The 72,089-nt window shown below is 47.3% G+C and overlaps 2 protein-coding genes and 1 non-coding gene across 3 annotated transcripts; 2 read left to right on the plus strand and 1 right to left on the minus strand.

Moving 5' to 3' along the window:
* Window positions 1–1,869: 1,869 nt before the first annotated feature.
* LOC119442794 (chondroadherin-like protein) lies at window positions 1,870–46,939 on the minus strand. Its single transcript, XM_037707823.2, has 4 exons — window positions 46,484–46,939; window positions 22,289–22,579; window positions 4,773–4,924; window positions 1,870–2,300 (listed from the first exon to the last, which is right to left on the minus strand). The coding sequence occupies exons 1-4, from the start codon at window positions 46,870–46,872 to the stop codon at window positions 2,152–2,154; spliced, it is 981 nt and encodes a 326-aa protein (XP_037563751.2). The 5' UTR covers window positions 46,873–46,939; the 3' UTR covers window positions 1,870–2,151.
* A 13,121-nt stretch (window positions 46,940–60,060) lies between these two features.
* Window positions 60,061–61,160, plus strand: LOC125943212 (uncharacterized; the record flags this gene model as incomplete). The annotated part of the gene is made up of 1 exon (XM_049661870.1): window positions 60,061–61,160. A coding segment is annotated over one exon (822 nt), but the record flags the coding sequence as incomplete, so codon positions are not given.
* Window positions 61,161–67,132: 5,972 nt separating this feature from the next.
* Window positions 67,133–67,204, plus strand: Trnar-ccu (transfer RNA arginine (anticodon CCU)). Its single transcript has one exon. It is a non-coding gene; the product is annotated as a tRNA-Arg (tRNA).
* The last annotated feature ends 4,885 nt before the right edge of the window (window positions 67,205–72,089 follow it).

Genomic DNA, 72,089 nt, shown 5'->3' on the forward strand with positions numbered 1-72,089 from the left:
CGCATGGCCCAAGTACATATCACGATTTCTGCGATCATAGTTTTGTTCTTGCCTGGATTGTCTGTCTTTCTATGCGTAAAGTTAACTATCTGTGACTGCGCAACATGTTTATTTGTCTTGTTTGACACATTACATACAGGGACGTTTGCTTAAATACGTAGATTTATTGGAGACTTTTCCGTATATTTAAATATCTTGTTTCGAGGTTTTGTGTATACAAGCAGTGAACTTTGTTTCCAGCGACACTTTTTTGCCCTTTATCAAGCTGTATCTTCGCATTTTCTATCTTCGCATTTCTAATGTATAATTTTCAGAACTCCATATTTTTATATGTACTCACCGTTGCGACTACAATCTCGGTGTAATGGCAATGCACGACCGGTAACAGCTGCTCCTGCGCCACCTATTGCAGCGAAGGACAGCATCATTGAGGTTCTTCCTGGCTGTTTATTTTGTGCAAAAATGTAAACAAGATTCTTGAGTGGCAAAGATTCTTCAAAATATTTCCCCTCAACTTGTTCTTTTCATGGCCTTTACGTTTTTCATACAGCTGCATGCACTGCTTTGCTAGTTTTGAGCTGATATAGTTCTAAAGTTCGTGTGATATTCTCTTTACTTATGAAATATACAAAAGAAACCGGGAAGCATTGATATCAGTTATTTCTGCCACAAGTTCTGTGACATGCTAATATATTCTGTTATGAAGAATTTATATTGTTCGTGACAGTGTGTAGCGGTCAATAATTCGTTTGCATCATCTATTATACAATGGCATTGGCAATGCAGTTATTATTCATGTATTTGTTCTCTCGACAAATTCTATGAGGGGGCTGCGCTGCAACGTGAGCCCCCCCCCCCCTTCCTCCCGAACAAAATTTCTGGCTACGCCACTGCTCGGCGCACTTACTACACATCGCAGGGCACTTTGAAAATGAGGCCTGCGCGACCCCGCACTTTGTCCACATCGCAGATCGCTTTCAAGGTATGGGCGCCCACGCGCCCTATGCAGCAGCCGCCGGTAGGAGGAGTAAGTCCCAGTTTGACCTTGGCTGAGCTTAAATGTGGTGGTGGTGGATTGCAGCAGCGGGTGGGTTTAGCTTGAAGGTCAGATTTACGGAACCAGGCATTTTTGGGGTTTGTACCTGGAGCAGCAGAGCTATCGCTCTAAAAGGATAAGATTTCTGCCCAACAAAGCCCAAATGTCAATCCATTTAGAGGAAAATTGGAGCAAGTTGTTCGCCTATATTTCTGGCGATGTCGAGTTCATACCATAAAAAACGCAGCAGATTCAACGAGTTGGGTTCTATATACAGCGAAGCATTATGTGGGTGCATAAAGAGTCGAAACACGAGTACACACACACACACACACACACACACACACACACACACACACACACACACACACACACACACACACTTCGTCATTACCATGCGGCCGCAGATGCGCGAAGGCGATATTTCTGGTTCTTTTTTTTCTTGCCCCCCGCGTGGCCGGCGCTCCCACTGCCGCGGATGCGTGGAGGCGAACGCCATCTGGTGGTGGTGCAAGGAGCCCAGCGGTCCTCTCGGTGCGCGTAATTCTTTGTGAGTGGTTCAGCTATTCGGCAAGGGGACAGCCAGGCCGCCGCCGCGGTCACGAAACCCGGCGAGGTTTGCAAAGAACTGCTTCGATTTTAAAACTATTATTCTTTATTACAACGCAACAATTATTTCTGCACAACTTAAAAATTTACTAATTGGTTCGCTAAACTGAGCACAACTGAAAGGTCGCTCCAGCGTATTGAAATTATTACTGTGGACATTCCGTTGTTTCTCGCACTTAAATCAAAATTCGGAAATATCAAACTCCAGGTAGCGGAAATGACAGGTTGGAATTTGTGAGGGTAATGTTGTATTCTACTAGTTCTTATCAGTGAAGCATACACAAGCCGGTCAACGTCCGAGGATTGCCGAAGTATCTACGATTTGCATCCAAGTACATGACGGAAGCACCACAATGAGGCGAGCGTGAGATTTTATGCAATAAGAGAACTCGAGAGGAAAACCTGGTTGGATCAAGCAGACAGAGCAGATTTACTTTCAGAGACGTGCTGCTGAAAAAGGGCAACAATCAAGGCATCGAGTTCGACACGTGCGCGCGTTGCCCGCGTTAGAGCCTTGGGCAAGTCAGCTCTGCGTCCGTGAGGCTCTGCACGCTGCGTCCTCGCAGTTTGTCCGGAGAGTGGCAGCGGGCGCGCAGCCGCCGGTCCGAGTGGCGTCGAAGGTGGGCCAGCTTGCAGTCGCAGTGGAGGCGGTTGTCTGCGTTGTTCGGAAAGAGCAAGTTTATTACTGGTTTATTTGATTTTGGTTTTTAACACAAGACAAACACCCTCTTTGAAAATACAATATTAGCCTATGCGGTCCCGGTGTACGTACACATTTGTGTAGGCGACTTCAAGTCAAGTGGTCGCCCTAAAAAAGAAAAACACCAACAACAAAGCAAACAGCAGCAACACTACGCAGATTAAGAAGTTACAACAGCGCGAAAGACGGGGCTAAAATGTGAAGAGCACAAACGACGAGGCGCTGACATACAACTAAAGTTTATTTAGTACTGTGAGTAGACCATAAATGCAGAAAATGGAAAGGGGATCATGACGCCAGTGCAAGAGAGTTCGTATCATTTGTTACGTTCCAGCTACAGTGAGCTACAATAGAGGAAGTGTGCTCTGAGGCGCCGCGCAAGCGAAGCTGCCGATGTTACATGGAAACGAAGGCGCGTTGTGGCGCCATTTGACTGCAATGTAGGGAGCCTTCAGGAATGGCCGTGTTCTCGCAGGATCTTTACAGCTGTGAAACCACTCTTACGACGTCATTATCGCGTGGAAGACACAGTGTAGATTCGGAACGCTTTCTGCATGTTTAATGCGATTAGCATCCTTTGCCTGCTTCTCGAGTTTCCAGCGTATCTATCTATCTATCTATCTATCTATCTATCTTCTTACCCTGACCCCGTGGCCCAAGCAATCACCAGCCTGTCAATCCAGCTCCTTGATCTGGGTCTCGCCATGACGTTGTCGTCACGCCTTCTACGCCAGACCAAAAGCACTAGGTGTGTGCTTGTGGTCGTTATGCCATCGTTCTCACGGCTTCATCATCCGGCTATCACCATGCCGTCGTCTTTATACCATCGTCATCATACGGTCGTCATGCATTCGTTGCGGCACCGCCAAAGTGATGCCGTCGTGGTCGTTCAATCATCGTCATTTCAGCTTCGTGATCTGAGTCTCATCATGACGTCATCATCCCTCTCATCATACATTGCTCGAATGTTAATCGCATATTACCGCCGACAGTCATCGTGAGTTGAATTAGGTCAAATTTTTTTTCAATTTTTATATCGAATTCATTGTTTAAAATATTTGTTAAATACGCTTTTCGGAGATAGTGGGAAACTGGAACAGCATTTACTTTAACGAAAACAACGTTTATTTAGGTAAAAGTAAGACGGGGAGACTGGAATGCGGCGTCTCGCTCGGTGCGTAGCCGTCCCTGTTCTGCCCTTCCTCCCACGCACACCCACGCGCACGGGAGGGAGTTCACTCCGGGTACACCGGTTTCAAGTTACACTGCCGCGGAAACCGCCGGCCGGCGCCACTCGCACAGAGATGGCGTCATCTATGAGCGCCTCACACACCCAGAGCGCGCGCATATCCATCACGACATGTAGCTCATATTAACTTGCATGCCTTGCTATAGAAGGCTATAGGCCTTTCACATATATAGTAGGTGCCGGCCAGAACACCCAAAGAGAGGAGCAACTTCTGCCTTCTTGGCATGCTAGCAGCGGTCTATATGGTAAGCGTTGTTATGCCCGAGGACAGCCGCTTTGTGCATTTGCTTATCGCACAGCGGGACGCGTTCTAAGAAAGGCGTAAAAAAACCGAATGATCTTCAAGGGCTATTCGGGTGTCTATCATCACCAGTTCATTAACTCAATCGCAGGTGAGTGCTTTCAATGATACCAAGGGTGCACAGGGGCTCAATAGCACATGGCGCCGCCCTCATGTGTCTCTTCGATGCTCGTCCTAGGCGGGCACGTATCCTTCGACGCTTATGAAGTGGCAAAAGGGAAAAAAATAAGGCGTTCTCTAAGAAAGCAAAGTTTTTTTCTCGTGTTCTGAAAAGGTGTTGCGATCACCTGCTGTCGGAAGCAATCGTCCCATGTGATGTGGGTTTAAAAAAAAAACATCAGCACGAACGTTCCAAATAATCATTCGTAAGTGACATGGTTCTGCATCCAAAAAGCTTCACCTGGAGAAGGAGAAGACCAATAGTATAAGGCTTCGGATTAGTTTCGACCAGCCGTGATTCGGGGACATGCACACTGATCTATGCAGATGGCCATCATGCATCCCGCTGTTATCGATACGCGGTCGCTACCGCTAGCATGACGGCGCGGCATGCTTACCTAACTGAACCTAATTAGTCCAGTCCTTATTTTAATTTTCTTTATTTATTCCATTTTAATTACTGCATTTTCGCATTTTTCTTGCTCCTGCACGTTCGCATTGTTATCTTGTCGTGGCATGTTAAGCATTTTCGTGTGCGACCATTCAAGCATCAGCCTTCTTCCTGGTACATGCAAACTATGGCAGTGCACGTCATATGCTGATATCATTCCAACGGGTAGGGGTCGTTGTTTCACATCATGGAGCTGCCCGAAATTGCGCAATTTCTGGTCCCCGTCTCTTCACTTCACATAGGTGGCACCCCCTCGTCGATACTTACTTCCAAGCAGGACAACAGTCCCGGTGTCATTGAGCACACCGCCGAGTTCGTGCTCCTCGATGGTGGCGATCTTGTTTCCCTCCAGGTCGAGGAACGCCAGGGCCGGAAAGCCCTCGCCGAAACCATCCGGAATGGCATTCAACTCGTTGTAGCTTGGAGCGAAAGAGAAACGCGTCACTGTCATTTAGGTAACAAAACATCTAAAACTCGTACGTTGCACGTATAGTTCAAAAGAGAGAGAGAAAGGTGATAAGGGTAAGGCAGGAAAGTTAACTAGGGTGAGCGCGGTTGGCTATCCTGCACTATGGAAGGGGAAGAGGCGACTGACAGGTGAGAAGAAAAATTCACATTCACTGTATACACGCAATGAAGCGTGAATCGTTAATTTTGTTCAGCAGCCGCGCAACGTTGCTACAGGAAGGGGAATGAGGGCCAATTGATGCGATGTTAACACCCATCCAGGGAAACATGACGCCTTTTGTTCCCAAAAAATCCTCGCGAGGGAAGGTGAGATATCACTCTCGCTCGAAAACAGTGTATTGAACTGAGCCATTCGATAGGCATTCATGGCGCGCAACACAAATGGAACACGCGTTAAAATGAGGCAGGACAAGAGATAAAAATGGGCACAAGTTGGAAACGGCTGCTTTAAGCCCGGCCCACATAGGGCGAACTTTCACAGCGAACTTTGCGCAACCCGCACCAGCGCGGCGGAATGCCAGCGGGCCGCCGCCTTGCTGCACCCACATGCGGCGAACAACAGGCGGCCGCCGCCGCTACGATTTCAGTGTTGCTAGAAACAGTGTAGTTTGTTTTCGTGGTGGAGTACCGCTGTTCGTGTTCAGGCTGTTGCTGGTCTGTCGCTCCTGATGGCACCTTTGTTGATCCGGGCTCCGAGCCCTCAATCTTCCGTTCGTTGTCAGGCTACACGTTGCATACACGGCTCGCGACAACTCTTCTGTACGTACAGGTTTATTTACATATGTACATTTCGGCAACAGCTTGCGGAGTCATCGACTCCAGCTCTCTCATCGCTATCCCATCGCCCTCCCCTAAAACATGGCCGAATTCCCCGTTTTCAGCCATTCGGTTCACACAAGAATTTTCTTCTCCGCCCCTCGGCATTGTAGGCCGGACAACTCTAACAATCACAAGCAGTTTTACAAGCACACAACTGTCACGAATCAATGGTTATCTCAAATCAGCCCAACAGTTTTCTTTCAGTCACTCCTATTGGTTCATTTCGCTCTTTCCCGTTTTCCTCTGGCCAATACTTACATTGTAGCTTCACTTCAAAGCAAACACGAACAAATCAAAATAAAGAAACCAGTAACAACAAACAGCAACAACAAAGTACACCAACAAAAGCCAGGAAACGAATTTCCCTTCCATTTTGAATCCGCTTGTTACCCGGCCCATGCACTCGAGCAAGCTGCAAACTAGAGGATGCGCCGTGTAATTGCTTGAACACAGGCGGCGGCCTGCTCTACGCGACGAAGACAACCTGAGCGACGCGACTCCCATCTGCCCATTAGCCTCACAAGGAGCGCTGCCGGCGCGTGCCCTTTTATCTTTTGTCCTGCTCCCCCGACACCGGGGGCGCAACAGTGACGATCGGCAAGTGAAGCGTTTGTCGGCACCCGTTTGCCGCGGTTGACGCTTTGAAACATCCTGCACATGTGGTCCATGACCATCGGCTCAGCGACGCCCGCCACCCCGCTCTAAAAGGCCTATCTTGCTAGCCGATATCGCGCGGCACTCCCCGGGCCTATACACACATATGGAAACGTTTCTGTAATACCCCCTAGTTATTCTCCATGTATACAAATAAAATATCCAAGTAAAGGTCGTCGAACTTAACAAGTGTCATTCCATTCGCAGTAAGATGCAGTGAAAAAAATAGTTTTGTATCTGCAACTCAACCAGGGGTGCTATAACGTAAAATGATTCCAAACTGTTTTGATTCCAATTTCTGCAATCAGCCTCCACGATTGGTCAAAACATTTTCGGGCTACTCCAAACTTCGCCTGTCTGTCACGCGACGTCATGAAAACCGCGATAGCTCCCCATCTGATATAACGTGTACAGACTGATTATGCATGCTTAAACCGCACACAAAAAATAATCATTCCTGATTCGAAGCCTTTTCACTATTAGCCCTCTGCTATTGGTCCAATGTTTTCTGGCTACGCCCACTTCGCCTGTCTGTCCCGAAACCTCACCAAACCGCGAAAACTCACCACGTCAAGCTGACGTGCACGCGAAAAAAATGCAGTAACATGCCGAACAAAACGGAAAATATTTCTGTATAGCCGAAAGGGAATAGAAGCTGGCTGCCCGCCGATCGCTCAGGCCCTCGCTACTCGCATCTGTCGGTGAGCATGTATTTATTTTTGCATGATAAACCTTTTTGCGTGGCAGTAAAACGTTATCGAGCCCTTTCGGCATGCATACGACATCGCTCTGACAACTCTTCCTTGCTGAGGATCCGTTTTAGCGGCATTCTTATCCTTACGTTGCACGCCGCCGCGATTTTCGACCAGCCACCGCAAGCTAAGTAAGGCGAAGCGGACCAATCGGAGAAGCTGGCACAAGCCTCTTCATGTGGTTAGCTATTTTCACTGTGCTGGCTCGGCCCCATCAAAACCCTCTCCATTAGAGCGTGCTCCTCGTCTCTTGTCAGCCAATTGGATAAGAAAAGCCGCTGAGTGTAGACAATGTTATTGGTTTTGAAAGCGAACACAACTACACAGGTGACCTCCTATAAACAAGGAGAGTGTTTGATTGGGTTGTTCAGACAACGCTGCGGGTCACCGCCTGATGCTTGCGTCGGTGGTTACGTAAATTTGACGTCAGCAGTGTGGATTCAAAACACTTTGGAATCATTTTACGTTATAGCGCCCCTGTATTTTGCAACTAAGCCATATCGGTCGCGCCTGGACAGCTGTGATCAGTCTATCATTGTACGCAATGCGAACAGCTTTTGTCGCCATGTTCGCTCTATGCTCTTTGGCTGGCTAGCCGATTCAAATGCTGCGGCAGGAAAGCGGACACGACCGTGCCCTGACTGGTCCGCGCTGACAGCCTTCATTCGTCGCTTCCGGCGAGCGGTTGACCTCTTGCGAACATATCTAGCCCATCATAATCGACGGCGAACAGCCGCCGGCCGCCGGGCGGGCGCCGCGCGCGGCCATTCGCCAGTTTAATTCTTGCAAGAAAGGCGCTCAATGTGGGTCGGGCTTTACTGTCACTGTTGAGCTAGCCGCAATTAACACAAGAACGTAAGGATTGACATAATATGCCTGATTTTGTCCAAACAGGTCAGCACTGTGATAAGGCCGGGAAAGAAAAACGGTCCTGAAGCGAGGGGGGGGGGGGGGGGGGAGAAGAAAACCTCACGTGCGGTGGCAAGCTCTTCAACAAATTAAGCATATTTCATTGCTGATGCGCACTAGTTCAATATAGAAGCTGCGTGCCGCGAACCTTTCGCAGAAGGCCTGAGCCAGCTGGGGCTAGTAACAAAACAAACACTTTATTTCACTTGAACTGTGCTCGCTAGAGATATCGGGGGTTCGTGATATTCCCTTCGATCATCAGCCGCTCCCTCCTCCTTAATCCTTTACACTTGCTGTTTCGCGCTTCGCACACTGTGAATTTTACCTAAACGGAGTACGTAAACCAACAAAGAAAAGTGGAACCCGCATGAGCTCCTGCAACAAGTGCGCACCGAGTCCGGGCGTGCGGCACGCCGCCTGCCTCGCGTGTCACACGATCCCGCGCTTATGGTAGTATTCCCAGAATGCGGTTAGATTCTCCACCTTTCTTTCTTTTTTTGGAGAGAGGGGGGGGGGGGGTCGGGCTTCAAGGTTGTCGCATGATGTTCCCTCTTAGGTTTTCTTTACCCCGTGTTAGTGAACGCTGACGGCAAGCAGGCGATAAGAACAGGCTCAGCGCTACCAGGGCCGTTTGTTCGCCTGCTCCCGCAGTCACCGACAGAAGAGGGCTGAGACCTACGAGCGCTGAGAATTCTGGCCCACAGATCACGAAAGAAAACTGCTGTGCACCAGCACACTGCACGCCCTACTTCTGACCAGGGGTGCTATGCAGGATGTGCCGAGTTTCTCGTTCGCGCGACTTTCACCCGAGTTTGCTCGATGGCAGTCAGTGAACGGAGATAGCAAGGTATGTGCAATAACAGCGGGCAAAAATAAATGTCGAGATAAAGCGCGTATGACAACATGAGCGCGCCCTGCGCAGCACAGTGCTTCCGCGCTTCAAGCACAGAGGACTGCGCAACAAAACCCGCCAGCGTCACGTATTGTTATCAACGTATTATCGCAATTTAGCAATACCATCACAGTCCCGCCGTCTATCTGCACAGTTGCCGTGAGCCGCTTGCCACGCTTTTCTCGGGCGCGTCTAGGGCGTGCCTCCTCTTTCGGGCATTATCTTTCTATCCTCAATCGAATGCGATTAGGGCACATGGGGTGCATTCTTGCACCTACACTTTCCCTCAATCGAATACATGGATATACAACAAATACAATAACAAACATTTTATTTCTTAAAGTATTGATTTTTCGTTTTGAATGCCATAAATTTGTGATGACAAACGGCCATCGAGTGAATGATTAAATTTAGCACTTTTTTGCCGCGAGTGGCGACAATGGGCGAAAGCTTTCAAGCGGATACATTCTTGAGGGTCGCACGCACGAGGGAGTTCATACGGTGAGCAATCGCCAGGAGCGCTGCAGTGCTATTCTCGATAAAGTCGATGCGATAATGACGCATAAAGTCAGTCATGACAATGATCTATCCATTCCCTGTATATTAAGGGAATGGCAACGCAGCGCGGCGGCATGGCTGTTCACCGCAGGTGCTTTAACTGAGGCGACTATTAAGGCCGCCGTTTTACCAACTGAAACGATACTCTAGCCATAGAGACGGGGGCAACGGTTGTCGCTGCAAAATTGCTGTGCGGTATCGTAGGGTCCGTAGTGACGCAGCACAGTAAAAATGCACCAGGGCCGTGATAGTGTAGCAAGGCATTAGGACTTATTCTGCTCTAGTCTTATCATCCAACACTCACTGCCGGCTGATCCCGTTGATAATGCGAGCGGACCGTACCTCCGACCACTGACAAAGCACGATAAGCGTGAAAAGGCATTATTACATTAAAGGCATCGCTACAAAATACCGGCCCAGTTTATCTGCGCGCGCTAAGTCTCCGCTATGCAATGCGAAGAAGAGCGTGCTGCCCAGCGACACAATTCATCGCTTGTCACCGCTTGCCCAGTGAAGGTGTCTCCGTGCGCATGTACGCAGAATTTGAGTGTGTTGTTCACTCCAATGTGCTTTCCGATTGCATCTGCTGCTGAGCTAACCGCGATCGCAGATGGATATCGTAACGAGAGCACAGCAATCACATTTTTGCGGGTGAGGGCTCTTGTGTACAGTTAGGAAACTAGACTTTGAACGCAGGAAGGTGTTGCAATTGTTTAGTGTGCCGTGCTTGAGATGAAGAAATGCCATCGCACTGGGTATGTTTGCGCTGACCGGTGACTATGTTTGTGACAATGCGGCTCCGATACCTCACTGATGACAGAGCAGCCATCATAAATGAAAGCTGCGATACGTTGTCGTTGGAAAATACTACGCACTGCTCAGGATCGTCACCCACCGCTACGCAACCACGCCTTGCAAGCAGCTACAGTGACCTGCCGATAATTATTTGCTGCGTGCTACGTCGCCAGAATGCAGGCAATTGGGGCCGTCACTGCCCAAGAAGATATATGCATAAGCCTGTGAAAGTCGACGCTCTTGTTTTTTTATAGTGGTGCTCAGTACATCACCAATGACCGTGCGTTATGCGTGTTTTATTTCGCCGGTTAATGTCTTGTTAATGTCTCTCAGTTCCGCACCACGTCGCTGTTGCCGAAAAATAAGTTGGGCGTGACCAGTGGCGTAGCCAGGGGGGCGGGGGGGGGTTGGGGGGGTGGAAACCCCCCCCCCCCCGAAATGTTTTCCGCCCCCCCCCCCACTTACCCGCCCTTTGTTTTCGTCGCTTCGCGCTGACATAATTCATGAAACCGGTGCTACTATCACAATTTCATTCCTGGGCGCTTCCGTTTGGTTGGTAATTTACAGCGAATCATGTCTGCATATGGAAAAAACTGTCACGGTGTTTGTCAAGGCTTTGACACACTGTGAAGTTTTGGGCGAGAATGTGGCGGCCGCATTCTGAAGCAACAAATGTGCAACAAATGAAGCAACAAATGCGGCAGCCGCATTTTAGATGATGGCGAAAACGCTCGAGGCCCGTTTACTTAGATTTAGGTGCACGTTAAAGACCCCAGGTGGTCGAAATCTCCGGTATACATTTCCGCCACTTCCCTTCAGGTGCCGGTTAGGCCGCGCTCGCGCAGGATCTTAGGCTACGTTCACACTTGGTCTCGAAGCTGTAGGAAGCGGCAAAATCTTGCAAAAATCCGCCCGCCTTGGCGGCAAAACAGGCAGAAAAACAGGCTGCGAGCCAAATCAGTCTCGGGCCGATTTTTTCGCCATGGCGAAGCGGAAACGCGGCGGAAAGTCGTTCTGCTTCACTGCAAGCTACACTAGCATGTAAACAACCGGTCGTAAAATTGAACATGGCACCAGAAGTGTAGGCTGTAATGCTGATCGACGCGATCAAGAACGAGCCCTAGCTCTACGATAAGAGTGGCACTAAAACGTACTGTCAGCAATACTCGCGATAGTATTCAACGTCGCGCGACCGGAGGTGCGGCAACGAAGCCTTGGCGTGACCCAACTTCTCGCGATTTTGCAAAGCCAGACTAACCCACCACCGCCGTTTCCGAGGTGTCCGCGTCTTCCGTTTATTCATTGTCCATTTCTAGAAAACAAGTAGGTAGAAGTATAAAAGCCATTTCTTCTTCCACTTCCACGGCAGACAATAGTTAGGCAGAATATTCCTCGTTGGCGCTCCATAATTCTCCTCGCACGTGTACGGTATGTTGCAGAAGTCGCGGGGTGCTTTTCTCGTCGCGAAGATAGATTGGGAGCGTAGGTCTCACGTAGGACGCGCAGGCTTTGGCGAGCCCCAACACAAGGGCCAGCCCGGGTTTTAGCTGTGGTGTTCCCGTTGCCCCTTTGGTGTCCTGGAGGCGCCGACAATACGAAATGATGAAATGTTATTACAACTTGTAAATAAAAGCTATTAAAGAAATATTCTCACGCCTAGGCACCAACCTGTGACTCAGCGCTACCGCGCCCGTGTACGGAGAATTACGGAACGCCAACGAGGAATTTACCGAAGGTCGCAGATGACACGCGAAGTTGCGTAAAATGATCACTTTTGATGACGGTACGTGGGTCAAAGAATGAACATACCGGTATGCTCGACATAATGCAATAATGAGCGCCACCACGCCGACAAACGTACGCAGGCGAGATGGATCTGGACGAAAACGGCAGCGGCGGCCGCGGCGGTAGCAAAACAAATGTGAACAACTTGGACAGGCGCGGAAAACATTTTCCGGCCGCTTTGGCCTTTCCGCCCGCTTGCCGCTTCCCAAGTGTGAACGTAGGCTTAGTCTGCGCGAGAAACGTCTCTTGTTTGCGATTGCGCCCCTACGGAAGGCTGGTAATTACCGTTGTGTTGTTGAATCACAAACCAGCAATTACGGAAGGCTGGTAGTTGCTGTTTCAGTTGTGGAATCCCAAACCAGCAATGTACACACGTAGGGGTTGATGACAGCAGTGAAATTCCACCGACTCGCAATAGAATGCACGAAACAGACAGCCGACAAGCATGAATTACTGCTGTGCGCAGTACAGCGTAAGTAAACTCTTGTTGCAGGCGCTGACAGTTCTAGTCGGAGTTCACGCGTCCTGAGAAATTGATTATGTGCACTATGTACTGAACAATACCGGAGTTCATTCCTGCATCACTAGTACACCAATCAGTCGAGATTCTGTGAGGTACAAAGCCGCTTCCTGTTTGCACCGGCGAAAGTGAAGCAGAAATGAGTTGCACGCACTACTTAAAATGCGTACACATGCCATATCTATGCTGTGCGGTGAAATATTCTGTACAACTCTGAATCTGTTGACGTAAAGGCAAATGACGGCTGCACGCTCGCACACAGCGGAAGACACAGCGGCCCATGCACTTGCCGCAGGAAATGCAACCCTCTCGTATGAGGGAGCAGGGCGACGAAAGCTTCGAAAAAAAAAAGCCTTACGTGTTTTTGCGCGTATTTAAGTTTTCTAGCGCAAAGCCGCAGCGATCAAGCTATTGCTATGGGAGTAGGTATAGCCTGGTCACACGTGCATTTTCACGCGTATAGCCGTCCTTGACTTGTGAAACGCACTTCGCCCCGACGAGGACGACGCCATCTACGCTTAACGGAAATTAACAATTAATGATGTCTTCTCCGATCGCACGGGTCGTCTCAATGATGCGTTTTCGAAGACTGGTCCATTCAGTGGCACGATGAGAGACCGGTGCTCCAAACGCCCACTGTATCTGTCGTACTTAATGTATTTACTGGGCTTACTTTACTTTTTACTTAATTTCTTCACAAGCACACGCACACGCGAGGGGGGGGGGGTCCCATATCTTTGATATACATGTATAGAGTGTGCTTAAACTACCGACATTTATTATCGATCACGTGACCTAGAGGCAAGCAGAAACTTGCCCCCCCCCCCGGTCGGGCCGGTGAACCCCCCCCCCCCCCGAAAAAAATTTCTGGCTACGCCCCTGGGCGTGACCCAACCGTGGTGGGCGCGCACAAGAGTTACATGGCTCGTGTGGGGCGTGACCTACGGCTTTGATTGACAGGCGAACTCGTGCTAAACTCGTATATCGCGAAACCCCCCTCGAGTTGAACTCGGGAACATGGCGGCGGCAGCAGCATCTTGTGTCATCGCATCCAGCGGCAGTAAGCGTCGTTACGACCGTCTCGACCCGTTAACCTACATGACCGAACCAGCCCCAGGCCAGGTCCGGCGTCGTCATCGGGGTACTGGGGCACCTGCGAGCACCTGGGGTTCAACCCGGACCAACCAATCTGCGCAGGCGAAGTGGTCACATTATATTGGAAGGCTCAGATTAGACGCCGGGATGCCTGCCGGTGCAACAGCTGCCGAAAGCAGTTGTCGCAGTAACACGGTACCGCTGCACTGCACGTGCAGCGAAGGAAGTTACTTTGCCAACACGGACCGCCACGGTCGTTCGAACGATCACCTGTCCAGGCGGCAAATGATTTGGCTCATGTACTGCGTCAGCCAAAGCGTAGACATATGGCTATTGAAGGAGATGACCGGCGACTTGTCTCCTCTATCGGTGCACGCCATCGCCGACTGGAGGAACTACCCCGTAAGTTCGCGAGGAACGAGCTGCTGGCGCAACCTCGACTCGGTAGCCCCGGGTAGATAGCGCAAATTGACGAGTGCCTTCTTCGCGGCGAGCAAAAGTACAATCGAGGCCGCCTAATGTCGGGCGACAACTTTCCACCGAGCCGCAAAAATTAGGGCAGTGTTAAAGATGGTGGCCCATGGGTCATCGGCATGTTCTGCGCGACCAGAGGGGTGCTGCGACTTTCAAGGTCGACCGACGGAAGGCGGCGACGCTAGGCGCAATTATTGCAGCCAATGTTCAACCGGGGACCATTATTCATAGTGACGAATTGGCCGCATACAACTGTATCCCAAATTTATTGAATGCTAATATGCCTCGGTGCACCTCCCTGTTGACCCCCTTGTTCAACCAGTAGCACAACCTCACAGACGCATCCCCTTCTCCTAATGCCTTAATCTGCTAATGGCTCAATCTACATTGGGAGACAGTCCGCCACAGCGTGAACTTTGTGGACCCCTTCACGGGCGTTACAAGCAAAAAAAAAAACTGAGCCCTTCCACTGGGGTGGAGATGGAAGACCAGTGAAGCTGTACTATGGTGGGAATTATGTATTTCCAATGATGACTATTAAGATGTGATGGTGTAACTGTTTGTTTTCACTATTACAGAATGAGAAATATATATGATCCAGTGGTTTTCATTTATTTAGTGACCACAGGGACCAAGGCCTTATGGTCGCTACGGTACACTGCCATAGGGTGTACGGCAAAGGTTGGCACGTCCTTCATAAACACATCACCAACGCCGCGCGCGTTCGGTGCGAACGCGAGCAAAACGCCGCCGCCGTTGACAACTGTTGTGTGTGTTGTTTGTGTGACCACACACAACCGCTGTCAAAACGCTGCCTACGTGACGGAACGGCTAAACGCCGTTGTCGACACTGTTAGGGGAGAGATGGACGTGGTGGCAGTCAACGGCCATGTGCGCTGCGAAGACCCTTTCTTGCGTTTGTTAGAAGCCACGGATCGCTCGGGCTACCCAGTGTAAAGACTCTTTCCTGCGGTTGTTATAAGCCATCGCACGGCGCTAGCCGGTATGAAGGTGCATCACAAAATCAAGGAAAATAAAGCGTAGTTTTCTGACCCATTGATTTCCGTCATTACTGCGTGCTTACGCGCTAAGCGCGCCGCAAACCACTTCTGTACTAGGGCCGACGCTCACTTCGTCTCGCAGCCTTGCTTTAGCGCGAGCAACGAGCGATCCGTTGAAAGACCGGTGTGAAAACTAGGCGCACACCAATCTGTGCTCGGAAATGGCAGCGCAAGGACGTAGCGAGCCGCACCAATTCAATCCAGAGGAAAGGGAAGGCGCAACGAGCGACCTGTTCAAAGCCTAGTGCGAAAACCAAGCGCACACCAATCTTTGATCAGAAATGCTAGCGCAAGCACGTAGCGAGCCGCGCCAATCCAATCCATAGGAAAAAAAGGGAGGCCGAGTGTCCCCTCGTGGTATAACGCTAAACGTATTAAACTACAAATTAGTCTAATACGCATTCAGTCTACGTCTTGTAAACTTTAAAGTACTTATAACCCACGTTATTGTGACTAATATTATTGTAATAAATGCATTTATTTTATATCTTGCTTGTGCCTGTAATGCACTCAGTGCAACGACAAACAAGTGAAAGAAGGCACGACCATGCACCGACTGTATCATCACGTGAGCCCCAGTTTGTCGACCGCCCATATGGCGACACCCAAGAGATCGCCACCCAGAGTGAATCTAGATAAACCAATGAAACTGGAGGCGTGCCCACGGACAAACTTTGCCTTGTTACCATTAGTTCTTTCACCTTGGGGCATCGCCAGAGCTCGTGAAGCTCCCGAGTTTCGCCAAACTCGGCGCATCCTGCATAGCACCCCAGGCGAGCAGGATCAGTGCGCCCTGATACTGACCATCAGACATACAAGTCTTAAAGAATTGCTGACGGTAGAGCATAGTATCGGCAGGGGTAATTACACAGGCAATCTTCTCTCTGGAAGCGTTAAAGTCGCTGTACTTTTGATTAAAAATGAGTAGCCCCTCCCCTGTCTAGGAGTTAAGGGTAAGCGAAGCTCGAACCACAACCAGTCACACGCCCTGCAGCTGGCTCCGAAGTTTCGGTTGGGAAACTCGCCTTGAAACCTGGCCGTCGCACCGAGGAAGTTGGAGCTAGCGTTGCCGAGGCGTGCGCCGCCGTTGTATGGTTCCTGCAGAGGTAGACGACGCGGACGTCTGGCCTCAACAACGCGCTCCCTCAACTCGGGGTTCGCAGCTATTCGGTGATGTTTCGCCTGGGGGAAGCCCTCAAGCTAGAACCGGCACGTTGACGAGAAGCCCTTTCTCGAGAGCGTTCATTCTGGATGGATTTTCATGAAATTTCTTCAAAATTAAATCTGTCCGTTACGTAAGACAATGAATGGCTCATACCCCCTTAAGCAATCGCTCATACCCCCGTAAACGTGGCCTCCCCCATTAGGACGACAGAAGAGAAGTGGAATTCTACGCAGGAATAATTATAGCGGCAACGCTGCCAGCTGTGGAAGAAGACGACGATAAACGCGGGAGCAATGGCACGAGCACGTGCTGAGCACGAGGCACCTGTGCAGCTCTGAGATACAGTGTACCTTCTAGTACACTGTATCTGAGAGCAGCTGGTTTTTTTTAGCATTACATTGCCGGTTCAAGCTAGCGTATGCAAGCGTCGCTTGAGAAAAAAAACAAAAAAACACTGATGCAATATGCAAAGCGCGGACTTTACACATCAACGACAGGCCGTTCAGAAGGCCCGCGATGTCGCCGAGAGCCACCACCTCCCGGTTCCGTCATGGGCGGGGAGTGCCTTCGGCTCACGCCAATTTTTTTCCTCCGGACCTTTCAATAAAGTTCTTGTTAACTGTTAACTGATGCAATAAGAAGCGTAATGTTGCTGAGTAACTGTTCTGCTGGATTATTCATATATCGCGCAGCTTCTGACTGTAAAATTGTTCAAATAGCTGGAGTAGCAAGCCCGTAACATAGACAAGCATCAACATGGATAAAACTCCGTGGATAAAACATCGTGCTCGTACACTGCACAATTTTTTTCACATGAGGTTCTATGCAGGATGCGCCGAGTTTGGCGAAACTCGGGATATTCACGACCTCTGGCGACGCCCCAAGATGAAAGAACTAATGGTAACAAGACTCAAGTTTGTCCGTCGACACGCCTCCAGTTTCATTGGTTTATCTAGATTCACTCTGGGTGACTATCTCTTAGGCGTCGCCATATGGGTGGTCGACAAACTGGGGCTCACGTGATGATACAGTCGGTGCATGCCCGTGCCTTCTTTCACTTATTTGTCGTTCCACCGAGTGCAATACAGGCACAAGCAAGTTATGAAAGAAATTCATTCAGTACAATATTATTAGTCACATTAACGTGGGTTATAAGCATTTTAAAGATTACAAGGTGTACACTGAATGTGTATTAGACTAATTCGTAGTTTAGTACGTTTCGTGTTATACCACGAGGGGAAGCTCACCCTCTTTTATTTCCTCTGGATTGGATTGGCGCGGCTCGCTACGTGCTTACGCTAGCATTTCCGAGCCCAGATTGGTGTGCGCTTGGTTTTCGCACTGGGCTTTCAACAGATCGCTCGTTGCTCCTCCTCTTTCCTCTGGATTGAATTGGTGCGGCTCGGTACGTGTTTGCGTTCCCATTTCCGAGCACAGATTGGTGTGCCTGGTTTTCACACTAGGCTTTAAACAGATCGCTCGTTGCTCGCGCCAAAGTAAGGCTGCGAGACGAAGTGAGCGTCGGCTAGCGCAGAAGTGGTTTGCCACGCACTTACCGTGTAAGCACTCAGGAATGCCGGAAAGCACTCATACAAGGGTCAGAAAAATACGCTTTATTTTCTTTTACTTTATGATGCACCTTCATACTGGATAGCGCCGAGCGATGGCTTCTAAGAACCGCAGGAAAGAAAGAATCTTTCTACTGGGTAGCCCGAGCGATCAGTGGCTTCTAACAAACGCAAGAAAGGGTCTTTGCAGCGCACGGGGCTGTTGACGGCCACCACATCTATCCAAGGTGGCACTCCAGCATCGGCGCAGTTGCCGTGTACCCACCGCTGACGAGGTGGCGCTTGACTTTTTTTTTACAATAACTTTCTATTTTTGCGTGTGAACGCCAGTGATGGGGTCCACAAAGTGCACGCTGTGGTTGACGGTCTCCTAATGCAGATTGATGCATAGCCCCATTAGCATCCACTAAAATTGGAATACAGTTGTATGCGGCCAATTTGTCAATATAAATGGTCCCCGGTTGAACATAGCCCCATTAGCATCCACTAAATTTGGAATACAGTTGTATGCGGCCAATTTGTCAGTATTAATGGTCCCCGGTTGAACATTGGCTGCAATAATTGCGCCTAGTGTCGCCGCCTTTCTTCGGTCGACCTTGAAAGTCGCAGCACCCCTCTGGTCGCGCAGAACATGCCGAAGACCCATGGGCCACCATCTTTAACACCGCCGTAATTTTGGTGGCTCGGCAGAAAGTTGTCGCCCGTCATCAGGCGGCCTCGATTGTACTTTTGCTCGCCGTGAAGAAAGCACTCGTCAATTTGCGCTATCTTCCCGGGGCCACTGAGTGGAGGTCGCGCCAGCAGCTTGTCCCTGGCGACCTGACGGGTGTAGTTCCTCCAGTCGGCGATGGCGTGCTCCGATAGAGGAAACACGTCGCTGGTCATCTCCTTCAACAGCCATATGTCTATGGTTTTGCTGACGTAGTACGTGAGCCAAATCATTTCCCTCCTGGAGAGGTGGTCGTTCGGACGGCTGAGGTGGTCCGTGTTGGCGAAGTAACTTCCTTCCCCCTCTGCCCGTGCAGTGCAGCGATACCATGTAACTGCGAAAACTGCTTTCAGCACCTGTTTCACCGGAAGGCAGCCCGGCGTCCATTCTGAGTCTTCCTATATAATGTGACCACTTCGCCTTCGCAGGTTGGTTGGTCCGGGTTGAACGCTACGTGCTCGCAGGTGCCCCAGTACTCTGATGACGGCGCCGGACATGACCTGTGGCTGGGGCGCGGTGGACGAACAGCGCTTGAAGCCGGAGAGAGCCGAAGCGTTCGCACGAACTTTTCCTCCGCAGCCTAGTCACACCAGTCTGTGCTCGGAAATCATAGGCAAGAACGAGGGCCTTCGCCTAACTCGTCACACAGCCAGCGCACTGACGTTTTGGAAAGGCAAAAATGACGCTGAAACTCTACGTCGGTCATGTAGGTGAACGGGTCCAGACGGTGATATTGACACTTGCTGCCGCTGGATGTACGAGTTTCGCACGAGTTCGCCTGTCAATCAAAACCATAGGTGACACTCCACGCGAGGCATGTAACTTTGTAACTTGTGCGCGCGCCCACCACGTTTTGGCCACGCCCAACTTATTTTTCGGCAACAGCGACGTGGTGCGGAACTAAGAGACATTAACAATCTTGACCGGCAAAATAAAACACGCATAACGCTCTGTCATTGGTGATGTACTGAGCACCTATATCAAAAAACAAAAGCGTCGACTTTCACTGGCTTATGCATATATCTTCTTGGGCTGTGATGGCCCCACAACACAGTTCATTGCCTGCATTCTGGCGACGTAGCACACAGCAAATAATTATCGGCAGGTCACTGTAGCTGCTTGCAAGGCGTGGATGCGTCGCGGTGGGCGACGATCCTGAGCAGTACGTAGTGTTTTCCAACGACAACGTATCACAGCTGTCGTTTGATATGGTTGCTCTGTCATCGGTGATGTATCAGAGCCGCAGTGTCGCAAACACGATCAGCGTCGAGAAACGCTCGCTTTTCTAGAGCCAGTGCGATGTCATTTCTTTATCACAAGCACGGCACACTAAACAGTTGCAACACCTTCCCGCGTCTTAATTTCCTAACTGCACACAAGAGTCCTCACCTGCCGAAATGCAATTTCTGTGCTGTCGTTACGATATCCATCTGCGATTGCTGTTAGCTCCGCAGCAGAAGCAATCGGCAAGCACATTGGAGTGCACAACATACTCAAATTCTGCGTACATGTGCGTGGAGACACCTTCACTGGGCAAGCGATGACGAGCAATGAATTGTGTCGATGGGCAGCACGCTTTCTTCGCAATGCATCGCGGAGGCTTCACCACTTAGATAAACTGGTGCATTTTCACTGTGCTGCGTCACTACGGACCCTAGAATACCACACAGCCATTTTGCAGCGACAGCCCTTGCTCCCGTCTCTATGGCTAGAGTGTCGTTTTTAGTTCGTAAAGCGGCCTCCTTAATAGCCGCCTCAGTGAAGCACCTGCGGTGAACAGACATGCCGCCGCGCTGCGTGGCCATTCCCCTAACAGAAAGGGAATGGACACAACAATGCCATGACTGAATTTATCGAACATAGCCCCGCAGCGCCCCTCGCGACTGCTCACTGCATGAATTCCCTCGTGCGTGCGACACTCTAGAATGTGTCCGATTGTTAGCTTTCGCCTCACTGTCGCCACTTACGGCAAAAAAGTGCAAAATTTAATAATTCGCTCGATCTCCGTTTGTTATCACAAATTTATACCATTAAAAACGAAAAACCGATACATTAAGAAATAAAATGTTCGTTATTTTATTTGTTGTATATTAAAGTATTCGATTGAGGAAAAGTGTAGGCCCAAGAACGCACCGCATGTGCCCCGTTCGCATTCAACGTAGGATAGAGAGATAATGCCCGAAAGAGGAGGCACGCCCTTGACGTGCCCGAGAAAGGCGTGACAAGCGGCTCACGGCAACTGTGCAGATAGACAGCAGGACTGTGACGGTATTGCTAAATTTTTATAATACGTTGATAACAATACGCGGCGCTGGCTCGTTTTGTTGCGCAGTCGTCTGTGCTTGAAGCGCGGAAGCACTGGGCTGCTCAGGGTGCACTCATGTTATCATACGCGGCTTTATCTCGAGATTTCTTTTTACCTGCTGTTTTTGCACGCTTCTTGCTATCTCCGTTCACTGACTGCCATCGAGCAAACTCGGGTAAAGCTCGTGCGAACGAGAAACTCGGCGCATGCTGCATAGCACCCCTGATCACCGAATCACGCGTGATTATGTGAAACATGACCTGCGTCACTGCGATACATTATCATACACTGCAGAAAATGACAGGAAATGTCTTCGCAGCTCTATTTCCAGGCATTCAACCGTGAAAATGACAGCAGGCCACCATTTTATGAGACGTACACCATGATGTAGTGTAAAGGGCAGGCAATCAAATTGTGTAAATATCACGAGCAATTTTTTTCTTTTTCATTGTTTTTCGTGACTTTCTCCTTCTCTCCTTTTCATGGCGATATAAATGGCATTCTGAATGAAGCCGATGACTTGTTAAACAAGGTAAAATTATGACCATTAAAAGTGATGGCTGGTTGTTACAGTGTACGTTATCACAGGAAGATGAAGCAAAGTCGCCTAATAGCAGGACGCTGTTATTACCGCGTGTAACGTTTCACAGCCGTCATGTCTGATACACAAATTGAAAAAGTGAGCACATAACTGTTCCTAACAAATACCTCACCAGTTGTATATGTCTTCAGGACAGCGAGACAGGACTCGTAACTTAGCATCATCGAAGAAATCGTAAATCATGACAAAGGCATTTTAAACGTTACCATCACACGGAATAACGCACGACAGGTTGTATCGGGCCATTGTCCTAGCGAAGTGAACATCCACATAGCTTATGGATATCTCGCGCTTAAGAGCTTTGCATGAACTTATGTGCCGAATGTGTTGTTAATAGACTGTGTTGATTACTATTTGACTGTGTTGTTGATCAGGAGTCCAAGATCTCGTCATGCTTTCTCGCCTTTAGTCTCTGCCTCCCGCAGGGAAATTTTGTATTCTTCCTGCAAACAAACATGTTTGATTGATTGATTGATAAAAAAGAAATAGTGAAGCGAATGACGCTGTGCTACAATTTCAGAAACTTTTTGTTGTTGTTGTTGCTGTTGCTGTAGCCTAGAGCATAGACACCTCCTCGCGACGAAGTCAACCCTGAGTTGGTAAGCCAGCATGTCTCAATCTAACGCCGAGAAGTACTACGTAGACACACTCACTCGAGGTCGATGCTTCGCAGCTTGAGCCCAGGCACGGGGAGCATGCTCCGGGCGAAGAAGGCAAGTCTTGAGTCTCGGATGACCACGTACTCGAGGTCGGGCAGCTCGGCGAGCCAGCCCTCCTCGACGCTCTCAACGCTCGAGTGGAGGACGCTGACGCCCCTCACGGTGCGTGGCAGGAGGCCAAAGTCGCGGCCAAGCCTCAGGCCGCTCATCTTGACCAGCCCGAGGGTCTTGAGGCGTGGCAGCTTATGTAACGTCTCCCAGCTGGCCGGAAGCGTGCTGTCGTAGCTGCGTAGGCACCAAGACGCTCGTCATTTATATCACCGGCTGTTGCCTCTGGAGTGCACACCGTGAATTAATGCACAACAGTAGGGCTTTGTCACTAAACGTAAGTGAACCAATTGAATGCCCCGAGAAAAGTTTGAAAGAGTTCAAGAAGGGGCAAAGTTGTTCGAGATTGGGCTTGCTGTCTACCCCTTGGCGTCCATTCTGCTGCGCCGAGAGTGTCATCGTGCCTTCTTGGTCAGACCACTTCCTCATTATCAGCGTCACCCTCGATAAAGGACGAACAAAGCAAAAGTAAAGGGTAAGGAAGAGAGAGAGGAAAAAGAAGAAATGAAAGGCAGAGAGGTCAACCAGGTTGATTGTCCGGTTGACTACTCTGCATAGGGATGGATGGGGTAAAGGAAGGAAAGATTACTAGAAAAGAAGCCAAGATAAAAAAGAGCTCCCTCCGCGCACTATTGGTTTACAGTCAGTCCCGATGCTTTCAAAGTGTAAGAAAGAATGTTTATTATTAATACCGAGATACTTTGCATAACTTTAATAGACAGGCGATGTTCCTTGGCTTTTTTGGTTTCGATGGCACTTCATTTTTTTCCCGTGATAAAACAGAAAATTCGGCTTCTTTCTTTGTCCACTACTGCATTGCGGTAAAACTTGCGTGGCAGACGTACGATCCCCACCACATTCGTCTAGGACACAGGAGTGCTCTGTGGCAGCGCGCGTTCGCGCCCTTCAGTGGGTGTCGCTGATTGAAAACGATTTCACTTGGCAATTAGCCGTGCATTACTACCAAGGCATTGCGAGTGGCGCTACCCTTGACTCACGGCCATTACCAATGCCTTTGGATCAGGGGCCCTATACCCGAAAGACGCTCACGAGGGGTGACACATGACAAAAGGGATCTCCCCCTCCCCTTGTGAAGGTCACTTGCGGAAGGGGAGATATCCAAACCCCTTTACGGACCTAGAGGCAAGACCTCGTGGACAGCTTTCCGAAAACGCAGAACTTCTAAACACACTCATTTTTGTTAACAATTCTAGTTTCCTCAAGAACGATTTTATTGTTAGCCGTGACTCAATTTGACCAAAAACGCTCCAGTTTTAACGTTTGTAAGTTTAAAGAAGCAGCGTCATGTGCTTTGTTGCATTGATTACTGAACATTAGCATACAGATCGAGTGTTTTTTTGTTGTTTTTAACCATACGGAATTTTTAAATATGGCCTGTAGCAGAAAGCGTAATTGCAGTCCTTGGGCTATATTACTCCAAGCGGCGGAAATTGCTTGCACAAGAAATCGGAAGGCACGCCTTTATCTCGCAACATCACGATTTCTACATGAGGCTCGCCTTGTGTATATCGTTGGTAAAATCGGCATAAGCCAAAGAGCACAGAGAGAAACACTAGTACCGAAGAGAGAGAGAATTAACCCTATTTTGCCCAAAATGTGCTTAGAGGAGGAGGTAATGAATACAAGCCTCCCCCCTTTAGACGAGTAGCGGAGGCCAGCACAACTGTCAGCGCATGCCAGAGTCTTGAACCAGCAGCCTCCTAAATATGACGCACACGCACATGAGTGGTTCTTAGTACAGCGCTCCAGCGCTTTATAGTCGGTGACAGGTTAAGAATGGAGTGCCAGATATACCGCTGTCTAACTCAAACAAAATTTGCACAGAGGCGCCAGTGAATCTGGCGAATCTATTTCAATATTGCTGTCTCTTGGGAATTATTTAGGCAGAAAGCTGGGCCAAGTTGGTGTGAGTGTTTCAACATACAATTCTAAACAAATTTTAGAAATATTTTATTTCCGAATTAAAGTAGGTTACTGCAGAAGGCTGTCAGCGCCACAGAGTTCTTTGCGTCGATGCAGCGAACGCTCTTGACTGAGGCATGCAGGGTTGTCGCATACGTCACTGAAGGAAAAAGGGAAGTTTAGCCACGAGGAAGACCATGCATGTAGTATAAGCGTTAAAGAGTCATGAAATACCTATAAAGCCTATTTGGCGCGTCCGAGCGTTGATACACGAGCAAAGGCAGCACATTATGCAGGAGTATGGTACTTGAAGAAAAGCCAGTACAAGGAAATGATGGCAACTGCAGCACAAAAGATACTGATTTCTCCTAGACGGAACGGTGGCATCATCTGTCGCCCCGTGGCCCGTTTCTTCGTCTTTTGCGATAGCGGTGATAGACGGCGCCAGTGACATTGTGAGCTGCCTGTGCGCCGTGGCGGATCCAGAGGGGAGGCCCAGAGGGGAGGCCTGCTCTCCCCCCCCCCCCTGCCTATCCTTTCATGCGCAACTCCACCCATTCGTCTCCACCCATCCGTTTCATCCGTCGGCAATATAATATTCTGTGCATGACTTTGGGCTCAGAACAGGCGTATGTTGACTTCGCAACTTCGATGGTGCAACGCCCACGATCTTCCCATCTCTTGTTGTTTAGAAGACATCCTCAGTGCTCCACCCCCTGCACCCAAGCACTATAATGTCCACACCGCCCTCCCATTTTTCGGGGTTTTTCCCCCTTCCTACATTTCATCCCGCGGCGGCTGGTTCATTGATTGTTTTCCGCTCCCGCTGTTTTCGCTGCGAAACGCTGCCCCAGAAGTTTCTCTGCCCGTACAGTGCGCCACTGCCGCCTTGGCACTGAGCCGTGTTCCCTCACATGGAGGGGGGGGGGATTTTCTACTCCAGGCGGCCGCTGTATCTTGAAAACCATCTGCGACGGGGACAGAGTCCGTGCGTAGCTGTGTTTTGGCGGCTTAGTTCGCGTTAATGCGAGCGACTGCACGAATGTTTCGCTCGCTGCTGCTGCCTCGTTTCCTCATACCAGCGCTTTGACAGCGAGTTTCCGCGGTCATCGAGTGAGATGTGTCCATGCTAGCTTGTGAGCGCGTGACACCATGCTTGTCAATTTAGTTAGTATCCCTATGTTTACAAGTTTATACAGCCGATAAAACTATTAACCTCACTTCGTATCATCGTCATCATCATCAGCCTATATTTATGTCCACTGCGAACGAAGGCCTCTCCCTGCGATCTCCAATTACCGCTGTCTTCCGCTAGCTGATTCCAACTTGCGCTTGCAAATTTCCTAAAGTTCTTCATCACCCCACCTAGTTTTCTGCCATCCTCGACTGCGCTTCCCTACTCTTGGTATCCATTCTGTAGCTCTAATGGTCCACCGGTTATCCATCCTACGCATTACATGGCCGGCCCAGCTCCATTTTTTTCTCTTAATGTCAATTAGAATATCGTCTATCCACGTTTGATCTCTGATCCACACCGCTCTCTTTTTGTCTCTTAACGTTAGGCCTAACATTTTTAGTTCGATCGCTCTTTGTGCGGTCCTTAACTTGTTCTCGAGTAGAGTGTAGAGCACTGCACGGGCCCGGCCCGGGCCCGTTTTTACGTTGGGCTGCCCACCCGAGCCCGACCAAGAGTTTTATGGCGAGACCCGGGGCCGACCCGGGCGCGGAAATAATCTACGTTACCCGCCCGGCCCGCCACCCCTTTACCTTAGGCCCGAGCCCGGCCCGAGACCGAAAAAAAACATGTTTTTCAGAGTCGAGACGCGCGAGGACAACTTGACACTCGCTACGTGCACACCACCAGAAAGTCCGAGCCCGGCCCCGGCCCGTGAAAAAACTGCCCTACCCGGCCGGGCCGGGCCCGGGCTTTCGGGTAAGCCCGAGCCCGTGCAGTGCTCTAGAGTGTACTAGAATACGGTCGAGTGGGACGAGCAGCTGGGGCGGCGCATGCTTTGCAGTCAGTAGAGTGTACTAGAACACGGTCAAGTGGGACGAGCGGCTGGGGTGGCGCATGCTTTGCAGTGAGGCACCCGATGTGGAAAATTACTGTGGCGGCGCTGCGATCGAAATGGATTGGGCCGCATCAAGGTCGCGCTGTTAAAAACTGCTGCGATACTGCTCGGCAGGGTCATTCGTACTACTTCGCGCGCTGGTATTTGCGTTTAGACCACTCAAATGGTCTTCATAATTGCATATGACATGTATTTATGCCTTAAGAATAAATTCCTCTCTTTCGCTTCTTTATTTTATTTTTTAATGTCACTCGGTGATTGCGCGTGCATTGCGGCCGCAGTGTCGGCTTTCATTCTACTATGTTATTGTACTTACGGTTCCCTTTGGAGAAAAAATATTTGTCTAGTTCTTCAAGCAGCATGTATCTCTCGTGTGTATTGTTGCGCATATAGTTTTCCATCAGTAGGTCTTGCGACTCGCAGACGAAGAAACATATGTAACCTTCCTGCTTGTCGCTTCAACCAAGTAAAGCATTTCTGCCCCATCCGGCGCCTTGTACTCAGATTTACGGGAAGCATTGTCATAGATAAAAATAGAGTGAACTGCAGCGCAACATTCCATTAAAGTTTCCGCCTTCCTCGCGTAACCGAATGCGGAGTAATTGGTACGGAGTCACTTACTGCGGTCATACCTTGAGCGCCGAAAACAGTTTTAGTTAGTCATTCTATATGCTAATCTTTCGCCGTAAGCTGTACGTGGAAATTTTTTACCCAGTTGATACTTCAAAGAAAAAGGAAAGAAAGAAAGCTGGCGCGGCAGCCTAATTAGTGGCTATATAGTGGATACGGCGTTGGGCTGCTAAACTGGAGCTCGCGGCTTCAATTAAGGTTGCGGAATTCGACAGGAGCGAAATGGAAAAAAAACGATCGTATACTTCTATTTAGGTGCGCGTTAAAGAAGCCCAGGCGGTGAAAACTAAACCTCATAATCATATCGTGGTTTTGCCACGTAAAACCCAAGAATTTGTTGAAATGAAAAAAGAGAAAAGCAGGTGGCTGCGTTCTTCGGCTTTTTTTCTAGGGGGTGTAAACAAAATAGTTGTAAATTATTCTCGAATCTGATTTCCGAGAAAAACATGTTACGCTTATCCTATATTTCATACATAAACGTAAGGCCGTTCCCAAATCTATAACCGCTCAACTCAGCAGCTTGTATACTATAAAAGTCTGTTTTCAGTTCTCCGGCGCACCATCATAACGACCATAATGAAACAATTAAAGGAATGACATGTCTCACATACACGTACATATATATGCAGATATGTTGCGCTCGTTGACGAAGATAAGTGTGGTACCACATGGGGCACCCAGTCATAATGGATTGCAAACACCAACGTTGGCATACACGGTGAGACTGTCAAAAAAGTTTTCCTAGCCTGAATCAAGTTAGCAGATTTACAGGCTGCCCCCAAACGGGGCGTTTATATTGAATGACAGCTAGGAACTTGTTAAGCAGGACTTATTAACACCCGTGCCTGAATTCTCTCAGGAACTACGCCTCTGCGCAACAGCCATGACTCTCCGGCAGCACAATCATTCGGAATAACAGCCCTTACTTGTATCGTTCACTCACCTTTGAGACTTCACTGGTGCTGTTATGCGTTACATTCGAACGGAAACGACTATTCGGCGTCGTACAGTATATCAATATAACACTCGCATATAATAAGATGGTTTTGCCTGCTATGACTATAATTTCTGTGAATGAGAGCTTTATGTGCAGTATTCACTAATAAGAGTTTTTGTTATACTGCAAACACGTGCCCTTATTCCTGTGGGGAGATCTCGCTTTTTCGATTAGTGCCTTTAGAATATATCTTATTTTTTCTCTTACATACATATCGTGAATATATATCTCATTGTACCCTTTGATTTAATTACCTAGAAATACATTGGTCATTCTTCGCGCCATGCAGTTAATAAACCGGGTTTAGTTCACTCTAATATTGTTTTGCTGGATAATTGTCCCTGATCAATATCCACCAACAAGAAGCGCGCGTAAAATGACACGATATCAATAATAAAATTTTCTTACGTAGCCTTCATGTTGCAGAGATACCAGTTACTTTTATAAGACAGTGGCAAAACAGCAGTTCACCTTGCTAAAACTACATTTGGTACCGGCTGTCAGGAGTCATGGGCGCACTAAAGCAACTAAAACATAAAAAAGTCTACTGCACAGACGTTCTGCGAGAAAAACTGGGCGTCCGCCAGCGTCCGCGTACCGAACGCGCGCTCGCTAGAAGACGACGCGCTTGACAACGACAACAAAATTGAAGACGTCGCGTTTAATAATCCATGCCACAAATATATTTGTTGGCAAAATGGTGTAAACATAAGTTTGCACTTGAAATAAAGCGCTATTTTAAGAGCGTACTATGCGCAATCGGCCTCGGCGCCCGCAACGAAAGTACGTTGGTTATGCGGCAGAGCGTGTCTCTGCCCCAATCCAGTTCGCTCGCAGCGCCCTCGCACAATTTTTCCACACGCGGCGTCTCAGCGGGAGAGCGCCGTTCGGCCCACTCCACCATTCTCTAGTACACTCTATTCTCGAGCGTCTTTGTTAACCTCCAAGTTTCTGCCCCATATGTTAGCACCGGTAGAATGCAACGATTGTACACTTTTCTTTTCAACGACAGTGGTACTCCCAGTCAGGATTTGGTAATTCCTGCCGTATGTACTCCAACCCAATTTTACTCTGCTGTAAACTTCCTTCTCATGATCAGGGTCGCCTGTGAATAATTAACCTAGATACATGTACTCTCTTACAGACTCTAAAGGCTGACTGGCGATGGTGAATTCTTGTTTCCATGCCAGGCTATTGAACATTATCTTTGTATTCTGCATATAATCTTCATCCCCACTCTTACACTTTCTCGGTTAAGGTCCTAAATCATTTGCTGTAATTCGTCTTCAGTGTTGCTGAACAGAACAATGTCGTCTGCAAACCGAAGGTTGCTGAGATATTTGCCGTGGATCCTCACTCCTAAGCCATACATAGCATATATACACTTAATCTTACTGAATGTCTATCGCAAGATTGTGCTTTCAGCTCTTACTAGAACTTAACGCCAGAAATCACGGCGGACGTGCTGAGATTTGTCTTGCAAACCTATTAACCCACATAGTCACTGCCTCTGATCACCAGTCACACGTACACACTGCGTACTTCTGTTCTTATTTTGTTTAGGACAAAAATAGCTTCGCGCTTTTTCAGGACCATTATCTAGTGCTGAAAGCTTTCATTTTTGCTTCAACGCCTATACAACTATAGTATGCAAGGTGGACGCAGGTTTAGAGCGCCAGCACTTAAAAAAATAGAGTATTTGTGTGGATTTCTTCAGGCGCAACTTTCGCTCCGCCCTCCGCACCTTCCCGTTCTCTGCTGTGCAACTGTAGTGAACGCCCCCCCCCCCCCCCCTTGAATGCTACCCTGGATCCACCCCTGCCTGTGCGTGACCATAGGCTAGGCGAGGTAAAACTTTGGGCTAGTTGGTGAGTCTTGACCTATGTTGGTGGGTGTAGCCTAGTTGGTGAATCTCGATAACGAGAGATGCAAGGCCTCTATCCGTCAATATCGAGAACCAGCCTCAAGAAAATCGCCGAGATAACGGCCGTATTTTCCTGCCGTGATGAGATTAGGCGTTGCTAAAGTCTGCAACGCCATTAATTTCCCGTGAAGGGGGCAAACGGGTTAGAAAGGGCTACCCATTTGGCCTGAAGCTGGCAGGCCTAGGCAGGCCAGGTGTCGCCATCTCAGGCAGCGACGTAATTGCAAGTATATGGCAGTGAAATAAGGGTGATTCTACGCCAACTGTCTAAACCGTGGTGGCGCTCGACTAATATCCATTTCTCTCACAAAAAAAGAGAAAATGCACGTATATAAGCATTACTTACATTGCTTGCAATACTGTGCATATTACATATGCACAGAATTTTCCCGAAATACCTTGATCGGAAAACATTTGGGCCCGTGAGGCTCATTTGAATTTCATGAAGCGGTGGAAAACCAGGCGCGAAACAAAAATTCGCCAAGAATCAACCGTTTCGTGCATTGTTTCAAACTTTGAGTTTTTGCGTTGTAAGAACACTGTGTTTTCATTATAAAACAGTTTCACAAAATCGTTTTATGTTTTTCAATCCTTAGCGCTGAGGTAAACGTGCCTAAATTATAGCGTTTTGGGGAATCATTTTACAAAAGACTGTCATGGAACGAAACCCGGATTTACTTTAAACTTTAATTGAGCTCTCCCTAGGACGTACTATCTTTTAAAATTTTTGTTTTCGCCGATGTGCTGCGTACACGCTCTAAAATAAAAGCATGATATTGGCAAAAATGCTATTTTGGCCTATGTGCAGACGTTTCGGTGACACTTAACGAAGGTGGTGCGTGGAAAAATACGCACAAAAGCGATTATAATTCTGAAGCATAACAAATTTCGTCACGGAAACTTTATTCGAAGTAATTTGCGTTTTGACCAAGGAAAAAAAATGAATTTTGAATTTCAGTCCCACCACTGCAATATATCGGTTCGCGCTTTGACTTCATCTCATAACATGTTGGCGGGACACACAAACCAACTGAATTTGCCGGGTAAGAAAATAGGTGGTGTATCAGCAGCATACGGTTTTCGATTCTTTTTTTTCCGTACTGTATTCTTTGAATGAATAATCAAATAAACTCCGCCGAATACCTTGCCCGTTCCCTTTGTTGTGGCTAGCCGGATAGGCTCCCCCCTGCCCTTTTCTAAATATTTTTTCCTTTCTTTCTTTTGGCTTTTTTTTCATTGTCCCGTTATACTTAGTGGCACAGGAGGGGCATTTATTTTTCTAAGGCTTTCTACCTTCTCTCTCTCTCTTCTTTTTTCCTCTTTACCCCACTTTAACGTATGTATTCTTTGAATATTAAACGGGTAATCATTTGCAAGCTTTACGCCATTTTTGAAAATCGCCAGTGGCAGATTTCATAAATCTTATTCTTGAGCTGAATTATTTAACTAGCACGAGAGATCGACACGCACTGAACTAGTTATCAAAAAACGACTAATTAACTTCTTAATTAGTTACTTCACCGCACATATCGCAGTTTACAAATCGTAACCAGTGAGCCTGCAAGACCTATCCACTTGAAATGAATTTCCAGGATAACACCAGTTTCGAAATATTATTTCCCAAAATGTCGGATGAAATACGTTAGCGTGCCAGTTACTTTCGTGCTTGAATGCATGAAAGAGCGTTTTGTTAAAAAAGTACGTTTAATAATCTATAATTATTGCTGCGAGCTTTATGGCTCATATCTCGAAAATAGTGTCATTTTAAAAATTCATTCCAAGTGAATATTGTAAACTGACCGGCCAGAATTCGTAAATTGCAATGTGCTGTAAAGTGACTCATTAGGCCGCTAATTCGGGAAATTTTGGTAATTAGTTGAATATTTATTTTGCTTTATCGTGCAAGTAATGTCGGGCTCTCTGACTAATCCCGCTCAAGGACTAGCATTATGTTATCTGCAAGAGCCTATTTTTCAAAATTCCGTAAAACTTAAAAATGATCAACCCGTGTATAAACGCGATCAACCCGTATATAACAATATCATTGACTTAAGTACCACATTGCCCCAATTATAAACAGCTGTCCTTATTGGTTTCTTCAGGCTTGACATTACACAGGCTCTGTGCTGCGTGTGCCGACCAAACATTTGTCGACTACTGTCTATTTGGCCCCAAGTAGCTGGAATAATAGTAGAGACATATCACGGAACTACAGTGAAATATGCTCCATAAAGCTGCCTATCAACAATATTCGCCCAATGTATTCGTCTTTCTTCGCTGGTGACTTAACGTGTGTCGTGTAAGTGGTGGTTCCCAGTTCACGCTCATGAAAGTGATTTGGTTCCCGCACTACCACTTCACGCGTAGGCGGCCGCCCACGTATACTTCCAGTAGCACGCAAGGGCGCAATGTCGACCTACCTTAAGTAGGCTTGAAATTCTTCAGCATTGAAATTCTGACGAATTTCTGGTGATCACTGCTTTTATTCCTCTCTGCACGCACCACCATGTGCAGCACGCTGGTTTGTATTTCCCGCCAATGTGCCATGAGGGTAAAGTCGAAGCGCGAACCAAAATATTGCAATGGTGAGACTCAAATTCACATTTTGTTTTCTCGGGGAAAGCACAAATTACTTCGATTAACATATCCGTGGGGAAAGTAGTTATGCTCCTCAATTATATTAGCTTTTCCGCGTATTTTTTCATGGACTACCTTAGTGTGTTGCCAACGTCTAAACATAGGTGAAAATAGCATTTGTGCTGAGTTCAAGCTTTTATTTTAGATCCTGTGCTTTGCACAGAGGCGAAAATAAAAGTTTACGAGATAGTGCGTTTTAAGAACAGTTCTACGAAAATTATTCCATGTTTTGTTCAGTAACCATTTTTTGGGAAAAAATTACCATAAATGCTATAACTTGGGCATTTTTGCGTCGGTGTCAAGAGTTAAAGACCAATAAAGTATCCTGTCAAACAGTTTTTTTAATAAAAGAGGAATGTTCAGAAAATACAAAAACACCAAACTTAAAATAATTCGCGAGACGGTTGATTTTTGGCAGACCTTGTTTCGCATCTGGTTTTCCAACGTTTCGTGAAATTCAAACGGCCCTTGCGCACCCAAGGTTTTTTTTTATTTTGCGCTCAAAATACATTGCTAAAATACCGCGCAACTAATACTTGGCATTTTTTTGTAATTTCTTGAGAGAAATGGATATTGGTCGAGCGCCACGGTTGGGACAGTTGGCGTGGAATGACCACATGCAATTACCATTGGAAGAGTACATTTTGTTCGAATTTCGACAAGAGACGCGCAACGGAATTTGGTGATAAACGTGTCTTGGAACCGTCAGTGGTCGCTGCGGAGCTGGTTGCGCGCTGAACGGTCTTAACGATGACTACTTCCGACGACGACTATGCAATGGATTTCCATCATCAGCGCGCCCTCACGACCGCCAGAGCTATCTTCAGCAGTGTGGCCGAGTATAATGAAGATAAAGACATTGGGCACTTGGGCTCGGGTGCTAGGACACCGGGCGCTTAGGGGCGACCGAGGGGAAGACGAGGACGAGAAGTAGAATAGAACAGCCGGCCCAGGAACGGGCGCTGTCTCTGTGAACCACAGAATGTGAACCTTCTGAAGGGCGCAAACCTCCCGCGTGATAGCACGTGCGTCTCAGCGGCGAACGCGCACTGCAACTCCGTTGAGCGAGAGCTATAGTGCACTTAGCGGACAGTATGAAAAGTGGCGAAAGAAATACTGTTCGTTCAAAAACAAGATGAATAATCAAGTCAATAAATTGTCAATAACCAAGTCAATAAATTGTCAAAAATTACCTAGTGACTGGAAAATGGCCAATGTAACTCCTATATTTAAAAGTGGTTGTCGGGCTTTGGCAAGCAATTACAGACCAGTGTCTTTGACATCTGGTTGTTGTAAAACACTAGAACATGTTATTTACTCTGGTCTTATTAAGCATCTTCATAACCATGATTTCTTCATCCCGACCCAGCATGGATTTCGCATGGGATTATCCTGTACCACTCAACTTACTGAATTCATACATGACGTTGCACTCGGCTTTAACAATAGTACGCAGATAGATGCTGTTTTTATTGATTTCCGAAAGGCGTTTGACGTAGTCCCGCATGACTTACTTTTGTACAAACTGTCATTTCTTGGCCTCCCCGATTCACTTTACGGTTGGCTTAAAGATTATTTGCATAAACGGCAACAAAAAGTGGTTCTGAACGGTGCAACGTCGAGAACGGTTAATGTTTTATCAGGTGTGCCTCAAGGGTCGGTCCTTGGGCCGTTGCTGTTCCTTATTTTTATCAATGATTTAAGTGAAGGCGTTGTTTCGAATATCAGACTGTATGCGGATGATTGCGTTGTATACCATCCTGTTTCATGTGCCGAACATACGAGTGTGTTGCAGTTTGATCTCGAAAAAATATGTTCCTGGTGTGCTAAATGGAAGATGGATTTGAACGTAGCAAAGTGTTATCATGTTCAATTTACGAACAAAAGGAAAAAAGTGCCTAGTTCATACTCTCTAAATAATGTTTTAGTGCAGTGACGCCTAGGTATTTGATGAAGTCAAATACCTAGGCGTCACTTTAACGGCGGTATTGGACTGGACATCCCACATTGACATAACAAGCACGTACTGAAATGGCGGCGTAGGAGCAGTCACTGCGCCACTGTGGTAGAGCGACTATCGACGGTTGTTCCCGAGTTCGGAGTGATGCCGAGCCGAGCGCTTTCCCCTCTCTTTCCCCACACCGAACACATCACCACGCCGCCCGAATTAAGCCGGAGGCTTGAAATTCCCACGCAATTCAATGCATACTATAGCAACCCAGTCGTTGATCGTCGTGCCACTCCCAGTAAACTACAGACATGGTACAGCATGGGCGCCGGTTTGGAGCATATATTTGACATAGCGATAGAGTTCATGTCTATTCCCGCAAATTTGTACCGTCCGAGCCTCTATTCTGGCATGCTGGTTCTGTGTGGCCATTCAAAGAAGGTGTCGGTTTCATCCGAACATCAAAGCCAATTGACATTCCTTCGCTCTGTAGAAAAGAGTATGTAGTTTAAAATCCTAAACCAGGGGTGCTATGCAGGATGCCCCGAGTTTGGCGAAACTCGGGATCTTCACGAGCTCTGGCGACGCCCCAAGATGAAAGAACTAATGGTAACAAGACAAAGTTTGTCCGTCGGCACACCTCCAGTTTCATTGGTTTATCTAGATTCACTCTGGGTGGCCATCATCCCTTGGGCGTTGCCATATGGGCGGTCGACAAACTGGGGCTCACGTGATCATACGGTCGGTGCATGGTCGTGCATTGTTTCACTTGTTTGTCGTTCCACCGAGTGCATTAGAGGCACAAGCAAGTTATCAAATAAATGCATTTAGTACAATGATATTAGTCACATTACCGTAGGGTATAGGTCTTTTAAAGTTTACAAATAGTACACTGAATGCGTATTAGACTAATTTGTAGTTTAATCGTTTCGCGTTATACCACGAAGGCACGCTCGCCCTCCTCTTTCTTCCTCTGGATTGGATTGGCGCGGCTCGCTATGTGCTTGCGCTAGCATTTCCGAGCACAGATTGGTGTGCGCCTGATTTTTACACTGGGCTTTGAACAGATCGCTCGTTGCTCGCGCTAAAGTAAGGCTTCGAGACGAAGGGAGCGTCGGCTAGCGCAGAAGTGGTTTGCCGCGCGCTTACCGTGTAAGCACTCAGGAATGTCGGAAAGCTCTCATGCAAGGATAAAAAAACTACGCTTTATTTTCTTTTACATTGTGACGCACCTTCATACTGGCTAGCGCCGAGCTTTGGCTTCTAACAGCCGCAGGAAAGAGACTTGATACTGGGTAGCCCCAGCGATCCGTGGCTTCTAACAAACGCAAGAAAGGGTCTTTGCAGCGCACGTGGCCGTTGAGTGCCACCACATTCATCCCAGGCGGGACTCCAGCATCAGTGCAGTTACTCTGTACCCACTGCTGACGAGGTGGCGCTTCACTTTTTGACAATAACTTTCTATTTTTCGCGTGTGAACGCCCGTGTTGGTTTCCACAAAGTGCACGCTGTGGTTAACTGTCTCCCAATGCAGATTAAGGCATAGCCCCGTTAGCATCTACTGAATTTGGGACACAGTTGTATGGGCCAATTCGTCACTATGAATAATGGTCCCCAGTTGAACATTGGCTGCAATAATGGCGCCTAGCGTCGCCGCCTTTCGTCGGTCGACCTTGAAAAGTAGCAGCACCCCTCAGGTCGCGCAGACCATGCCGAAGACGCATGGGCCACCATCTTTAACACCACCGTAGTTTTGGCGGCTCGGCGGAACGTTGTCGCCCGTCATTAGGCGGCCTCGATTGCACTTTTGGTCGCCGCGAAGAAGGCACTCGTCAATTTGCGCTGTCTTCCCGGGGCCACCGAGTGGAGCTCGCGCCAGCAGCTCGTCCCTCCCGACCTTACGGGGGTAGCTCCACCAGTCGGCGATGGCGTGCTCCGATAGAGGAAACAAGTCTACGGTCTCTTTCAACATCCATATGTCTACGCTTTTGCTCACGCAGTACGTGAGTCAAATCATTTGCCGCCTCGAGAGGTGGTCGTTCGGACGGCCGAGGCGGTCCGTGTTGGCGCAGTAACTTCCTTCGCCTCTCTGCCCGTGCCGTGCAGCGGTACCGTGTACCTGCCAAAACTGATTTCGGCACCAAAACTGATTTCGGCACCAGAAGGCAGCCCGGCGTCCATTCTGAGTCTTCCAATATAATGTGACTACTTCGCCTGCGCAGGTTGGTTGGTCCGGGTTGAACCCCAGGTGCTCGCAGGTGCTCCAGTACTCCGATGACGACGCCGGACCTGGCCTGGGGCTGGGGCGCGGTGGACGAGCATGCTTGAAACAGGAGAGAGCCGAAGCGATCGCACGAACTATTCCTCCGCAGCCTAGTCACACCAGTCTACGCTGGGAAAGCATAATTTGCCCGCCACCCTATCTCCGCAAACGACGGCCTTCGCCTAATTCGTCACACAGCCAGCGCACTCACGTTTTGGAAAGGCAAAAGTGAGGCTGAAACTCTACGTCGGTCACGTCGGTGAACGAGTCCAGACGGTCATATTGATGCTTACTGCCGCTGGATGCGATCACACAGGCTGCTGCTGCCGCCACCATGTTCCCGAGTTCAACTCGTGGGGGGTTACGCGATGTACGAGTTTGGCCCGAGTTCGCGTGTCAATCAAAACCATAGGTCACGCCCCGCGCGAGGCATGTAACTCTTGTGCGCGCGCCCGCCACGGTTGGGCCACGCCCAACTTATTTTCCGGCAACAGCGACGTGGTGCGGAACTGAGAGGCATCAACAATCTTGACCGCCGACAGAAACTACGCACAGCACGCTGCCATCGGTGATGCACTGTAGCTGAGAACCACTATCAAAAACAAAGCGGCGACTTTCGCTGGTTCATGCATCTATCTTCTTAGGCTGTGATGGCCCCACAACATGGTTCATTGTCTGCATTGTAGTGACGTAGCGCACAGCAAATAATTATCGGAACGACACTGTAGCTGCTTGCAAGGTGTCGATGCGCCGTGGTGGATGACGATGCTGAGCAGTGCGTAGTGTTTTCCAACGTAAAGGTATCGCAGCTGTTGTTTGAGATGGCTGCTTTGTCATCGGTGGTGTATCGGATCTGCAGTGTCGCAAACACGGTCAGCGCCGAGAAACGCTCGCTTTTTTAAACACAGTGCGATGGCATTTCTTCATCACAAGCACGGCACACTAAATAGTTGCAACCCCTTCCTGCGTTCGAAGTTTAATTTCCTAACTGCACACAGGAGCCATCACCCGCCAAAACGCGATTGCTGCGCTGTCGTTACTATATCTATCTGCGATCGCTGTTAGCTCAGCAGCAGAGACAATCGGCAAGCACATTAGAGAGAACAACTCTGCGTATACATGCGAACGGAGGCACCTTCACTGGGCAAGCGATGACAAGCGATGAATTGTGTCATTGGGCAGCGCGCTCTTCCTTGCAATGCATCGCGGAGGCTTCGCGCACGCAGATAAACTGGTGCACTTTCACTGTGCTGCGTCACTACGGACCCTAGAATACCGCACAGCCATTTTGCAGTGACAACCGTTGCTCCCGTCGTTTCAGTTGGTAAAGCGGCGGCCTTAATAGCAGCCTAAGTGAAGCACCTGCGCTGAACAACCATGCCGCAGCGCTGCGTGGCCATTCCCCTAATAGTCAGGAAATGGAAAGATCACTGTCATGACTGACTTTATCAATGATTAGAGTGCCTCGATGCGCGCGGGCATCAAGGCACCCTATCAAGGATTAAAGCCCCTATATTTATAAAAGTAGCGCCATCCACTTCCCTCCTCCTCCATTCCACTATTGCGCTCGGCGCGACCAACGCGATCGAGGCGCGATATCGACAGTGGCGCCGCCTGCGTCGGGCCTGCCGTGGCAGACGACAGCTAACGCGCTACCAGAGGAAATCCGAGGAAAACTTCGATCGCGCCCTGCGGAGACGTTCTCGAGGCGCGATTTTGCTTCGTCAGTCAGTAACTGGTCTTAATAATGCCGTTTTGGAAGTAGCAACGCGACGATGCGAGACGGCGCAAATATCAAGTGTGCAGCAAGCGTTTGCGCACGCCGGATGGTAAACAAGAAAAGCCTTTTGCCCTCGCCTTGTCGGTTGCGGCAACTTAAATCGCAGCAGCATGCCATCACAACGAAGTTCTTGTCCCTAACACGTTTGATCCGTTTGTGCGTACAGCACTTTCGTCGCACAGGCCCGAGAATGGCAGTCGGAGCGCGCTGGAAAGAAAAAAATATACAAAAGCGCGACGCGAACTTCCACGTGACACGGATTGGCCAATGGGGGAGCGGAGGAGGCTGGGGCGACAGGAGGCGGCTAAGAGAGGGCGAGGAGGAAGCGCCGGGATGAGCGCGGTGGCGGCAAGATCTAAGAATGGCGCTACTTTTATAAATATAGGGGCTTTATCAAGGATAGCACTGCAGTGCCCCTGGCGACTGCTCACCGTATGAACTCCCTCGTGCGTGCGACGATCTAAAATGTATCCGCGTGTAAGCTTTCGCCTCACTGTCGCCACTCGCGGCAAAAAAGTGCAAAATTTAATAATTCGCTCGATCTCTGTTTGTCATGAAACATTTATGGCATTACAAACGAAAAACAGATACTTCAATAAATAAAGTGTTCCTTATTTTATTTGTTGTATTTGAACGTAATCGATTGAGGGAAAGTGTAGGCGCAACAATGCACCGCATGTGCCCTGGTCGCATTCGACGGAGGATAGAAAGATAATGCTCGAAAGAGGAGGCACGCCCTTTACGCGCCCTAGAAAGGCGTGGCAAGTGGCTCAGGGCAAGTGTGCAGATAGACAGCGGTACAGTCACGGTATTGCTAAATGGTGATAATACGGTGATAACAATACGCGGCGCTGGCGCGTTTTGCTGCGCAGTCTTCTGTGCTTGAAGCACGAAGCACGGAATCACTGTGCCGCGCAGGGTGCGCTCATGTTGTCATGCGCGGCTTTATCTCGACATTTCTTTTTGCCTGCTGTTCTTGCACGTTCCTTGCTATCGCCGTTCACTGACTGCCATCGAGCAAACTCGGGTGAAACTCGTACGAACGAGAAACTCGGCGCATCCTGCATAGCACCCCAGTAATTTTCTTTTCCCCTGTGCATAATGCAATTTCTTGCATAATTCAGTTGGATTTCACCTTTCGCTTTTGCTTTTTTTTCTTGTTTCTTGTTTAACTGTACTGTACTGGGATTCACTAGTGCCATGTGTCTTTTTTAATTCTCCACTAAGTTCACCATCATCACCATCAAGTCGTCTAAACTGCGAGCGCGTACGGGAAATTTTGACAACGACTCCACAGCCATGGGTTATCACTGGGGATTTCAATGCCCACCATTACCTCTGGGGGAGCTCCAAGATTAACTCCAGGGGCAGAACATTGGTGTCGATTGCTTCTGAACGAGAACTTTGCTTGTTAAATGGCGGAAGCCCCACCTATCTGCGAGGAACGGCGTATAGTAGCTGTCTTGACCTCATCTTTGTTTCGCGCTCCTTTAACAGAAGAGTTAAATGGTTCGCGGACTTGGAAACGCGGGGAAGTGATCACATCCCAACTTATCTCACGACTGAGGAGCTGAATAGCTCCAAGTGCTCCGGTGCCGTCCAATCAATCGACTGGCGGAAATTTAAATCAATCCTGGAAGACCGCTGTCGAGACGAGATGCCATCCAGCCTAGGGGACGCAATAAAAGGTGCCTTACAGGTTGTCACTCATTCGACTCTGAAAAGCTCCAAACGCATCGAATTCTACTTCGAGCTAGAGAAACTTCGTGCACTTCGACGCCGTGCGGAACGATGATATAGGCGCACAGTCCATTCATGATTTGAGATTGGCCAGACGCACACAGAAGAAAATACAGCGTCGAATGAATAAGCTGGCTTCACAACGATGGGCGTCTTTCTGCGAGTCTCTGGATCCCCGAAAGCCTTTGTCTCTTATATGGAGAACTGTTCGGGGCCTCCGTGCAACCCCTGGACAGCGCCACCCATTTAATTCCCTCGCCGTTTACCTACAATGCAGCGAAATTGAAGTCGCAGAATCCTTCTGTAGGAGGATTGCCGGTGTAGCAAGTTCCACTGGAACGCAGACTCCTGACCACTCACCATCCTCACGTAATCCCTGTATGCAGTGCCCTTTTTCTCTAGACGAACTTGAAGCTGCGCTTGCTTTATGCAGGCGTTCCTCAGCCCCAGGACCAGATGGCATTACATACCGCGCTTTGTGTAACCTTGGTGAACGAGCTCGAATGGCACTCTTGCTCCTGTACAACGACTCGTGGCAGACAGGCACCGTTCCCCAGGAATGGAAATCAAGTCGCCTGATTCCGCTCCTCAAAGCTGGCAAGTCGCCTTTGGACATTTCGTCATACCGTCCGATCGCGCTTGTAAGTTGTGCAGGCAAACTAATGGAACGGATGGTTCTAACGCGACTGGAGTGGTACCTAGAGCACTATGAAATTTACCCAGACACGATAACAGATTTCAGGCGCGGCCGTTCATCTGTAGACAACGTTGTCGATTTGGTAACGTATGTCGAATTCCAGAAGTGTAAACGCTTGTCTGCTGCCTTGTTTCTAGACGTTAAAGGAGCTTACGACAACGTCACCCATGAAGCCATCCTTAAAGCGCTAGAAGTAATAGGACTTGGTGGCAAGACATACCACTGGGTTCGCAGCTACCTACAGATGCGATCATTCTACGTGCTCACCGGGGATGGCCCGACACCCCAGTATTACAGTAGCCGCGGGGTCCCTCAAGGCGGAGTACTAAGCCCGACGCTTTTTAATCTGACCCTTATTGGACTAATCGAGAACCTGCCAAGCACCGTTCGACTCTCTACCTACGCCGACGACATCTGTATCTGGACGTCGGGGGTGACACGGCTTCAGCTTCGCGCTCGGCTTCAGAAGGCGGCCTCATCGACATCATGCTACCTTCGTAAACAAGGACTGGAGGTGACGTGGGAAAAGTGCGCAGTGGTAGCATTTACGCGGAAGCCAATGTCTGCATACGGTATATCAATCAACCGACAAGTGATATCGTTCAGCAAGTGTCACAGGTTCTTGGGAGTTGTGATTGACAGAGATCTGTCCTGGACTCCTCACGTCAACAACGTGAAAAAGCGCCTGATGGCTATTTGTCATCTGTTCAAGTTCCTTGCAGGAAAGAACTGGGGGGTATCCACACAACCCATGTTACAGCTATACAGGGTGTTGTTTGTTGGGTTCCTCCGGTACAGACTACCTGTTATATCCAACACCTGCAAAACTAATTTGCGTACAATTCAAAGCATTCAGGCGCAAGCTCTTAGGATATGCCTTGGAGTACCACGCAGTGCGTCAACGGCTGAAACTATCGCCATTGCTCAAGATTATTCAATCACAACGCACATCACCATCGAGGCAATGCGTGCACATGTCAGGCACATTGCCCGGACTCCTTGCCACCACCTCGCCGCACTCACCGTGGAAAGACCCCGCACGTCATATAGCACAACTGTCAGTGCATATCGTGCCTCGATTACATCGGGGTACGCACCTCCGGGCCGGCTGGTGTCTCCTCCATGGTGTTTGTGCCGCCCTGAAGTCCGACTTAGAATTCCAGGACTTCAGAAAAAGTCAGATTTATCACCGTCTGCACTAAAACAATTGAGCTTACTTCTGTTGTACGAGAGATACAGCAGTCACGTGCACGTCTATACGGACGGATCGACTACATCGACCAGTTCTGGCGGTGCTGTGTTTATACCGACGAGAGGACTAACAATCCGATTCAAGACCTCACATGTCACGACGTCCACGGCTGCAGAGCTCACGGCTCTGCGCAGTGCACTTCAATTTATAGATGCAGAGAGTCCTGGTACATGGGCAGTGTTTTCCGACTCGAGACCGGCTTTACAAAGTATGCAGGCAGTTCTCCGACGTGGAGCTCACGAACAACTAACGTATGAAATTGTCAAACTTCACCACGACGACAAACAGAAAGGCCACGAAATTATTTTCCATTGGCTACCTGGCCATTGCGGCATCAGCGGAAACGATCTCGCTGACAAAGCTGCCCGAGAGTCACATCAAGAACAACACAGCGTTCCCATTCCTGTTTCCAGGACAGACGCTGGAAGGCAGCTTCGTCACCTGGCACGCAAGCTCTCTTTAACAGAGTGGAACACCCCAAATATAAGGCGCACGAGGCTACACGAACTGAACCCTTCGCTCCAACTCCGACCTCCACCCGGCATTCACCGACGTGAGGCATCGCTTCTATACCGGCTGTGGTTGCGAGTGGCTTTCACGAAGGCGTACTGTGCTTTGATTGGAATGACCGAAAGTGCCACGTGCGACGTCTGGGGCAGCGAAGAGAACATAGAACATTTATTGGGTCACTGCGATCGATTTCAGTCGGAAAGACAAACTTTATCGAACGCATTGCGACGACTTGACGATCGACCGTTGTCCGTGCAGGTGCTCCTTGAAGACCGTCCCCATCGCTCGTCAGCCCACAAAGCTGTGAAGGCACTGTTGTCTTACTTGAGGACGACTGGCCTATGTGAACGCCTTTTGAATTGCTCAGGCCCTCCGCGAGCGTGCGCGAGCTCACCGTGTCCTTCCCCTCCTCTCTCTACCTCATCTTTTTATTCCCTCTTTCCCGTCCCCCCGAGTAGGGTAGCCAACCAGACGCATTTCTGGTTAACATCCCTGCCTTCTCTTTCTCTCCTCCTCCTCCTGCACTAAGTTTGATTTTATAACATCTACTGTTTATCTTTTCAAAAGCCACTAGTGCCAACTATATAAAGTCTATAGCAAGTTAAAGATTACCCTTTTTCAAATGTTTATACACTTGTGTTTAAAACTTGATTCCACCCCTCAAACATTAAACTATAGGGTGCAAAAGAAGTAGATTACTATTTCAACCTTTTAAAAAGTGCCCGGCAACGTTTTCGATTAATCATTAATTGATGAAAAAACGGGCATCGAAACTATTATTTGATTAAACGCTAAAAGGATGAATGATGAATCGTTAATCGAATAAAAAAAATTAATCGACCACCCCTAGGGACGCGGTGGATGCTCAACATAAAACTTATTTTCTCACCTAAAACAAAATTTACTCCTATTAAACTTCACGAAATAAATGTGTTTTGTCCAACCTTCCAAATGAATTCAAACATGTATTTTTTACTTGGACTGCATCACCAATCTACATGTGCCTGAAAATAAGAAATTTTGCACATTTTTCAATGTTTGCGCATCTTCCACTTCTAAACTACTTGCCCATCGACTTCAATACTTTTTTATGCATTAACTGCTGACTATCCAGACATGTGATGCAGTTGGGCTGTGTCTGTAAAATTTGTAGTATTTTGTAAAAATAATCAGAATTGGAGCGCAATCGCAGTATTGCTTAACCACAAAGAACACTGTGAGACTAAGTCGCGGCAGCCCCTGGAAAGGAATAAGAAAGCACGATTCTTTTTCTAGCATCCAGCAGATATTTATGGGGCACCGTGTAGTATTACGCTATAGAGTAGTACCTTACGTTATAGCGCCCCTGGTTTCGCTCACCAGGGGCGCTATAACGTAAAATGATTCCAAACTGTTTTGATTCCAATTTCTGCAATCAGCCTCCACGATTGGTAAAATCATTTTCGTGCCACTCCCAACTTCGCATGTCTGTCACGCGACGTCACGAAAACCGCAGTAGCTCCCCATCTGATATAAGGTGCACACACTGATTATGCATGATTAAACCCCACAAAAGAAAAATAATTATTCCTGATTCGACGCCTTTTCACCATTAGCCCTCTACTATTGGTCCAATGTTTTCTGGCTACGCCCACTTCGCCTGTCTGTCACGCGACCTCACAAAACCGCGAGAACTCACCACGTCAAAGTAACGTGTACGCGAAAAAAAATGCATTAATATGCCGAACAAAAGTGAAAAATTTTCTGAATAGCCACAGACTGCCCCGTTCCGAAAGGAATAGAAGATGGCTGCCCGCCGATCGCTCAGGCCCTCGCTACTCGCACCTGCCGGTGAGCATGTATTTATTCGCGCATGATAAACCTTTTTGCGTGGCAGTAAAACGTTATCGAGCCCTTTCGGCATGCATATGACTCCAACTCTTCCAACTCTTCCTTGCTGAGGATCCGTTTTAGCGGCAGTGTTATACTTTCGTTGCATGCCGCAGCGATTTTCGACCAGCCACCGCAAGCTAAGTAAGGCGAAGCGGACCATTCGGAGAAGCCGGCACCACCCTCTTCATGCGGTTATCTATTTTCACTGTTCTGGCTCGGCCCCATCAAAGCCCTCTCCACTAGAGCGTGCTCCTCGCCTCTTGTCAGCCAATTAGATAAGAAAAGCCGCTGAGTGTAGAAAATGTTATTGGTTTTGAAAGCGAACAAAGGTGACCTCCTATAAACGAGGAGAGTGTTTGATTGGGTTGTTCAGACAACGCTGCGGGTCACCGCCCGAGGCTTGGGTCGGTGGTTACGTAAATTTGACGTCAGGAGTTTGGAATCAAAACAGTTTGGAATCATTTTACGTTATAGCGCCCCAGGGCAACATTCAAGTCGCTGCCACAGACAGAAAACATTTCTTCTTGCAAAATAGTTTACGAGGACAAATAGTGTAGCAAAATGATTGACCGCAATTTTTTGGAATGGAATCGGAAAGGGTAGAGCGTGGCGTGGAATGACCTCTTTGTTTTCTCTATATAAACCTTAAACCCAACTCTTATAATTTCTCGGATAAGGTCGTCAATCATTTGTTGCTGTATGGATTCATTTCCGTGTTTACAAACATAGGCCCTGAACGACTTGGGTTTTTCTGACGTAGCCCACTAAATCTAGCGAGCAAGAAAAGGACTGTCGGCGATATCGAGTAGCAGGAGTGCGTTAAAATGTAAGACCGCAGATGTTCAACACTTTTCCTCTGTACATAACGACGATTTTACAAGTCATGGTTGCCGTAAGATATACGAAAAAAATTTTCTATTAGTCTTTGAGGCGTAATGCGAACGTCCACTGTATCAAAACTTAAAAATAGACTTTCCGCACAGTGAAACAACTTAAAAATACGCTTTGTGTTCCGGCGCGGTAGACTGATAAGGCCCGTGACCGGAAGTTTCTTGGGGCCGCGACCTCTCTGCTGTTATCGAGCGAGAGAAACTGTGTATAGAGGGTGTCCCAACTATCATGCACAAATATGTAAAAATATGCAAATGCCACGTAGCTGGACAGAACCAAGATAGATAATGTTGTTTGCCGTCGCTAGGAGATGCACAGATTTCTTTTGCATTTAGCCTATATACATAATCAGCCTTAATTAATTAATAAACTTCTCAAATATTATCATTAGATGAAAAGTGTCAATGAGAAAATTGTAGAGAAACATGAAAAACTCCAGATACAGCTTTCTGTTGCTCAATACGTGCTACATAAACGTGTTTCTCCGGGGCGTGACTGAATCCCGCGAATACATGGAAAGCGCCTCGAGCGGCCGGTCGCGCGGCAATGTTGCGTGTATTCGCGGGCTTCTTTCACGCTCGGAATAACACCTTTATGTAGCACGTATTCAGCAACAGAAAGCTGTATCGGGAGTTCTTCATGTTTCTCTACAATTTCCTCATGGACACTTTTCACCTAATGATAATATTTTAGAAGTTCCCTACTTAATTATGACATTATTTAATTAGGCGGAATGCAAAAAAAATTTAATTCGAGTACCTCCGAGCGACGGCAAACAACTTTACCTTGGTTCTGTGCAGGTATACATGACATTTGCATACTTTAAATCATGGGGCATGCCAGTTGGGACCCCCTGTATATAGTAGACACATGCACGTATAGAGTATAACATGCGTGCATGTATATAGTGCACACATCGCTAAACGCACGCTCGACCACACGTACCTGAAGACCAGGCGCTCCACGGAGGACGCTGGCGCGTCTCCGGCAAGCCTGGACAGCACCGCGTCGTACGATTCCGGCGACGCGAGCGTGACGTTTTGAAACTCGAGCAGGGTGGCGTTGACGCCTTCTAGCCAGCCGACGGGGAAGTCGCGCGGACGCGAGTCGCGCAAAATGAAACTGAGTCCCCGCGACGAGCGAGGGATGCGGCCGCGGTCCAGGTGGCGACCGAAGTCTCGCGCGTCCACGAAGCCCTCGCACGTGTACGACGTCTCGTAGGTGCCGCTCGTGTCCTTGCAGCCGGCCTCGTCGGCCAGGCACAGCGAAGGCGCCAGGGCAGCGACGGCGAACAACAAGAGCGCGTCGCGAGCGGTGTGGCCACCGCGGTGCATGGTGTCGCGTGAGGGAGTGCGGCCCTGGTGCTCCGAAGCCGCGGTTCTCGACGGTTTCGCTGCGCGTTTGCGCTTGCTGCCTTTCGTTTGCGGTTTACGACGTCGCCTGTGCACCCCAGTTAATTACGAGGTGGGACTCGGGGTGGTTAGCTCCGCCTTCTTCCGGTTCCCGATGGCGGCGGGCGAATCTGAGCGGGGAAGGATGCGAGAGGGGACGCTTATATGAAATTATATCAACTATGAGGAGGGAAGGGGAGCACGAATGCTTTTCTTTCGGTACTTTTATAGCGACGTAGATGAGGCAAAACAGAGAGTGTACGCTTCCACTGCTCTCGCTAACATATGTACGAAACTTATGCGGTTGTGTTTATCAGTAATTGTTTATTTCACGGCGCTCTTTTTTTTTTGCTTCCTTATCAAGCAGCGTTTGAGCATATGTATTTTCCCCTCTTCTGCCCTCTCAATTCACTTAGTTGGCAGGGTCCTCCTCCATATTTGACGGTTGCGTAATCAGCCAGGCGAACTATATAGAGCTGCCTTCACCTTCGGCGTCCAATACGTGGGCGACCGACCTTGCTCTTAATGCCGTTCAAAAAATTAGAGCGGGCACAAACAAATTTTTAAGACATGGGAAGCGGGAAATGGAGGGCTCGTTTTTCATACCGTGAAAGTGTTTAAAAAATTATACTAAACGATAACTCAATTTTGCCTTAATATCTCCGTACAACAAAGAAATCACAAAACTTGAAAAAAAAAACATGTTGTAGAGATCATTAGTTAATGGTTATAGTATAATTTGATTCTCAAAGCTTACCGCTCATCTAATGTGACGTCGAAGCGGTCGAAGACTGTGATTATTCAATGCGCATAGATTCCGTAAAGCTCTGTGCTGCGTGATTGGGCGAAAATATCAGCCGCTGTAGGATGCAGTTGCTTTCCCACGTCTAAGCCGACTTTCGAATAGATAGCGTGGCTACAGCTTGAAATTGTGGTCATTGTCTCATTCCGAAATATTGTCTGTTCTGATTGGCCCACAAGGATGCTACAGCGCCTGTGATTGATTCAAAACGCCAACATAAACGACTTGGGAAACATGGCGAAATGTGCACAATTAGCACTTCCGATTTACTTTGCAGCCCATTGCTTTGGCGTCCGAGGCCGCTTTATTTTCGTATTTATTTATTTTTGCAATACTGCAGGCAAAAAGTGTGAGTCTATGTAGGAGCAGCATCTGAGAGTTCTAAAAGTATGAGAGGCATCAACAACCTATTGTGTAAAACATAAAAACGGTAACACATCACAAACCATAAAATATGTTATAAAATACATAGTGACGCAACAATAAGTACCTGATTAATCGTGACAGTAAACGCTCCAAACAATTTAATACAGCTCTTGCTAAAAGGAAGAATTACTTATTTGTCCCAGTTGGTCTTGCATTGAGAAAATTAAATTCTGGAGTTTTACGTGCCAAAACCACGATCTGATTTTGAGGCGGGATAAATTTAGACCACCTGGGTTTCTTTAATGTGCCCTGAATGCATGGGGACACGGGCGTTTTTGCATTTCGCCCCAACCGAAATGCGGCCACCGCGGCCGGGATTTGATCCCGCGACCTCGTGCTCAGCAGCGCAACAGCACAGCCGCTAAGCCACCGCGGCGGGTCGGTCCTGCATTGCCTGATGCGGAAAATTAGCCTAAGAAGAAGACAACGCGCATAGGAAGGGGAGGCAAAGACAAGCGCTACTCACAACAGTTTAATAGCGGGATAGGTTTCACCTATACAGGGTGTTTCAGCGAACACTTTCAAAATTTACTTAAGGTTGCCTGTGGCAGATAGCCCAATTCTAGCTAATGAGCTGGTCTACTCGAAGCGGCGGACATTACTTGCGCAAAAAATTGAAATACATAATCGACTAATTATTAAAAATTCAATAATTAAGTTTTTAACTAATTACCTGATGGCCCATATTGTAATCTACGAATTGTAGCCGTGGAGTTCGCAAGGCGGATCCATTGGAACGAATTCCCGGGATGACACCGCTTTCGAGATATTAATTCGCAAACTTTGCGAAGAAATTCATTGGCGTTCCAGTTAGTTTCTTAACAAAACGTCGCTTTATGCATTGACGCACAAAATTAACTGGAACGACAATGCATTTATCCGCAAAGTTCGGGAATTACTATCAGAAACTGGTGCCATCCCGAGAATTCGTTCCAAGTGGATCCGTCTTGCGAACTCCACGACTACAATTTGTAGATTACAATATGGGCCATCAGGTAATTAGTTAAAATTTAATTAGTGGATTTTTATTATTTATTCAATTATGCATTTCAATTTTTTGCACAAGTAATGTCCGCCGCTTCGAGCAGGCCGGCTCATTAACTAGAATTGGGCTATCTGCCACAGGTAAACTTTAAGAATTTTTGAAAGTGTTCGCTGAAACACCCTGTATATCACCTTGTCACGCAGGCGTACAATAATAATACAGGAACACCGCAGGGGGGACACGTGTACGTCAAAGACGGTTGCGCAGAAGTGAAACGCGAAAGTTAAGAAGTGCGATTGACTGCAAACTTATACAAAAATCTCAGTTCTTTCGGATAAAAAAAGAAGGCTTCCAGTGCAAGTGTAGAAGAAGCTTTACCGCTCCTTCCCAGCTTGCTTGTCTGCGAGAAACGAGCCTCACAACCACACGCCACCATATGTGTGCCCTTGTGATATTTCGTGCTTTCACCTATACAGGGTGTTTCAGCGAACACTTTCAAAATTTATTTAAGGTTGCCTGTGGCAGATAGCCCAATTCTAGCTAATGAGCTGGTCTACTCGAAGCGGCGGACATTACTTGCGCAAAAAATTGAAATACATAATCGACTAATTATTAAAAAAGTTGTCGCAGTTTCACCCGAAAGGCGAAGCATCAATTGCGATAGCAACTTAGTAGAGAGCTATACGGAGTAAGGATAGTAGTTTTATCCGCTGTACAAACTTGGACATGCAGCAGCACCGGCAACACACAGCACTGTTGTCGACGCCGTCGGCGTTTTGCCCGCGTTTGCACAAAATGCGTGCGGCGTTGCTGAATGTTGCCGGAGTCTCTGATATGAATAGGCACTTGGTGCCGCAGCTAAACGTCGCCTCCCTTCCCTGCCCCCCCCCCCCCCCCCCCGCGGCCTTTCGTGCGTCAGAAGAAGGCGCGTTTGCTCTACATATATGGTGATTGTAAAGGAGGAAAGAGACGCCTACTTCTGCAGCCCTTAAGGGAGCACGGCACAGAACGCGCGTTTGTTCTCCGCCGTGCGTTCACTCCCCGTGAAAGCGCGCGTCCCTCGCGCCCTTTCACTCGCACATACAGCGTTCGGCGGCGCGCGGCGACGATTTCATCTCCATTGACGTCATACGGAACCTCACGGCGACGGCGACGGCGACGGCAACGGCGACGGCGACGGCAACGGCGACGGCGACGCCGACGGCAGAAATCTGCTTTGGAGTGTCCATATAATTGCTATCGCAATAAAATTCAATAATTAAGTTTTTAACTAATTACCTGATGGCCCATAATGTAATCTACGAATTGTAGCCGTGGAGTTCGCAAGGCCGAATTCTGTGATTAGAGCGAGCGTCACGAAGAGCGAAGAGCGAGCGTCACGATGGCGTCGTAGCGTCGTATAGTGTTACAGTAGAACCCCGCTGTTACGTTCCCGGGGGGCTGCGTTTTCCCGGTTGTGACGTCGTTTTCGGGCGGTCCCGGCACAGCTCACGTAGAGATATAGCGCATCCACCGCTTTCGAGATATTAATTCGCAAACTTTGCGAAGAAATTCATTGGCGTTCCAGTTAGTTTCTTAACAAAACGTCGCTTTATGCATTGACGCACAAAATTAACTGGAACGCCAATGCATTTCTCCGCAAAGTTCGGGAATTAATATCAGAAACTGGTGCTATCCCGAGAATTCGTTCCAAGTGGATCCGTCTTCCGAACTCCACGACTACAATTTGTAGATTACAATATGGGCCATCAGGTAATTAGTTAAAAATTTAATTAGTGGATTTTTATTATTTATTCAATTATGCATTTCAATTTTTTGCACAAGTAATGTCCGCCGCTTTGAGCAGGCCGGCTCATTAACTAGAATTGGGCTATCTGCCACAGGTAAACTTTAAGAATTTTTGAAAGTGTTCGCTGAAACACCCTGTATATCACCTTGTCACGCAGGCGCACAATAATAATACAGGAACACCGCAGGGGGGACACGTGTACGTCAAAGACGGTTGCGCAAGAAGTGAAACGCGAGAGTTAAGAAGTGCGATTGACTGCAAACTTATGCAAAAATCTCAGTTCTTTCGGATAAAAAAAAAGAAGGCTTCCAGTGCAAGTGTAGAAGAAGCCTTACCGCTCCTTCCCAGCTTGCTTGTCTGCGAGAAACGAGCCTCACAACCACACGCCACCATATGTGTGCCCTTGTGATATTTCCTGCTTACCTTTTGTGCATGATCCCTTAGGCTGTCGTCCACGCAACGTTTGGTATGGACGATGTGCCCTTTACCGCAAGACACGGGGATGGCATGAACCACATCTCAGGAGAACTTAACGAAGGGCTTCTCGTGCCTTGTGCGGTAGCCTCGTCTGCTTTCACAGCAAATTCGAGGACAAAACTTAGAAAGCTTGTTTGGGGGCAGAAAACCCAAGCGGCACACCATGACGGATGGCAAGCTTTTTCAAGTTGTGTGAACCTTCGTGCACATACGGTGCACCCTCTGGCCTCAACATCGGACGTTGGGCCTCTGCCCTTACCATTCGTGCTCTGCGCTTTACTTTTTCGCAGTAGTCTCTCGGCTACTGCATTCACGACCGACAGAGGGAAGCCAGCTGCCAAAAGGCGACCTATTATGGGCTAGTAAAACTAGGCCGCTTTTGCTGTCGGCAAGATTTGCGGAGAGCCGATTCTAAGCAAAGCCTATAGCTATTGCTCGTTTCACCATCGTGGTTCTTAGATTTAAATATTTATTTTGGAGAATGTCATGTCTGCTAAGCTTATAAGGTGCATGCTTTAAAGCAACTATTGCTCTATATGCTTCCACGCATTCCAAGGTCCATATTCACAAGGCCAATGTGAGCTCTGGGATTATTTGGATTATTCAATCGTAATATAAACGGTATTTCTGTGTCACCACCATACTGAAGCTTGCAAACGGAGCGTACAAGCATATGTGTGGGAAAATTGGCTTGCTGGCGATTTATGACTGTAGGTAAGGTTTGAGGAAGGCAAGACTGACAGCTTGTAGACACACACAGTGCAGACTTTCAACAAATTTTATTAAGGAATAACCGGCGCAGAGCATGCATATACACATGATCACACCGGCATATCACAATTGAGGTGCTGCACCACGCAAATATTCATCAGACAGCATGTGCACACCCAAGCATGCCGTTAAAAGCAGGCGGTGGACAGTGGGGCAAGTTTCGAAATTGGCAATAAAGCGGCGCCATGACACTGGTAGCCAAAGGAAAATTCAGTAAATTTTGAGTGTGTGGCTCTATCTTTTCAGCCGACATAGCAATAAAGTATAAAGTGATGCAATTATGTGTAGAAATAAAATGCGTTTTCAGCTATTTTCTTTTTTGGCATGCAATATCTTTACTTAGTCGCTTCACTTGTTGCGCAAACGGGCGGCGCTTTAGCTCTTATCGCTTCGGCTGTCGCTTTGTTCGTCTCTCCCTGCATCTCTGCGCACGTGCACGCCTTTGACTTCTACTGTGCGCTGCAACATTTTGTTGCTGTATCGGCCAGTGCTCCAGCGATGTATGAAACACCGAAGAAAGGCCACAAGATGTTCCGCGCGGCTCTGTGATTGGCCAGCACGGGAAGGGACAACAGGGCCACTTTTTTCCGCTTCCAAGAGAATGAAAGGTAAGCACGCTTTTTATGCAGTTGTTATGTAGTGAATAGCAGCTAACCTTATCGAAGCGGCTGTAAGACGAAAGTAAAGGTATTCCGTACGCGGTATAATTCTCTGTGGTGTGTAAATACATTGAAGCTACCTATCGACAGCAGCTCCTGAGACGAGTAAGTGCTAGCTGACCCGCTGACGGAAATTGTGTTTCGTTATAACTCGGCGACTGCTGTTCGCTGCCCTGAGCTAGTGCAGAGAGCACTGCAAGCGCCGTTTCCTTCGCGTTTCTGCTACGGCACCGGGTGCATATTACGTTGCGCAGCAAAATGTGTCGCGAAAAAAAAAAATGAACGAAAAAGAAAGCGCCTGCTTGTCTGTTCTTCTTTATCGAATATTCATCTGCGATGTGCGATGTTTGCAGTTGTTAACTGAGAACAAAGCAGACGAGCAGATTTTCTTCAGAACGAACGAATTTACCTTCGGGTCAAGTCGCGCTAGCGCGCAATGCGTACTACGGTGTTTACGTCGGCGCTAAGCGAGCCACGCGCTCTGTGGTTCCCGCCACGTCTTGCTCCGCCTGTGCAAAACAAATTCTTCTAGAGTAGGAAATGCTCATAGACCGTTGAGCAGTGGCTTACAACTTTTGAAAGATCGTCTTCCAGTAATCGGCATTCTGCAGAACTAGGAAGACAAGCAGTATACAAAAAGGTACAACCTAATCCGTTAGTGCCTTATTCACAAGTGAATAAATAAATCAGTGACGAATATAATTTATCTCTAAGAAACTGGTCAGTGTTTTCAGACAGCTGTAGAGAAAGCAGCATTACCAAACCTGTTACTTCAATGTAGTAGCAGTTAAAATAAGAATTTGGATTGTTCAATTTTTGTCACATTTTTTGCAAAAATCCCACAACAAATAGAATAATAGCAGTGGACGTACATGAATTGAGAGCATTGTTTTGCGGAAAGAGTGCTGAAATTTGGTCCTGTAGTGCGTTGTGTGTATTCCATTTTTTTCCAGACCACAACTCCAGCACGGACTACTCCACCTCATCTGTGTTTGGGTGTGCGAAATGGGCTGTCATCAGTCTTTCAACTGGTCTCGCTGAATAATATTTTTTGCATGAGTAATCACAGATAACTGTTGCGACAAACTATTTGCGTTGGTAGGATTGTCGCGTGCAAAGTAAAAACTGCTTCATTACTTGCTTCATGTCATTTATATATATATATATATATATATATATATATATATATATATATGTACAGGGTGTCCCAACTATTGTGCGCCAAGTTTTAAAAATAGAAATGACATATATAAATGTCACAAGAAATATAAATATAAATGCCATACTAAAATATGAATGCCACGTAGCTGGACAAAACCAAGGTAATGGTGTTTGCCATCGCATTCCATGCGAATTTTTGCATTCTGCCTAATTACATAATTAGGCCTAATTATTTATTCAATTTCTAAAATATTATAATTAGATGAAAAGTGTGATTGAGGAAATTGTAGAGCAACATGAGAAACCTTGTACTCGGTCACGCTACGCTTGAAACGGCGAAGCTGGGCGATTGCGAGCATTTTCCGAAAGTGCGCGCGATCTTTTCATCTTATTACTCATGATGATGATAATTTCTTTTCGCGCGTATCGGACTTACAGCCGTCACTGCGCGTTGCATAGCGCATCTTGCAGCACCGACACCGCGTTCCAATGCACACACAGCGTTCCAGGAGACCCGCTCCGTGAAGGCGTCTCTCTCTATCTCACTCCTGGCAGAGCACGAGCGTACGAACACGCCAGCTGTGGACGAAGACGACGACACTCGAACGCAATCATATCGTTCGCATAAATGCATGTTCTGCAAGCTTGGCTAGTGGTTACGACGCTCGCTTTGGGACCGGGGGTACGCGGGTTCGAATCCCGTGTTTTTTGATACGCACCACAAATTACAGTCGGCTTAAACAGCTTCGCTGTTAAAAGAAATTATGACTTACTATTAAGAATTTGTAATACGCTTTATGTATATGCACCTATAGAATGGGCAGTTTGTACTGTAAATGCGAGATACTCAGGTCTGCTATGTTCTTTTCTGTATTGTATCATTTTCTGTACAAAAGTTGGTAATTAAAATGCAAAATAAAGCACATTTCCCTGCCTGTTATTCTTCTGCCGAAACGCAGTAGCCACGCACTGTGGAATGCTGGCTCACGTACAATTTTTTTATTTATTTTGAAATACTGTAAATCCCCCACTGGGATTATTACAGAGGTGGGAGTGGATACTTAAATAAATGCACAGGAGTACGATGCTATGATGCTAAAAGCATATACACAGAATAGAAATGAAAATAATCTAGGCAAAACAATTACAATTTTTTTCACAAATTATTAATTCGGACAAGCGGACTGCAACAACAACGAGAGCATAAAAGACAGTCAGCAACACGTAGTATGCTTGTGGAAAACGACTTCGTCCACGAGTTCAGTAAACAATTGTAGCATGGGCTGAACCACAATAGATTCATCTAAGTAATTCCAGTCTCTAACTGCTTGTGGGAAAAAGGGAGAAGCAAAATGTGTTATTATTGCAGTAAAATTCCTCTAAAGTGAATTTAAGTTTGTGGCGCGTTTGTCGGAAAGAGTTGTTTTGAATGAATGACCAGGGGATTCACCTTGAAACTACAGTTAAACCTGGATATAACGAAGTTGACAAATTCCCGAAAAACTTTGTTATAAAGAGGATTTCGTTATAGTATGCAGGTTCGGCACGAAGATTCGAAAAAAGAAACGCTTACCGTATTTACTCGATTCTAACGCACCCTCAATTGTAACGCGCACCCGTCTTCCGTTTTCGTCGAAGCACTCATCCTTGGAATGTCACACCAGGTACCGAATGCGTGGACGCGTATCATTTCGCACAAGCGCGAGGTATCGGAAACGAAGAGCGAGCGTCACGATGGCGTCGTAGCGTCGTATAGTGTTACAGTAGAACCCCGCTGTTACGTTCCCGGGGGGCTGCGTTTTCCCGGTTGTGACGTCATTTTCGGGCGGTCCCGGCACAGCTCCCGTAGAACCCAATGCATTGGTAACCCCGCTGTTGCGTCGCAACTGTGGGACCGTTCCCGCATCATACGTTGCGAACTGCCACCCCGCGCCGGCCCGAGCGGCCATTTTGACTTTTCATGTCGCTTGGCTTGGTGGCTTGACGATGGAGTTGTCACCCAAAGTGCCTGTGGTGACAACTATGACGTATTTTCGGTTTTCGCCATCAAAAGCATGGCCCTTGAGATCCGTATTTGCTATATAAAGATGGTGTCTATGACGCGTTGTGGCCCTAAAAGTGGTTTTGGCTCATAGATATTCCGTATAAAGTCCAAGGGCGATAACGCAGTCGCCGCGCGACGTATGTGCGAGTGAAAACGTGCGAGGGGAGCCGACGACCGCGTCTAAATCTCGCGCGCGCAAGAAAAGCAGGGAGGAAGTGCGCCTTCTTCCTTTGCGCTCGAGGCACTGGCGAGGAACCGAGGGAGGAGGGATAGCGGTGTGGCATTGTACTGTACTCTGCCATCAACTGCGTACTGCGCGGCGGCGCACGGTCGCGCGAGCCGTATCTTAAAAGCGATCAGCGTTGGGGCAGAGTCTAGCAGTGTAGGCGCGTCGGCGGCTCGTAGCTTTGTGCGTGCTGTGTGTTCTCAGCGCTCAGTGTGCGTTGAAGCGATAGACAACAGCACGAAGGTCACTTCGCTCGCTTCTCCAGCGGTGCTTCCACACGCCGCCAGCGTTTGACAGCGCGTGTCCGCGCTCATCGAGTGTGATGTGTCACAGCGTGTACCAGCGCGTCGGCAACATCAACTGGAAAAGGAGAGAGTGTCGGCTTGGTAATTAAAATGCAAAATAAAGCACATTTCCCTGCCTGTTATTCTTCTGCCGAAACGCAGTAGCCACGCACTATGGCATGCTGGCTCACGTACAATTTTTTTTATTTATTTTGAAATACTGTCAATCTGGCTGCAGCTGGCCAAATACTGGCCAGCTGCAGCAAGCGGCAGGATGAATGAAGGGAGGGGGAGTGGTCACGCCCGCGGCGGCAAGATCGCCGGGTCGATGGATGCAGGCCCGCCTCGCAAACACACGCACGCACACGTGCGCTAGCTTCGCATTCCATCGCGGCGGAGAAGGTGCTTCCGGTTGCTGCTCGCGCAAAAATGACAAAATTCGGGGCGAAATCTCTAGTTTGTCGGAGAGGGTCTCCCGCTGCCACTTCGTTACGTAGAGGTCTCAAATACATGTGCTTCTATGGAGTAACGGCGGGGAATATAAAAACTTCGTTATATCCAGGAATTCGTTATATGGAGGTTCGTTATAAACAGGTTTAACTGTATATCGTGTAAAAGTAGGTATAAGAATTTTAACCTGTGCACTTTGGCTCGGCTATACAAAGTTGCAAGACCAGCGAGTTGCAGCAGTTCGGTTGGGGAATCGGTGCGCCTGTAACGATTGAAAATAAATCGCACAGCTTTCCTTTGTACTATTTCAAGTGTAAGAATATTGTTTTTAGTGAACGAAAACCACGCAGCACTCGCATATTCCAATATTGGTCGGATGAGACTGGTATGAGCGAGGAGTCATGCTTCATACGTAGAACCGGTAAGCGAACGTTTAAGAAAAATATATTCAATGCATTTTAAGATATTTGCTGTACATGCACGTTCCAGCTAAAGTCACAGCTTATCAAGACACCCATATATTTATGCTGTGAAACATTTTGTAATATGAGACAATTTATACTGTAAGGAACGAAAAGGGTTGATTTCTTGTTTGTTATGTTTATGTAAACTGTTTTCACCGCGTTTATAACATTTTCCATTCTGTGCACCACTCAGCTATTATGTTCAGAGAATTATTAAGTTTTATTTGGTCATCAGCAGTTTTAATTGTGTAGTAGAGTGTATAATCATCTGCTAATAGTCGAATGTTCACGTCAATGTTATTAGTTACATCATTTATGTACAGAAAAAAGATCAGTGAGGCCAGAATACAGCTCTGCGGTACGCCGGATCAAACGGCAACGGTGTCTGATACATAGTCAATATACTGTACATACTGGTAACGGTGTGAGAGATAATCTTCAATCCAACGCGTGAGCGGGCCATATCCTACTAGGCATTTTAATTTATATATATGCTTAAGGTGAGAAACGCGATCGAAAGCCTTGGAGAAATCCATAAAAATTACGTCAATTTGTAGTTGGTTGTTAATGTCTTTGGCAAACTCCTGAAGTGTTTCTACTAATTGGTTGACAATCGATAGGCCACTACCAAAACCATGCTGATTAGGGTGTAGTATGTTGTTTGATTCGACATATTCTGTTAGACATTTTAGGATGATATGTTCAAGTATTTTACAAGCAGCACATGTAAGTGAGATGGGTCTCTAGTTAGCAGGGGAAGAAGTGTCAGCTGACTTGTGCACAGGAATAACTTTTGCAATTTTCCATTCAGCTGGAAGGTGACCTACGCGAAGGGATTTTAAATATATGAGTTGAAGGAACCTACTTACGGGTTCAGCGTATCGCTTTAAAAAGGCGTTTGGAATATCATCTGTACCAGTACTTTTCGTCAATGTTAAGTAAAAGTGATAATACGCCTGCCTGCGATATGAAGGGGGTGTGTAAGTATTTTACTTCACTATTTGATCTGGGTGGGTAACGTTTGAAAAAGGCCGTTATCAACAGTAAAAATGGACCGCCCGAGGTGGGCTAGGTGCTTGCTTATTATGCTTTTCACTTATGTATCGCCAGAACTTGTGAGGAGCCATTTTAATAAGGCTGTGCAGAGAGGGATGGAGAAAGTGATTTGTCGCCGCACTCACTTTACTTATTTGGGACCTTGACAACACTGACATCTGCGAACCAATAGTAATGCGCGAGCGCGCTTTCCCAGCCCTTCTGAGCCGCTTAATTTTGCGCTTGATATGGATTATTTCACGCGTGATCCATGGATTGTGCTTTCGCACAGTTTTTATAAGCTTCGGAACAAATGTGCCTATGCAGTGCCTAACTATATATCTAAATGTTGTCCGTACCATATTTACCGACGACTATTCGTCTGAGGAGAGCTCTAAGAAGTTAGGAAATTCATGAGCAAGACATGTTCAGAGCGTTGTCCGCTTTCTTAAAACCGAGTACCCGTTTCGTTTTGCCTTCTGTATGAACTGGACTTTGATATTGTAAGGAACACAAAACAATCTTGCGGTCCGACAAGCCTTCCAATGTTTCTACATTAACGGGACGTTTTTAAAAGTGATCACTGATATAAACAAGTTCCAGAAGTTCCAGAAGTCGAAGAGCCTTGATTACGCTTTGGAACTGTAACTACTTGAGTAAGATTAAATGTAAACATTGTCGGTAATCACGTTGCCAGTCGCCGTCGCTGGATTGAGCGAGTCCCAGTTTAACTCAGGCAAATTGAAGTCGCCTGCGATAAGTTTTTTGCAGGTAAGTATGTGTGTGTGCATATAATTATAAAGGGCTTCTAAAAGTAATAATTCAGCATCAGGTAGTCTGTAGACGATGCTAACATAGGTGTTTGCATTCTTCATCTGTAACTTACACCATACTGCTTCAATATCAGGAGCTATGGGCATAACTGTGCAGGATATTCCGTGCTTAAATAATAGAGCTCCCCTTCCACTTCTTGATTTCCTATCTTTGCGAACAATCGCATACCCTGACGGCACAACCTCGCGGTCTAAAATACCGGAGTGCAGCCACGTTTCAGTGAGTGCTACAACGTGTGGCTGATAAGCCACAAGAACAGCTTCAAGTTCGTGCGTTTTATTGATAATACTGCGACAATTCACGTTCAAAATTGTCAGCGTGGACGGTTTCGAGTAGTGCGCGTTCGTGTGCTTTTTTGTTCGTCGTTTTTTTTACCCTCACCTATGTCATTTATTTCATTGTCTCAGATGAAAAGACGGCCATTTATCCGGATTTATCGTAAGTTAATGTATCCTTCGCTTGATGGTCGCGGTTTTCTTTTGTTTTTTGCCATAGCTTCCTTCTGACGTCACGAACAGGCTGGGAAAAATCCTCGCTTATCAAGTAGCCTGATCCTTTCAATATTGAACACCGTTTTAAAATGATCATTTTATCACGCTGGTCCAGCAGCTTTAAGATTACTGGTTTCACTTTGTGTTCATTATCCGGCTTTCGAGCACCGAGTCGATGGATTCTTTGGATTCCGGCGGTAGTAAATTCCAGTATATCCTGAAACTGCTTCTATACTAAGAGAACTAGCAATTACTTCTTGGTGCAGCTTCCGAGCCCGCAATGCTGCTTTGATATTGCTTGTGAGTGTCTTAGTGTAATTAGATCTATTTTGTTACAGTCGGGGGATATTGAAACGAACCCTGGTCCTGATACTGATGCTGTGCTTGCCGAACTGAAAAAACTGTCTGCTGGCCAAACCACAATAATAGCCGACATGCAGGGCCTTAAAAGCCAATGCACGGCTACAAGTGCTGCACTCGCCAACTTAAGCAAGAGGTTAGCGGATCTAGAGGGCCATTACCAGAAACTACTACCAATGCAAATCGAGATACAGACTATACGGGCGGATACCGAGCAAACAGCAAGACTTGTTCACGCTCTGAATGCCCGCGTCGACGATGCAGAGAATCGCTCAAGGCGAAACAATCTTGTGTTTTACGGCCTTCCTGACACAGCAGCATCAGAAACGTCGGCCGCGTCTGAAGAAAAAATTTTACGTCTATGCTCAGACCACCTGAACGTGCCACTTGAACCTCAACATATAGAGCGAGCGCATCGTGTTGGTCGCTATTCTGCTAATCGCCCGCGTCCACTAATTGTTAGGTTTAATCATTATAAGAAAAAAGAAATGGTGCTCTCAAATGGGCGCAAACTTAAGGGCACTGACCTCAGCATGGGTGAAGATTTCTCCCCAGCGGTTAGGAACGCCCGCAAGCAACTTGTTTCCTTTGCGAAAGCCAAATCTGTGCCATTTTCTTTGCGCTTTAAAACTCTTCTAATTGGTTCTAAGCGCTACGTGTTCGATGACGCATCGCAAACAGTGAAAGAAATATAGCAGTCATCACATCATCAAAAAACAAGCCACCCCCCTCGAACGAAACCTATATCGCATGTTTCCCTTTCAATAATTTATACTAACATACGAAGCTTCATTCCAAAACGAGAACACGTGTCCAACCTCGTGCTGTCGTCCAACAGCAACGTTCTTGTACTCACGGAAACATGGCTTTGCAACGACGTCTATGACTCGGAAGTGTTGGCTGATTTGCCAAACTTCAGCGTATTTCGAAAAGATCGTGCCGGGACTAGAGGAGGAGGTGTGCTTATTGCCGTTAGTCAACAGTTGTCGTGCTCTGCTATAAACATGACATCAAAATTAGAAATACTGTTTATTCTATGCCATGCCGCCCCACAGTCTAATTTTAGGTGTATGTTACAGGCCTCCCCGCAATAGCGCCGACTTCGCTCGTAATCTAAACAATGCACTAAATGTGGTTTTCTCTCACTATCCTAATGCCGACCTTTTTGGAGACAACTTACCAGACATTGATTGGAGCAACACAGTACTCTCCCTAGTAAACCAAACCGAAGCGAGATATTTTCTGGACGTTTGCCTCAACTTTAATCTAACACAACTCGTATCAGAGCCAACGCGCGTCACCCAAGAGACTGCAAACATTTTAGATTTAGTACTAGTCAACCGTCCAGATGGTTTGTCGTCCATCACCTTTCTTAGAGAAATCAGTGATCACAAGGTCATCCATGCTTCTTTTCGCTTTGCTCCAGCTCTGCGGCAGAAGCGCGAGAAAACTATACACCTATACGACAAAGGTAATTATGATGCAATATGTGAACATTTACAGGATTTTCTACCTTCCTTCCAAGATGCGTTTCATAACTGCAGCATTCATGAAACTTGGCTGATATTCAAAGAAAAAATAAACAACTTAACGAACCGGTTCATACCAAAAATTACCTTTCGAACGCATGAACAAAAACCATGGTTTAACAATTCGTTAAAAAGGCTAGAAAACAAGAAGAAACGCATGTATCGCGCCGCAAAATGCAGGACGAACACGTGTGCATGGGAAAAATACTACGCTGCTGAACGCGCATACCTATCAGCGATTCGCAAGGCGAAAGATGCATTCTTTGGTGATGACCTTCGGAAACTTTTAATCAATAACACAAAAAAATTCTGGCAGGTGATAAACCCTCAAGAAAGGCGCAGTGTAACACTTACCAATGACGAGGGTGAAACGGTCGACAATGTAGAGTGCGCGAACCTATTTAATGCAGCTTTTGTATCTGTATTTACAGAAGAGCCTACCACGTCCACGTTTTCTTCACGTACTAATGCATCAAGTGTCATGCCCACCATTACATTTTCACAGGAAGGTATTTCATCGTTAATTGATAATCTTAAACTCACATCGTCGGCCGGCGTGGATAACATTAATTCGAAACTGTTAAAGAATACTAAACCTGTCGCCGCGGTGTTCCTGTGTTTGCTATTCTCGCAGTCACTTTCAACTGGATAAATACCATATGACTGGAAGGTGGGGAGGGTTGTTCCCATCCACAAAGCAGGCGGCAGGAATTGTCCGCTTAATTATCGCCCCATTTCATTAACGATTGTGCCCTGTAAGCTCATGGAGCACGTCATGTACACAGAAATCATGAAGTTTCTTGACTCGAACAAATACTTTCATTCATCACAGCATGGGTTCCACAAAGGCTTTTCCTGTGAAACACAACTGGCCATTTTCCTGCATGATATTCACACCAACTTAGATTCTAACCTCCAAACAGACGCGATATTTCTAGATTTTGCAAAAGCGTTCGACAAGGTACCACACCAACGTCTACTACTAAAAATTTCTCTTGCGAACCTTAACCCCGACATTTTGCGTTGGATTGAAGCGTTCTTGACAAACCGATCTCAGTTCGTTACAGTTAACAACTGCGCATCTAACCCCCTACCAGTGACTTCCGGTGTACCGCAAGGATCTGTTCTTGGACCTCTACTCTTCATAATATACATCAATGATCTACCCCTGCACGTGTCTTGCAACGTTCGTTTGTTCGCAGACGACTGTGTCATTTATCGAACAATTACTAGCACATCTAATCAAGACTTACTTCAGGAGGACATTAACTGCTTACAGCAATGGTGCGACCGTTGGTTAATGGAACTTAATCCTAAGAAATGCAACTTGATGGTATTTTCTCGTCGGCGCGATCCATTTCCTTACCAAAACACAATTAATAATATTCCCGTGTGTTCTGCGCAGTCTTACAAGTACCTAGGTGTTACTATATCTAACGACTTATCCTGGCGCACACACGTCAGTAATATCATTTCATCTGCTAACAAATCACTGGGTTTTCTCAAGCGTCATCTAAAACGTGCCCCCAAACCTGTTAAACTACTGGCCTACCAGTCAATAGTCCGACCAAAACTGGAATATGCATCCGCCATATGGAATCCACGCCAAACATACCTCATCAACGCACTCGAAGCCGTCCAAAACCGCGCCGCAAGGTTCATCCATTCTAATTATTCATATGACGTGAGCATATCTTACTTAAAGAAAGAACTGAATTTACTTCCCCTTTGTACGCGCCGGCGCACTGGAACCCTTTCACTTTTTCATAAGTTCTATCACACCTCGCTTAATCAACCACCCTATATCCTACCCGCAGCCCGAACATCACATCGTACACGACACACTTTTCAAGTGGGCCGCCCTCGCATGCGCACTGTCACCTTTTCCGCCTCATTCTTTTGCCTTGCCGCTACAGATTGGAACAACCTGCCCCACCAAATCGCCGCCATCACTTGCCCTCGTACGTTTATGGAGAGTGTCACTGCGCACTTTTCACAATGAAAGTGACTTGTGCTAACATACTTATATGCTCGTGCAATTTAGTTTGTATTATTTAGGTCTATGTGTTTGCGCTGACGTATGTAACACTTGAACTCATGTTGTTTTCTTTTGTTCTTTTATTGTTTGCGTGTTCATTTCTGTATTATACAAATTATGTACTAATGTATTCCCACCCCTTATGTAATACCCCTGTCAAGGGGTCTTTAAGGTATTAAAATGAAATGAAATGAAATGAAATGAAACATACCTTTTGCAAATGTATCGTGCAAAGATTCAGCTGATTCATTTTGTTGCTCCTTGAGACCATATACGATAGGATTAGATCGCCGGCTTCTATTTTCTAGCTCGTCCACTTTCTTCGCCATGGCCGTAAGACCGCTTTCCAGATCTGCTATCCTTTTTGTGCCGTCACAGATGTGTTTTTCAAGCCCGGCAAGTTTCTCAAGGTTTTCGTCTATTGCATTTAGGTTATTTAGATTTCAGTTTTCCCCGCCTTAATTTCCTCAATATCTTCAGCTATCAGTCTTAGTTGCTCAGACACTGTAGGGCCCAGATTCGACGTCGCCACCGAGAAGCAGTAAAGACCTCAGAGAAACTGTGACATCATATAACATTTCGCACAATAGCGCAAGGGGCTGTGGGCATGGTAGCAAGAATAAGCAGGCATTGTCGCCACGATATAACTTGGCGTTGCGTTTTCTCACCTGCGTGAAATATAGCAGCGGGTTTGAGTACTGCATCTTGGCGTTGCTGCTATGCCCACTGCCAGATGGTCCGCGTGAAGCCTCTTTTGTAGCGGTGACCCTTGATGCCTATAGGCCTGCCGATTCCACAAAAGAATAGGGAATAGGAATTATAACCGAATAGGGTAAAATTTAGCAAACACAGTTGTGCTGCTGGCATTTATTCAATGCATGAACCACACACTCACAAGGACATGGCCATTACAAAAAAAGTTGGAAATGACAGCTGTTAGAATAATGCAGACTGTAGCAGCAAACGGAACTCGTGCTAGTTTCCTCTTGCGTCTGCCAAGAAAATTGCACACTCGTCGAGCGCATTGCAGACAAGCGGGATGGCCGTCTCCCCCTCGCGCATCAGCAAAACACTTGCTATAACAGCAGGCTTACTTTTAAATTTTTTTTCAAAGTATGGCCTACCAAGCACCGGGGGGGGGGGGGGGAACTGGCGCTCGTGGCGCAATTCCCGTTTACCTGGGGGGTATACCAGCTCACATAGCCGTGGTTGAACTTACGAGCTCTCCCTTCTGCACGTTTACTAGAGCTGCATTGCATTGCAATTCATAGGGGCGTGGACGCCCTCCCTTTTTTTAGGTGGGTGATGATAAAGTGGCATTTATTTTTAATAATTAAGTAAAAGGCAGTAGTAGTACTTTTTTCTTTTCTGCTCGTGACATAAAATCAAGTTGGCTCTTGTTTTTTAAATACAAACTTTTTTTTAACAATGTTTCTTCCCGCCTCAGCAAGTCGCGCTTCAATCGCTGCTCCCATAACCACCCTTTCTGGTGTCGGTGACAATTGCGTCGGGACCGCTTTCAGCCCGAAACTTCGCGACCAATTGGCATCGACCTTGGAAAGAGTGCGGCCGCTCCGATATAGTGCGATTAACAAGAGCAGTGATTGACGATCTTTACGTCTCGGCAATCGCTGCACGGAAGTACCACCCGGTGTGCCGTGGTATCTTTTCAATAAAAATATGTAATTTTGGTGTTTAACGTTCCAAAACCACGATCTGATTATGAGGCACGCTGTATTGGGGGACTCCGCATTAAATATTGACCACCCAAGGTTCCTTAACGTGCACCCAATGCACACAACACGGACATTTTTTTTTAAATTGCGTCCGCATTGAAATACGGCCGCCGCGCAGGGATTCGATCGCGCGACCTCCGGCTTAGCAACGCAACGTCATATGAACTAAGTCATCTCTTTCAAATTTCGTGCGATTTCTTTTTCTATCACAAAAAAGGGCCACGCGAGACCTGGGTTGCTTTAAATACTGTTATCGGTTATTTATCGACGTGCTCCACTTTTGCTTTGACGACTGTATCTGTTAGCTAGGTGAGTTAATTAAAATTTAGCGAATCAAACTAATATCTTGGTGCGAAAGGAAAGAAAAAGATTGTTTTGACTAGCATGAACAGCGCCTATCAGCATACAGTGATAAATGTTCGCGTAAAAGGAATAGGTTATTTTTTAATTCTTGGCTATATTCAGTAGCAACAGCAGGTATGTATACCAGCTGTTTCTTGTAAGTTGACAGCATTATTAAAAATACACCTGTGGTAGTTAGCCATATATCTACTACCTGCACATTACTTTAGCCGGGTATTAATCCCTTCAGAAATCGCAGTAACCATTACACTAATTGGGAAATTTTGATTAGTAACAATTTAAGCAATGACTACATATAGGGTACATGATGAAGCCGGTGAGTTAGGCATGTCCCCTCGAAAATAATTTTTAAACTGTCACTAGTTTTAATATACGCGCCCTGAAACTTGCGACGTAGTGCACTGCTATTCCATTTACTTTTCTAAGAACACTCTTTAAGCAATGCAGGACAAAATTAACAGGAACACCAATAAATTTTGTCGCAAAGTGTAGGAACGACTATACTGGAACTGCTCATTTCTTATGCTGACACCAGTCACGAAACTTGTGTTAGGCTAAAAACTAACCAGCAACATTTTTGTCAATTGCAAGATTACCTTGAAGTACGTAATTAGAGAGTTATTAAGTGAAATATTGTTATTATTGAATTGCAAATTTGAATTTCTCGTGCAAGTAACGTCCGCCCTTTCGAGTAATACCATGCTCAAGGAGTACATTTGTGGTATTAGCCAGATGCGATTTTAATATATATATATATATATATATATATATATATATATATATATAGAAAAATCAGAAGCACAAATACGCTAGGCCCATTGAAAAATCCAGTTACTAATATATATATATATATATATATTATATATATTCGTTCCCCACCTGCGGACAGTTGTTTTTTCATCCGTTTTCATTTCCATTAATTTATCATTTCTTTAATTCAATTAGTGTGTGCAAGTAATTTCCCCTATGTTGTTCTTGGTGTCAATGTTTGTTGGCTTCTTATGATACGATTAATAAAAATCGGGCCCCTCGGTTCCCTTTCTTCTCGTTCATTACATAACGAGGGCTCGAATCCGGCAACATTGATACCTTCAGGGAGCATATGTGGGTTTATTGACCAGTTGCCATCACCCAAAAAGATCACGTGCTCGTGACGCCTGCGGCAGAAAGGATGTTCCACATCCGCCCCTAGGCTTGTGAGTGGTGGCGCTGGCTAACACTCCCAGAGTAGTTCTAGTTGTAAAACATAAATACCCCAGAAAGCGGATGGGAAAACGGTTCCGCGGTAGCTCAATGGTGAGAGCATCGCACGCCTAATGCGAAGACGTGGGTTCGTTCCCCACCTGCGGACAGTTGTTTTTTCATCCGTTTTCATTTCCATTAATTTATCATTTCTTTAATTCAATTAGTGTGTGCAAGTAATTTCCCCTATGTTGTTCTTGGTGTCAATGTTTGTTGGCTTCTTATGATACGATTAATAAAAATCGGGCCCCTCGGTTCCCTTTCTTCTCGTTCATTACATAACGAGGGCTCGAATCCGGCAACATTGATTCCTTCAGGGAGCATATGTGGGTTTATTGACCAGTTGCCATCACCCAAAAAGATCACGTGCTCGTGACGCCTGCGGCAGAAAGGATGTTCCACATCCGCCCCTAGGCTTGTGAGTGGTGGCGCTGGTTAACACTCCCAGAGTAGTTCTAGTTGTAAAACATAAATACCCCAGAAAGCGGATGGGAAAACGGTTCCGCGGTAGCTCAATGGTGAGAGCATCGCACGCGTAATGCGAAGACGTGGGTTCGTTACCCACCTGCGGACAGTTGTTTTTTCATCCGTTTTCATTTCCATTAATTTATCATTTCTTTAATTCAATTAGTGTGTGCAAGTAATTTCCCCTATGTTGTTCTTGGTGTCAATGTTTTTTGGCTTCTTATGATACGGTTTATATATATATATATATATATATAAAGATAAACGAGAAGAAATCCTTAGAGTTGGGGTTACATTTTCTTAATTTGGTTAATTTCTGTCTAGTTGGGATCCCGTGCATAAGCGATCAACAGAAAAAGGTTAAATCACATGGACCTCCGGCTAACATATTTAGCGAGGGCATTTGCTGCTAAAGTCGCCGACCATTTCATGAGGCTTAACCGTTACACTTTTATTCCTGTTAATATTCAGGCCTGCGCATCCGCCCTTATTTCACACAGTATAAAATGTACGTCAACTCGACTGCAGATGGATTGCAGAATAACGGCTCGTACGTAACCATCAACATCAACAACAACAACAAAAAAAAAAACAACGAAAGTTGAAGAAAAATTTCGTCATGCGTTGTGTAGCGCGCCACTTGTACAGAGGACCTCACACGCATCGTTTAGCGCGGCGTCCTGGCGTTTAAGAAAACCCGTCGCACTCGGTCGACGTTGGCGCGAAAGCCGTCGTGTCGCCGTAGATTGGCCTACGCGGAAGTGGTCTGAGTGTGCTTGCGAAGACGGGATCAACGACCTGGGTCTTCAATGATGCCGCGGGCTGCACGAAGCGACCGTTGGCGTAAGCCCAGGTTTTTCTTGTTTCTCGCTTGATTGCTTACGCGAGGCAACTCTCGGCTTCGCCTAACTCAAAGCGATGAAGCCAGATGTCTGCGTGTCCCGGCGTTCGTTGCGCCCGGAAGGGCGTTTTCTCTTTTAGAGTGTCAATGATAGCTGCAGCGTCGTCACCCTTCAGCGCTTCCTCTCCACTGCATTGAGGGACAAGGCACTGAAGTAGAGAAGACGACTTGAAAGCTCGCTGACAGCTGAACCTAGGGTCCTACTTCAATCGCTAGATATGATGGACCGTCGATTAATATGACAAAGTTACAGCATCTTCTTCCGAGGCGGTGTAGTTTCTATGGATAGACACTCTAGGTGTTAAGTGACCCTTTGAGAATTTTCTAGTCAGTGCTCATAATTACGAAGTATATATATATATATATATATATGTATTATTCTGATGTTGTGTGAGATGCATAGCCAAAAATGATGCTACCCTGCACCGCCAAGCGGGCGCACGACCCATCTTAGGAGGCCAGTAACAGCCTTTAAATAGTCATGCGAGCAATTCTATGTATGCACCGAAAAAATGGATATATACAGGGTGTTTCAGCAAACACTTTCAAAAATTCTTAAAGGTTGCCTGTGGCAGATAGCACAAATCTAGTTGATGAGCTGGTCTACTCGAAGAGGCGGACATAACTTGCACAAGAAATTTAAATGCATAATCGAATAATTAAAAAAATTCAATAATTAAGTTTTTAACTAATTACCTGATGGCCCATATTGCAATTTACAAATTGTATCCGTGGAGTTCGCAAGGCGCATCCACTTGGAACGAATTCTCGGGATGACACCAGTTTCGAGATATTAATTCCCGAACTTTGCGGAGAAATGCATTGGCGTTCCAGTTAGTTTCTTAACAAAACGTCGCTCTATGCATTGAACCGCAATATTAACTCGAACGCCAATGCATTTCTCCGGAAAATTCGGGAATTAATATCACGAAACTGGTGTCATCCTGAGAATTATTTTCAAGTGGATCCGCCTTGCGAACTCCATGGCTACAATTTGTAAATTGCAATATGGGCCATCAGGTAATTAGTTAAAAACTTAATTAGTGAATTTTTCTTGATTAGTCGATTATGCATTTCAATTTTTTGTGGAAGTAATGTCCGCCTCTTCGAGTAGACCAGCTCATGAATTAGAATTGGGCTATCTGCCACCGGCAACCTTAAATAAATTTTGAAAGTGTTCGCTGAGTTGAAAGCTGCATTCAAATAATCTATATAGATTATTTGAATGCAGCTAGCCAATCGTGCTGGCTAGCTGCATTTGGAAGGTGCGGAAATGAATGATCGTCGCCAGATTTAATCAGTACATGAAAGTTTATCCAGACGTCATGGCTGGCTTTCGAAGTCACTTATGGTTCATTAACAACGCCATTGATCTGGTTACATACATTCAGTATTCAAACGCGTGTAAGCGATTATCTATCGCCATGTTCCTCGATGTAAAAGGAGCGTGTGACAATGATCTTCATCAGGTTATATTTGAGGTATATTGGCGGTCGACTCTATTGTTGGGCGCGCAGGTATTCACATATGCGGTCTCGCTTTCTGAATACAGAAGATGGCCCAACTTCCCAACATTACATGCACCGTGGAGTTCCGCATGGTGGTGCCTTGAGCTCCACACTCTTCAACCTTGTATTCATCGGTCTCGACGAACGCCTACCAAATACGGTGAAGTTTTCAATCTATGCCGATGGCATCTGCGTCTGGGCATCTGGCGTGACAGGTCCTCCGGTGAGGGCAAGGTCCCAACAATGTACGACTTCTACATCGACATACCTCAGCGAACAAGGGATCAATAACCCGCGTGGAAGCTTCACGGACGGCTGAGGCGGACAAGCTTTGTCTTGGGTGCCCACCTTGCCACCTTAACCGGTTGTTAAGCCGTTACTCCTTATCAGTCGCCAACAAAACCAACAACGTCTTCTTCGTCTCCACGCTTAACCAAAAAACCCGCGCTGTACTTCAACCTCGTCCCCACTGGCACATACCCGCGGCAATACAGTTGTTGCAATATATATATTGTGAGCGCTAACTGTGCAGTTCATCATCGTCCTCATGTGTATATTTCCCATCCTCATAATCATCATCATTTTGACGGGTTGGTGTTCGTGGGATGTCTCGCGCTGTGTGACAATAGAAGAGCTCTGCCTTCGTCCCGGGCGTCGTCTCACAAGTGGTGGAGCTTGCGTTGATATCCCCGTCCGCTTGCTCTACCGGTCACCCCTGGAGCTCCGCTCTGGTCGACGGTTGTGCTCGCCAGCACCAGTCATGGCACAAACCACCGCATCCACTGCTGCTACCACCTCAGCTCCGCCAGCTGGGCCTATTTGGTCCGTCGCCGCACCGCAACGCGACCCTCGGGTTTTTTCTGGCCTTCGCAGCGAAGACGTGGAAGACTGGCTTGACCAGTACGACAGGGTGAGCGCTTGCAACCATTGGGACGAGTCAAACAAGCTCCGAAACGTTGCCTTCTACCTGAGGCAGGTCGCCCAAACTTCGTTTTTCAACCATGAGCGTGACTTCCCTGATTGGCCAGCATTTACTGCGCAGCCTGCGACAGATATTTGGCACATCTGCTGGGCGCTCCGAAGTAGCGAAACAGAAGCTCGCTACCCGCATTCAGGGAGCCGAGGAATCCTATACCTCTTACATTGAAGACGTTCTGGCTCTCTGCCGTCGCGCTCAGAGTGACATGCCCGAAGTGGAACGTATCCGCCATATCCTGAAGGGCATCAACTCCGTTGCTTTTCACGCCCTTGTTATTCAGAACCCCACTTCCGTTAGTGACATCATCACGACTTGCCAACGACTTGCCACGATCTGCTCCTTTCGTCTTCCACGCGCCTCCTGCGACGCTCACCTTAACGACAACGAGGAATTGTGAGCGCTCATCCGCATCATAGTGCGAGAGGAGCTTCACGGCCATGCTCCGGCCAACACCGCAATTGCGTCTTTGCGCGCTCCTCCTCCCAATTAGCGCGAGATCATTAAAGAAGAACTGGCGTCCATGTCAAGTGTCACACATGCCCGGTCCCCTGCGCCTGTTTGTGCACCTTCTTACGCCGAGATTGCTTCGCGGCCTGCGGTGCCAGTTTCATCTGCACCTGCCACCATTGTCTGCGACCACCTGGCCTTGATGGCAGCGAAGGCCCCCGTGCAACCATACGACTCTACCTGGCGCCCGTCCCGCCCAGTATGTTTCTACTGTGGCATACGTGGCCATATCTCTCGTTTTTGCCGCCAGGCGCCAGCATGATGAACGACGTGGCTATTCCACCTATTTCCACCTATGAGAGAGACTATGCGCCCAAATCGGATGCCTACGTTCCAGGACCCTATATATCCTCGTCACGTCGCTCGCCCTCACCTCCGTTGTCCCAAAACATGTCCCGGTCTTCTCGCTTACCCCGTCGTCGTTCCCCGTCTCCGTTCCGCGTACTTCATCGCCCCTGCGTCCGGCCTCCACTTCTTTTGACAACCATCCGGAAAACTAGACGCTGCAGTTTTTGGAGGAGAAACTGCTTGTTTGCGAACTTTCCATATTCCTCCTGCTCGCCCGACTAATTTACTCGCTGTTTGTGTGGAAGGTGTTTCTGTCGACCCTCTTATCGACACTGGCGCCGCCATC

The sequence above is a fragment of the Dermacentor silvarum genome, chromosome 1, assembly GCF_013339745.2.
Source record: "Dermacentor silvarum isolate Dsil-2018 chromosome 1, BIME_Dsil_1.4, whole genome shotgun sequence".
NCBI classification, from domain to species: Eukaryota; Metazoa; Arthropoda; class Arachnida; order Ixodida; family Ixodidae; genus Dermacentor; species Dermacentor silvarum.

Coding starts and splice junctions, on each gene's coding strand:
- LOC119442794 (XM_037707823.2), bottom strand. CDS start 46,872: ATGCACCGCGGTGGCCACACCGCTCGCGACGCGCTCTTGTTGTTCGCC. Junction 22,580..46,483: donor GTGGAGCGCCTGGTCTTCAG/GTACGTGTGGTC, acceptor GTGCCTACGCAG/CTACGACAGCACGCTTCCGG. Junction 4,925..22,288: donor CTGCGAAGCATCGACCTCGA/GTGAGTGTGTCT, acceptor TTTCGCTCCAAG/CTACAACGAGTTGAATGCCA.